At 44.1% G+C, this 72,089-nt stretch overlaps 1 protein-coding gene across 1 annotated transcript; it reads right to left on the bottom strand.

The window, feature by feature from the left end:
- Positions 1 to 10,849: 10,849 nt before the first annotated feature.
- Positions 10,850 to 48,482, bottom strand: LOC120062094 (ras-GEF domain-containing family member 1C-like). Its single transcript, XM_039011902.1, has 14 exons — positions 48,355 to 48,482; positions 26,090 to 26,322; positions 24,926 to 25,051; positions 24,620 to 24,757; positions 18,950 to 19,174; positions 17,467 to 17,541; positions 17,005 to 17,103; positions 16,395 to 16,497; positions 16,240 to 16,319; positions 13,817 to 13,912; positions 13,619 to 13,714; positions 13,323 to 13,446; positions 13,144 to 13,216; positions 10,850 to 12,660 (listed from the first exon to the last, which is right to left on the bottom strand). Exons 2-14 carry the CDS (start codon positions 26,309 to 26,311, stop codon positions 12,609 to 12,611), a joined length of 1,509 nt encoding a protein of 502 aa, XP_038867830.1. The 5' UTR covers positions 26,312 to 26,322; positions 48,355 to 48,482; the 3' UTR covers positions 10,850 to 12,608.
- Between the last annotated feature and the right edge of the window lie 23,607 nt (positions 48,483 to 72,089).

A 72,089-nucleotide genomic window follows, 5' to 3' on the forward strand; every position in this document is an offset into this window, starting at 1 on the left:
TAGGACAGGATAAAGTATGGGTCTTTGTTCTGTGTCATAGGACAGGATAAAGTGTGGGTCTTTGTTCTGTGTCATAGGACAGGATAAAGTGTGGGTCTTTGTTCTGTGTCATAGGACAGGATAAAGTGTGGGTCTTTATTCTGTGTCATAGGACAGGATAAAGTGTGGGTCTTTATTATGTTTCAAAGGACAGGATAAAGTGTGGGTCTTTGTTCTAATGTTTCATAGGACAGGATAAAGTGTGGGTCTTTATTATGTTTCAAAGGACAGGATAAAGTGTGGGTCTTTGTTCTGTTTCATAGGACAGGATAAAGTGTGGGTCTTTATTATGTTTCATAGGACAGGATAAAGTGTGGGTCTTTGTTCTGTGTCATAGGACAGGATAAAGTGTGGGTCTTTATTCTGTGTCATAGGACAGGATAAAGTGTGGGTCTTTGTTCTGTGTCATAGGACAGGATAAAGTATGGGTCTTTGTTCTGTTTCATAGGACAGGATAAAGTGTGGGTCTTTGTTCTAATGTTTCATAGGACAGGATAAAGTGTGGGTCTTTGTTCTGTGTCATAGGACAGGATAAAGTGTGGGTCTTTATTCTGTGTCATAGGACAGGATAAGGTGTGGGTCTTTATTACGTTTCATAGGACAGGATAAAGTGTGGGTCTTTATTCTGTGTCATAGGACAGGATAAAGTGTGGGTCTTTATTCTGTGTCATAGGACAGGATAAAGTGTGGGTCTTTATTATGTTTCAAAGGACAGGATAAAGTGTGGGTCTTTATTCTGTGTCATATGACAGGATAAAGTGTGGGTCTTTATTATGTTTCAAAGGACAGGATAAAGTGTGGGTCTTTATTATGTTTCAAAGGACAGGATAAAGTGTGGGTCTTTATTATGTTTCAAAGGACAGGATAAAGTGTGGGTCTTTGTTCTGTTTCATAGGACAGGATAAAGTGTGGGTCTTTATTATGTTTCATAGGACAGGATAAAGTGTGGGTCTTTATTCTGTTTCAAAGGACAGGATAAAGTGTGGGTCTTTATTCTGTGTCATAGGACAGGATAAAGTGTGGGTCTTTATTATGTTTCAAAGGACAGGATAAAGTGTGGGTCTTTGTTCTGTGTCATAGGACAGGATAAGGTGTGGGTCTTTATTATGTTTCAAAGGACAGGATAAAGTGTGGGTCTTTATTATGTTTCAAAGGACAGGATAAAGTGTGGGTCTTTATTATGTTTCAAAGGACAGGATAAAGTGTGGGTCTTTATTATGTTTCAAAGGACAGGATAAAGTGTGGGTCTTTATTATGTTTCATAGGACAGGATAAAGTGTGGGTCTTTATTATGTTTCATAGGACAGGATAAAGTGTGGGTCTTTATTATGTTTCAAAGGACAGGATAAAGTGTGGGTCTTTATTATGTGTCATAGGACAGGATAAAGTGTGGGTCTTTATTATGTTTCAAAGGACAGGATAAAGTGTGGGTCTTTATTCTGTGTCATAGGACAGGATAAAGTGTGGGTCTTTATTATGTTTCATAGGACAGGATAAAGTGTGGGTCTTTGTTCTGTTTCATAGGACAGGATAAAGTGTGGGTCTTTATTCTGTTTCAAAGGACAGGATAAAGTGTGGGTCTTTATTCTGTGTCATAGGACAGGATAAAGTGTGGGTCTTTATTATGTTTCATAGGACAGGATAAAGTGTGGGTCTTTGTTCTGTGTCATAGGACAGGATAAAGTGTGGGTCTTTATTATGTTTCAAAGGACAGGATAAAGTGTGGGTCTTTATTATGTTTCATAGGACAGGATAAAGTGTGGGTCTTTGTTCTGTGTCATAGGACAGGATAAGGTGTGGGTCTTTATTATGTTTCAAAGGACAGGATAAAGTGTGGGTCTTTGTTCTGTGTCATAGGACAGGATAAAGTGTGGGTCTTTATTATGTTTCAAAGGACAGGATAAAGTGTGGGTCTTTGTTCTGTGTCATAGGACAGGATAAAGTGTGGGTCTTTATTATGTTTCAAAGGACAGGATAAAGTGTGGGTCTTTATTATGTTTCATAGGACAGGATAAAGTGTGGGTCTTTATTCTGTGTCATAGGACAGGATAAGGTGTGGGTCTTTATTATGTTTCAAAGGACAGGATAAAGTGTGGGTCTTTGTTCTGTGTCATAGGACAGGATAAAGTGTGGGTCTTTGTTCTGTGTCATAGGACAGGATAAAGTGTGGGTCTTTGTTCTGTGTCATAGGACAGGATAAAGTGTGGGTCTTTATTATGTTTCATAGGACAGGATAAAGTGTGGGTCTTTGTTCTGTTTCATAGGACAGGATAAAGTGTGGGTCTTTGTTCTGTGTCATAGGACAGGATAAAGTGTGGGTCTTGATTATGTTTCAAAGGACAGGATAAAGTGTGGGTCTTTGTTCTGTGTCATAGGACAGGATAAAGTGTGGGTCTTTGTTCTGTGTCATAGGACAGGATAAAGTGTGGGTCTTTGTTCTGTGTCATAGGACAGGATAAAGTGTGGGTCTTTGTTCTGTTTCATAGGACAGGATAAAGTGTGGGTCTTTGTTCTGTTTCATAGGACAGGATAAAGTGTGGGTCTTTGTTCTGTGTCATAGGACAGGATAAAGTGTGGGTCTTTGTTCTGTTTCATAGGACAGGATAAAGTGTGGGTCTTTGTTCTAATGTGTCATAGGACAGGATAAAGTGTGGGTATTTGTTCTGTTTCATAGGACAGAATAAAGTGTGGGTCTTTGTTCTAATGTTTCATAGGACAGGATAAAGTGTGGGTATTTGTTCTGTTTCATAGGACAGGATAAAGTGTGGGTCTTTGTTCTGTGTCATAGGACAGGATAAAGTGTGGGTCTTTGTTCTAATGTTTCATAGGACAGGATAAAGTATGGGTCTTTGTTCTGTGTCATAGGACAGGATAAAGTGTGGGTCTTTGTTCTAATGTTTCATAGGACAGGATAAAGTGTGGGTCTTTATTCTGTGTCATAGGACAGGATAAAGTGTGGGTCTTTATTATGTGTCATAGGACAGGATAAAGCGTGGGTCTTTATTCTGTGTCATAGGACAGGATAAAGTGTGGGTCTTTATTCTGTGTCATAGGACAGGATAAAGTGTGGGTCTTTGTTCTGTGTCATAGGACAGGATAAAGTGTGGGTCTTTGTTCTGTTTCATAGGACAGGATAAAGTGTGGGTCTTTGTTCTGTGTCATAGGACAGGATAAAGTGTGGGTCTTTGTTCTAATGTTTCATAGGACAGGATAAAGTGTGGGTCTTTGTTCTGTGTCATAGGACAGGATAAAGTGTGGGTCTTTGTTCTGTGTCATAGGACAGGATAAAGTGTGGGTCTTTGTTCTAATGTTTCATAGGACAGGATAAAGTGTGGGTCTTTGTTCTGTGTCATAGGACAGGATAAAGTGTGGGTCTTTGTTCTGTTTCATAGGACAGGATAAAGTGTGGGTCTTTGTTCTGTGTCATAGGACAGGATAAAGTGTGGGTATTTGTTCTGTGTCATAGGACAGGATAAAGTGTGGGTCTTTGTTCTGTGTCATAGGACAGGATAAAGTGTGGGTATTTGTTCTGTGTCATAGGACAGGATAAAGTGTGGGTCTTTATTCTGTGTCATAGGACAGGATAAAGTGTGGGTCTTTGTTCTGTGTCATAGGACAGGATAAAGTGTGGGTCTTTGTTCTGTGTCATAGGACAGGATAAAGTGTGGGTCTTTGTTCTGTTTCATAGGACAGGATAAAGTGTGGGTCTTTGTTCTAATGTTTCATAGGACAGGATAAAGTGTGGGTCTTTGTTCTGTGTCATAGGACAGGATAAAGTGTGGGTCTTTGTTCTGTGTCATAGGACAGGATAAAGTGTGGGTCTTTATTCTATAATATGTTCTTCATATTGGGGGTGTTGATAATCAGGCAATTGTTGTTATGGAGGAATGAGTCCGTTTTGATTGAAGAGAAGGAGTGTGACGTAGACCCCAGAAGTCTACAGGGATGGAGTCCATATACACTACTAACTATAGCAGGACATGATCAGTAAGGTCCTCATTTTGGGTACTGGTCACAGGAGTAGCAAGAAATTCTGCCTTTCTGCTGACTTCTGGAGTTTACATCACAATCCTCTTACACATACAGAGAGAAAAACGACATGGCTGCTGTTTAAATGAACTGTATAGTACTATTAAAAACAATCAGGGTGAATAACATGGATAAAGGACATAACCATAAACTATTGTCTACAAACTACAATATACTACCACTACACTACTAAATTAACTATAAAACAGGAGACCTTAAGCATTGACAAACATCCAGCAGAAAGTAGAGTAGAGGTGAGAAAGATAACAGGAGTTAATGAGCATAGACCCAACTCCAGCAGAAAGTAGAGTAGAGGTGAGAAAGAGAACAGGAGTTAATGAGCATAGACCCAACTCCAGCAGAAAGTAGAGTAGAGGTGAGAAAGAGAACAGGAGTTAATGAGCATAGACCCAACTCCAGCAGATGATGCCAAATGTAGTTATGGTGGTCTGCAGGAGGTTCAGGTGACAGGAGGTGTCCTCAGACTCACAAGCATCTAAAGGACTATTTAAAACTTCAGTGTAGTGTGTAATTTATTACATATACATATTTAAATTGAACCTTTATTTAATTAGGCAAGCCAGTTAAGAACAAATTCTTATTTACAATGACGGCCTACACCAGCCAAACCCGGATGATGCTGGGCCAATTGTGCGCCACCCAATTGGACTCCCAATCACAGCCGGTTGTGATACAGCCTGGAATTTAACCAGGGTGTCTGTAGTGACGCCTCAAGCACTGAGATGCAGTGCCTTAGACCGCTGCACCACTCGGGAGTAGAGGTATAAGAGAACAAGAATTGAGGACACAACCATACACTTTAAACTAAACACTGCCCTATACACACACAATGGCTGGGAGTCCCAGAGAAAGAGGTTAAAAAACAACTGGTGTTGTAGATTCCTAGAAACTGCTGAGGTCTCTTCTGCAGCTGGAAAGGGTAGAAGCTGCTCTTGTAGGTTTCGAGAGTGACGAGAGTCAGTATTATTTCCATAAAATGGAAAACAAAGCCTGTGTACTTATATTTTTTGTTTTTAATTAAATCAAATGTGAGATTAAACCTTACACACTTCTGCAACTACTATGGAGGAAGATATGGCTGAGAAACATCAGGCGTAGGGACATTGCAGAAGTCCTTCGAGGACCTGAAGAAAGGGGGTAATGCTGTACGCGAGGAGCACTTTGAAGAGTGTTTTATTATGATTAAGGTACAGCTACTTTCTTTGTTAATAAAAATACATTTAAGTCATATAATACTTTTCTGGTAAAAATGTCTCTTTCAACAGGGTTCACGGATGACAATGTCCTCAGAGGCAGTACCAACCAGAATAAATTGCAAAAATTCACCCCCTCAATCTGCAACAGATGCACGGCGTAGTAAAAAAAGAAGTAAGCCAATTATAAAGTTCATAGCAATTAAAGAAGCACCGTTATTGTTTTTTTATCAATACAACAGGTTTAAATTCTTGAATTGTCTATTTTTGAAGGAGAGGACAGGGAACATTAAAACATCTTTGTTCTTATGTTCTTCTTCTTCGGTGGGGGTTATCGGTGGTTGGCATCCAACATTATGGTGCATTACCGCCACCTACTGTGGAAGTTCTTATTATACCCAGAGACACTTTTGCGGAGATGGGGAAACTCCATTGAAATCGTGTTAACGTCATTGTGTACGTTGCACATGTGTCGTCAATGGGCTGCGCGGTGCATTCTGGGCTATTTTGGGACGAGGAGAGCTCTCCTTCAAGGAGTGAATGGGAGGAAAGAAGAACATCAAGACGAAGCAGCTGCTTTACAAGTGGGATGCATTGTTGAGCACTGAATCCCGAGGGGTTTGGGTGGTGATTATACGGAGATTGTGACAGCCGGTTAAATGGCATCCCTTGAGAGGACAAGAACAAGATGTATGTCAGGAGAAGTGCAGTATTACCATAAGGAGACATATACTGGGGCCTCCCGAGTGGCGTAGTATTTACAATGGTGTTTGTTCTTCACTGGTTGCCATTTTCATGTGGCAACAGGTCACAAATCTTGCTGCTGTGATTGCACACTGTGGTATTTCCCAATAGGAGTTTATTAAAATTTGATTTGTTTTTCGAATTCTTTGTGTATCTGTGTAATCTGAGGGAAATATGTGTCTCTAATATGGTCATACATTTGGCAGGAGGTTAGAAAGTGCAGCTCAGTTTCCACTTCATTTTGTGGGCAGTGTGCACATAGCCTGTCTTCTCTTGAGAGCCAGGTCTGCCTATGGTGGCCTTTCTCAATAGCAAGGCTATGCTCACTGAGTCTGTACATAGTAAAAGATTTCCTTAATTTAGGGTCAGTCACAATGGTCAGGTATTCTGCCACTGTGTGCTCTCTGTTTAGGGCCAGATAGCTTTCCAATTTGCTCTGTTTTTTGGTTGATTCTTTCCAGTGTGTCAATTAGTTATTTTTTTGCTTTCTCATAATTTGGTTGGGTCTAAATGTGTTTCTGTCCTGAGACTCTGTGTAGCATTTTTTGTGTTTGTGAACAGAGCCCCAGAACCAGCTGGCTGAGGGGAGTCTTCTCTAGGTTCATCTCTCTGTAGGTGAGGGCTTTGTGGTGGAATGTGTGGCATTACTTTCTTTTAGATGGTTGTAGAATTTAATAACTATTTTCTGGATTTTGATAACTAGTGGGTATAGTCCTAATTTTGCTCTGCATGCATTGTTTTGGGTCTTGCATTGTACACTAAGTATATTTTTGCAGAATTCTGAACGCAGAGTCTCATTTGGGTGTTTGTCCCATTTTGTGAACTCTTGGTTGGTGAGTGGACCCCAGACCTCACAGCCATAGAGGGTATTTTTTGCCAGATCCTAATTGGGATGAGTTTTATGTTCCTTTTGATGGCAACCCCTTGTGGCCTTGTCTCTTAGATCGTTCACAGCCTTGTGGAAGTTATCTGTGGTGTTGATGTTTAGGCCGAGGTATGTGTAATTCTTTGTGTGCTCTAGAGCACCAGTGCCTAGATACAATTTGGCCTGGCTAACAGTCGGTGTTCCTAATCATCCCAAAGGTGTTTGATAGGGTTGGGGTCAGGGCTCTGTGCAGGCCAGTCAAGTTCTTCCACATTGATCTCGATCAAACCATTTCTGTATGGACCTCGCTGGACTCCAGCCGACGCTTGGCATTGCACATGGTGATCTTAGGCTTAGGCTTAGGCTGCTTAGCTATAGAAACCCATTTCATGAAGCTCCTGACGAACAGTTATTGTACTGACGTTGCTTCCAGGGGCAGTTTGGAACTCGGTAGTGAGTGTTGCAACCGAGGACAGACGATTGTTACGTGCTACATGCTTCAGAACTCGGCAGTCCCGTTCTGTGAGCTTGTGTGGTCTACCACTTAGCGGCAGAGTCGGTGTTGCTCCTAGACATTTCCACTTCACAATAACAGCACTTACAATTGACTGGGGCAGATCTAGCAGGGCAGAAATTTGACGAACTGACATGTTGGAAAGGTGGCATCCTATGATGGTGCCACATTGAAAGTCACTGAGCTCTTCAGTAAGGCCATCCTACTACCAGTGTTTTTCTATAGAGATTGCAAAGCTGTGTGCTCAATTTTATACACCTGTCAGCAACGAGTGTAGCTGAAGTAGCCAAAACCACTAATTTGAAGGCGTGTCCACATACTTTTGTATATATAGTGTATCTGTGGCTGTCCTCAGTGTCCTGTGGCTATTGGCTGCACTGTTAGACTGTATTCACACTTATTGTCTCTTGGTATGGTCAACGTCCTTATTCTGCAAATAGGAGGTGTGAAGAGCTGAAAACTACTTCCACTCCATAGCAACAGTGCAAACTACCAATGATGGAGAGGATGAGAGAAGAGCATAGATAAGCATTCGTGCCGACTCTTTTCTCTGTATATATCAACGATCTCGCTCTTGCTGCGGGTGATTCCCTGATCCACCTCTACGCAGACGACACCATTCTGTATACATCTGGCCATTCTTTGGACACTGTGTTAACTAACCTCCAAATGAGCTTCAATGCCATACAACACTTCTTCCGTGGCCTCCAACTGCTCTTAAACGCTAGTATAACCAAATGCATGCTTTTCAATCGTTCGCTGCCCGCACCCGCCCGTCCGACTAGCATCACTACTCTGGACGGTTCTGACCTAGAATATGTGAACAACTACAAATACCTAGGTGTCTGGCTAGACTGTAAACTCTCCTTCCAGACTCATATCAAACATCTCCAATCCAAAATCAAATCTAGAATCGGCTTTCTATTTCGCAACAAAGCCACCTTCACTCACGCCGCCAAACCTACCCTAGTAAAACTGACTATCCTACCGATCCCGATCCTTCTACAAAATAGCTTCCAATACTCTACTCAGCAAACTGGATGCAGTCTATCACAGTGCCATCCGTTTGTTACCAAAGCACCTTATACCACCCACCACTGCGACCTGTATGTTCTAGTTGGCTGGCCCTCGCTACATATTCATCGCCAGACCCACTGACTCCAGGTCATCTATAAGTCTATGCTAGGTAAAGCTCCACCTTATCTCAGCTCACTGGTCACGATAACAACACCCACCCGTAGCACGTGCTCCAGCAGGTATATCTCACTGGTCATCACTAAAGCCAACACCTGCTTTGGCCGCCTTTCCTTCCAGTTCTCTGCTGCCAGTGACTGGAACGAATTGCAAAAATTGCTGAAGCTGGAGACTTACATTTCCCTCTCTAACTTTAACATCAGCTATCTGAGCAGCTAACCGATCGCTGCAGCTGTACATAGTCCATCTGTAAATAGCCCACCCAATCTACCTACCTCATCCCCATATTGTTTTTATTTACTTTTCTGCTCTTTTGCACACCAGTATCACTACTTGCACATCATCATCTGCACATCTCTCACTCCAGTGTTAATTTGCTCAATTGTAATTACTTCATTACTATGGCCTATTTATTGACTTACCTCCTCACACCATTTGCACACACTGTACATAGACTTTCTTTTTTTCTATTGTGTTATTGACTGTACGCTTGTTTATTCCATGTGTAACTCTGTGTTGTTGTTTGTGTTGCACTGCTTTGCTTTATCTGGGCCAGGTTGCAGTTGTAAATGAGAACTTGTTCTCAACTGGCCTACCTGGTTAAATAAATGTGAAATGTGAAATAAAAGTAAAACTACTAGATGTTATGTTGTTTGTCATTTAGCCAAAAGATGATAATATACATTTATTTTTCACACATGGAAACAAAATGAACCCAAGACCTTTACCACTTCCCCCTGAGTAGAACATCTTTACTTTTGACTGGGTTCTTAATAACCTCGTTGCCTCTAGTTGGTATTGTCAACTTCCTTATTCTGCACATAGGAGGTATGAAGACATTAACACTATTTCCACTCCATGGGCTAAAATGTTTCCCATCTGAACATGCCTCCCCTAGATCTGGGTGCATAAAAAGTTTTTCATGAGACTACAATGCAGGCTACGGACCTATGGGCCTGCTACTATGAAATCAGCACACCGTGCAAGGATGCATTTTATTAAAAGCCATTTATTTAAGTCGGCCTCTTTTCAATTTGCTATCGATGGGGCCAGAATCCTGTAAACTGGCCAGTAAACAAAAAAGTATCAATGATCTGCCTGCTTCAGGGTGTCACACACGCAAACACTCTTCACTGAAAACACTGCACTGAAAACTGTTACCTTGGATGCCTCCTGATCCTACAAGACAGTGTGGCATGGCATGGGTGTAGGTAACTGGGCAGGGAAAGTGTTTAGGGGAATGTACCTGTCTTCTCTGTGTTACAGAGAAGAGAGAGAGAGAGAGAGAAAGAGAGAGAACCAGCCTGTTGTTAGAAGAAGGACAGGGCTACGAGTGCATCACTTGAACATCAATCATATAAAATTGAATCAAACTGTCTCTTAAAAACATGGAATAACACACATCCCTCCCCCACCATATTCCTCCTTTATGATCACCCCCAAGGGATCACAACATGTGACTATCCCACAGGACAACAAAGTCATAAACAACAGCAAGTTTCAAGTTAAAAGAACCTGGATAATCGTAACAACTAGTAGTGACAAACTGGCACAACGTTCCCTCTCCAACAGTAGAAAGACAATGGCAGATGTTATTGGTGAAAGTATCCATTTGTTCATTTAGCTCATATTCTAATGGCCTAAAACACCTCCAGTATTTCAGTGGTGGAACCCTACATATAATGCCCCTTTAAAACACTGTCTTTTGCATGACATTTAGAAGACTTCATTTTCAATAGAGGAATAAAATAAAAGCATAAGAAAACCATAAATATCAGACAACTGAACATCAGTCAGAGAGAGACTTCTTCCTGGAGAGCAGAAAGATGTCAGGGGGTACATGGGAAAAGTAGTCCTTTATACACAATCTATACACAGGCCTGGCTCTTGCCATGATTGATTGTTTTGCTGTCGTTTTCATGGCACAATCCATTTTCGCATAGGAGTAGACACCGCTGATATCTCCAGCCCTCCACACCTACAATGTACAGGTAGACTAGATTCAGACATGGAGATGAAAATACCCTGGTTTCATGGTTTCAACAACAGTCTCTCCACTGAGGATGAGAGATTTACATTTTAATACGAATAAGCCCCTCAACTGAGACCATGCACACACGCAAACGCACACACACACACACACACACACACACACACACACACACACACACACACACACACACACACACACACACACACACACACACACACACACACACACACACACACACACACACTACACAGTCCATGTATTTATGTATGTGGAATGATATAATGCAGGATGTCTCTCCAGTGGTTCCTGGTACTCAGTAGTAGTCAGTAGTAGTCATTAGTAGTAGTCGTCATCAATAGTAGTCTTTAGAAGTAGTCTTTAGTAGAAGTCATCAATAGTAGTCTTTAGTAGAAGTCATCAATAGTAGTCTTTAGAAGTAGTCTTTAGTGAAAGTCATCAATAGTAGTCTTTAGAAGTAGTCTTTAGTGAAAGTCATCAATAGTAGTCTTTAGAAGTAGTCTTTAGTAAAAGTCATCAATACTAGTCTTTAGAAGTAGTCTTTAGTAGAAGTCATCAATAGTAGTCTTTAGAAGTAGTCTTTAGTAAAAGTCATCAATACTAGTCTTTAGAAGTAGTCTTTAGTAAAAGTCATCAATACTAGTCTTTAGTAGAAGTCATCAATACTAGTCTTTAGAAGTAGTCTTTAGTAAAAGTCATCAATACTAGTCTTTAGAAGTAGTCTTTAGTAGAAGTCATCAATAGTAGTCTTTAGAAGTAGTCTTTAGTAGAAGTCATCAATAGTAGTCTTTAGAAGTAGTCTTTAGTAAAAGTCATCAATACTAGTCTTTAGTAGAAGTCATCAATACTAGTCTTTAGAAGTAGTCTTTAGTAGAAGTCATCAATACAGGTCTTTAGAAGTAGTCTTTAGTAGAAGTCATCAATAGTAGTCTTTAGAAGTAGTCTTTAGTGGAAGTCATCAATACTAGTCTTTAGAAGTAGTCTTTAGTAAAAGTCATCAATACTAGTCTTTAGAAGTAGTCTTTAGTAGAAGTCATCAATAGTAGTCTTTAGAAGTAGTCTTTAGTAAAAGTCATCAATACTAGTCTTTAGAAGTAGTCTTTAGTAGAAGTCATCAATACTAGTCTTTGGTAAAAGTCATCAATACTAGTCTTTAGTAAAAGTCATCAATACTAGTCTTTAGTAAAAGTCATCAATACTAGTCTTTAGAAGTAGTCTTTAGTAGAAGTCATCAATACTAGTCTTTAGTAGAAGTCATCAATACTAGTCTTTAGTAGAAGTCATCAATACTAGTCTTTAGTAGAAGTCATCAATACTAGTCTTTAGAAGTAGTCTTTAGTAGAAGTCATCGATAGTAGTCTTTAGAAGTAGTCTTTAGTAGTAGTCTTTAGTAGTAGTCTTTAGTAGTAGTCTTTAGTAGTAGTCTTCAGTAGTAGTCTTTAGTAGTAGTCTTCAGTAGTAGAGGACCAAACACAGTCCGGCAGCTAAGTGGGCAAGCCAGCGCCCTTCACATCATAGTTACTCTTACTTTTACAGGATTCTAACAGTACAATAGAAAACTTACACAAGGCTTTGGAGAGAAAGAAAGATGAGAGAGGGGAAGAGAAAGAAAGATGAGAAAGAAAGAAAGGAAGAGGGAGAGACAAAGAAAGAGAGAGGGAGAAAAAGAAAGATGATAAAGAGTAAATAAACACCAAGATTGCGGGATTGTTCTATCCCTTATGTACCCCATGTACAAAAGTCAAACCAAAGGTAATGACATTATACTCCCCCAGTTAGTGTCCATACAGTAGCTTCACTTTTCACTGCTTGTTGACCTTTGTTCTTCCATTGTGTTTTTACTGGTAATGATGTTGATGAATCCTGTTCATCATTATTGTTTCATCACTTCTATTCTTCATGTGTAGAAAAACACCTCGGTACCAGCTAGGCTCCTTCACAGTTTGTTCTAGTGCAATGAGTACACTCCCTCCCTCCCTCGCTGGGCTGGCCTGAGGGTTAGCTGCCATGGTGCTCTTTTAGCTCTTTTGTCTTCACCAGAATATTAGACCTGGAGAAAGATAGGAGGGAAAATACAGGTGGTTTTAACAAGCTAAGACTATGTCACTCATTGGGCTACATCACTGCCTCATTAGGTTACATCACTGACTCATTAGGTTACATCACTGACTCATTAGGTTACATCACTGACTCATTGGGCTACATCACTGACTCATTAGGTTACATCACTGACTCATTAGGTTACATCACTGACTCATTGGGCTACATCACTGACTCATTAGGTTACATCACTGACTCATTAGGTTACATCACTAACTCATTAGGTTACATCACTGACTCATTAGGTTACATCACAGACTCATTGGGCTACATCACCAACTCATTAGGCTACATCACCGACTCATTAGGCTACATCACCGACTCATTAGGCTACTGACTCATTAGATTACATCACTGACTCATTAGATTACATCACTGACTCATTAGGTTACATCACTGACTCATTATGTTACATCACTGATATCTGTCATACCTGAGTGCTTTCCATCTGTCCTTCTCCACCTGGTTCTCTGGGCTCTCACTCTCATAGGATGCCAGGTAGAGGCCTAGGGATGAAAGAAAGAAATATGATATGTGACTATAATGTTTAACTGTAATGTGTGATTAAATGTTTTTACTTCAAGACTCATGTTAGGTGAGACCGTGTCTTACCGTCCTCACTGAAGATGGGAGCAGTGTGGAGGTAGTGGAGGATGCTCCTGTCTGTCTCAAACGGACACTCTATCTGTTTCCACGTCATAAACTCTCCCACCTGGCGAGCCAATTCCACAAATTTCTGAAAACAAAATCAAAAAGCAGAGAGAGAGTAAGAGAGAGAGAGAGAGAGAGAGAGCAAGAGATTGATTTGGCAATGTAAAGACATTTACCATGCCAATAAAGCCATTTGAATTGAATTGAGAGAGTACAATCCACATTTGTATGTATCAGTATGAACTTTTCAGCCTTACCGCAAAATGCACATGGCCATTGGGCAGGCGGTTGGCACATCCCTCATTCAGGAAGTAGATGTCTTTGATCAGTAGGCTGAAGAAGGGAATCACAATCTAAGGAAAAGAGAGAGACAGAGTTAATGATGTGTGTCCTTGGTTTCAGTGCACGAGTAGGGGTCAGGTAAGGATAGTTACAAAGTGAATGATGGCCTGTACCTTCTCCCTGATGCTATTAGCAGTCTGGGACCTGTGGACGGCTCCCCTAAGTGCTGTTCTGTAGTTGTAGAAGTTTCCAGTAGGGTCCATCTGATGCTGTATGGTAAAATAAAATAGTATATTAGTCAATTGAAATAAAAATGTATTTGTCACATGCGCCGAATACAACAGGTGTAGTAGACCTTACCATGAAATGCTTACTTACAAGCCCTTAAAACTTCTTACGGCTGAGATCCCGTTAACGGGATCGATATGACAACAGCCAGTGAAAGTGCAGGGCGCCAAATTCAAAACAACAGAAATCTCATGATTTAAATTCCTCAGACATACAAGTATTTTACACCATTTTAAAGATACACTTCTTGTTAATCCCACCAGTGTCCGATTTGAAATAGGCTTTTCGGCGAAAGCACCACAAACAATTATGTTAGGTCAGCACCTATTCACAGAAAACACACAGCCATTATTCCAGCCAAAGAGAGGAGTCACAAACATCAGAAATAGAGATAAAATTAATCACTAACCTCTGATGATCTTCATCAGATGACACTCATAGGACTTCATGTTACACAATACATGTATGTTTTGTTCGATAAAGTTCATATTTATATCCAAAAGTCTCAGTTTACATTGGCGCATTATGTTCAGTAATGTTTTGCCTCCAAAACATCCGGTGATTTTGCAGAGAGCCACATCAATTTACAGAAATACTCATAATAAACATTGATAAAAGATACAAGTATTAAACATGGAACTTTAGATAAACTTCTCCTTAATGCAACCGCTGTGTCAGATTTAAAAAAAACTTTACGGAAAAAGCACACCATGCTATAATCTGAGTACAGCGCTCAGAGCCCAAATAAGCCATAAAGATATCTGCCATTTTTTGGAGTCAACAGAAGTCAGAAATAGCATTATAAATATTCACTTACCTTTGATGATCTTCATCAGAATGCACTCCCAGGAATCCCAGTTCGACAATAAATGTTTGTTTTGTTCGATATAGTCCATCATTTATGTCCAAATACCTTCATTTTGTTCGCGCGTTCAGTCCAGTAATCCACATTCATGACGCACAGGTCAGACGAAAAGTCAAACAATTCCATTACAGTTCGTAGAAACATGTCAAACGATGTATAGAATCAATCTTTAGGATGTTTTAAAAATAATTCTTCAATAATGTTTCAACTGGAGAATTCCTTTGTCTTCAGAAATGCGATGGAAAGCAGGTCACTCTCATGTGACCGCGCATGTTCAGCTCGTGCCAGACACCTGATTCAAAGAGCTCTCCTTCCCTCATTCTTCACAGTAGAAGCATCAAACAAGGTTTTAAAGACTGTTGGCATCTAGTGGAAGCCTTAGGAAGTGCAAAATGACCAATATCCCACTGTATATTGGATAGGCAAACCTACAAACCTCAGATTTCCCACTTCCTGGTTGGATTTTTTCTCAGGTTTTTGCCTGCCATATGAGTTCTGTTATACTCACAGACATCATTCAGACAGTTTTAGAAACTTCAGAGTGTTTTCTATCCAAATATATAATAATATGCATATCTTAGCCTCTGAGCCTGAGTAGCAGGCAGTTTACTCTGGGCACCTTTTCATCCAAGCTACTCAATACTGCCACCCAGCCATAAGAAGTTTTAATATTTACAAAAAAAATATTTACTAAATAAATTAAAGTAAAAAAAGACAATAAAATAACAATAATGAGGCTATATACAGGGGCTCTCATGAGGACCGCCACAGGAATGGAAGACCCAGAGTTACCTCTGCTGCAGAGGATACGTTCATTAGAGTTAACTGCACCTCAGAAGTTGCAGCCCAAATAAATGCTTCACAAAGTTCAAGTAACAGACACATCTCAACATCAACTGTTCAGAGGAGACTGCGTGAATCAGGCCTTCATGGTCGAATTGCTGCAAAGAAACCACTACTAAAGGACACCAATAATAAAATTAGACTTGCTTGGGCCAAGAAACATGAGCAACGGACCTTAGACCTGTGGAGTCCACATTTTTGATTTTTGGTTCCAACCGCTGTGTCTTTGTGAGATGCAGAGTAGGTGAACGGATGATCTCTGCATGTGTGGTTCCCACCGTGAAGTATGGATGAGGAGGTATGGTGTGGGGTTACTTTGCTGGTATTTAGAATTCAAGGCATACTTAACCAGCATGGCTACCACAGTATTCTGCAGCGATATGCCATCCCATCTGGTTTGCACTTAGTGGGACTATAATTTGTTTTTCAACAGGACAGTGCCCCAAAACACACCTTGAGATGGTTTGGGATGAGTTTAACAATTCATCCCAAACCAATGAAGAATGAACTTTAACAACTACTGTTTAATAATAATAACAACAATGAAATAATACAAATTCTAACAAGGTATCTAAGGCTGTGCTGGTTGGCTAGTCTTACCTCCAGGATGAAGAACTTGGCAGTCTTGGCTTTACCCCACGTCTTCTTCAACCGAGACACAGGACTCATATTCATACCAGCTAGAGGAGCAGACACAAGTCAAATATCGGTATTTTGCCAAATATCAGTATTTGGGTCATGTATGATGTACTCACAGATGATGGCCATGAGGGAGTTGAAATTGCCAATGTTGAAGCACTCTCTGGCCACGTCGATGAAGAACTCAATCACCTGGGCTCTCTGTTTCTTCTTAGCAGGCTGAGAGGAGATAGACACAGGATGCTAGTAGGATATAATGGATGTAAATGACATGCAAAATAATACAGTATTTTCCCAGGGCCCGTATCTAGGATCAGTTTTGCCTTTTAGATCATAATGAATAGGATTGTATGGAGAGGTTGGGATCTGATCCTAGATCATCACTCCTACTCTGAGACGCTGTGGATACAGGCCCTGGTCTGGGAAGAAAGTATCAATGCCTCACAATGGGTATAGGAGTGTAGTAATGTTACATGGCCAGCAGGTGACACTAAAGAACCATAAATGAATCATCAACCTCAGTGAGGGAAGACTGGCATAATATAATATATCATAATACATGCCATTTAGCAGACGTTTTTATCCAAAGGGACTTACAGTCATGCATGCATACATGCTTACGTATGGGTGGCCACGGGAATCAAACCCACAGTGCTTACATCACAAACACCATGCTCTACCAAATGAGCGGGACCAGAACGAAGAGAATAACGTGAAATAATTTACCATACAGATCTCAGTAGCTACCAGGTAGCACAGCCTGTTGAACCACCTGACGTAAGCCTCCAGGTTAGTGGTCTTCTTCTTCTGCTCACTGAAACACGGCTGCTGGGACACAAACACAGAATACTGCAAATCAGGACCAGAGAAGGCCTCTCTCTCTCTCTCTCTTTCTCTGTCTTGTCTCTCTGTCATTCTCTCTGTCTCCTCTTTGTATCTCTCTGTCTCTGTCTCTGTCTCTGTCTCTGTCTCTGTCTCTGTCTCTGTCTCTGTCTCTGTCTCTCTCTGTCTCTCTCTCTCTCTCTCTCTCTCTCTCTCTCTCTCTCTCTCTCTCTCTCTCTCTCTCTCTCTCTCTTTCTCACACTCTTACTTTCTCTTTTCAAAAAGTAAACACATGTTTTACAAAACGGTGTACTATAATGTTATTCCCACTGAACAAGTTTTGATATGCAGTATATTATACTATACCTGAGTGCTATCTAGTGGGTCTTTCTGAACAAAGGCTTGGACAAACTCCTCAGGACCGATATAACTGAGATGTTCCTGAAACAGAGAGAGCAGAGTAGAGCGACATGGCCGTGCATATTAACTAGATTAATCTCCGTAATAGAAGCCAAGCAATACAGGAAGTCATGAATCATTGAGAAATCTCACATTCCATTGAAGCAACAGCTGACCCCTGGTATGCACAGGCTAAGCAACGCATATCAAAAATACATAAACATAAGAAAACACACACACTATGTCACTGTTGTCATATCAACAAAGACAATGACCCACAGCTACAGTACATCTTCACCCACAGGTTGACCCAAACTCTGAAAGGAATGCAGCCAAGTGATGAGTGGTGTCTGTGTTTCACAAATCTGTCCCAACATTTAGCGGGAGCCCACAGTAAGCTGTGTGTGTGTGTGTGTGTGTGTGTGTGTGTGTGTGTGTGTGTGTGTGTGTGTGTGTGTGTGTGTGTGTGTGTGTGTGTGTGTGTGTGTGTGTGTGTGTGTGTGTGTGTGTGTGTGTGTGTGTGTGTGTGAAGCTGTCAGGTCACATATATCAACTGTGGATGTATTCCCTTAAAGGCACCAGGCAAACCACTGACTGAGAGGATGTCGCGCTTTTCAGACCAGAATACATGCTTACTCAGGCCTACGGAGGATGGCCCTTACACACACACACACACACACACACACACACACACACACACACACACACACACACACACACACACACACACACACACACACACACACACACACACACACACACACACACACACACACACACACACACACACACACACACACACACACACACACACACACACACAGCACTACCATCAGTAGAGTAGGAGCTCCTTTGTTACTCAGCCCTGTCTGTTTCTGTCTGTAGAGCACCTTTCAAAGTCTGTTACTCAGCTGCAGGCTAGAGCTAACAGAGGACCGTTCAAAGCCTGTTAATTAGCTGTAGGCTAGAGCTAACAGAGGACCATTTAAAGTCTATTACTCAGCTGTAGGCTAGAGCTAACATAGGACCATTCAAAGCCTGTTACTTAGCTGTAGGCTAGAGTTAACCTAGGACCATGCAAGGCTAATACAGCTGGTAATCAAGCAAATGTTAGAACTAAATATCCCCTGGGTTGTTTGGAAGATTTAGGTGCTCCATCTCTCTCTCTCTCTCTCTCTCTCTCTCTCTCTCTCTGTCTTGATTCTACATCTAGCTTAATCTCCACTTCATTTCTGTGTCTATTCCTTTCTTCCCTCTGCTTCCTCTCTCTCTTATTGTCATTTATCTCTCATCATCTTTCTCTGTCTTTGCCTGTTTGTCTTCCTCTTCCCTCCCCCTCTCTCCTCTTCTCATCATCTCTCCCTTCGATCACACCCTTATCTCATCCTCTTTCATCTCTCCTCTCTCTCCTTTAATTCCTTCCTCACATCCTTCCTACCACTCTTCTTACCAGTTCCACATGGGTGAGTTGCTGTGCCAGTGTGTATGGGTCGTTGCAGATAGACAGTATATCCTTCTGGATAGGTGGAGGCTTGGTCTTGAAGCCCACCAGCTTGTCTGAGATTGAGGAGACTGAGGAGGCATTCACTTTGACAATGCTCTCCTCTCCCTGGGCGATGGCTGCCAGCTTCTGGTTCAGCGTCTGCAAAACCTGGTTCAGTGTCTTCCAATACGCCTGGAAAGGACATATAGACTTTTGAATGATTAGACAACTAATAATAATCATGATCAACACCATCATCATCATTCTCACCCTCCCCATCATCATCAGCATCACCATCACAATCATCATAACGACCACTGTCAAACGCTCCCTAAAACACTTCAGCGAGTAGGCCTTTCTAATCGACCTGGCACGTGTATCCTGGAAGGATGTTGACCTCATCCCGTCAGTAGAGGATGCCTGGTTGCTCTTCAAAAGCACTATCCTCTCCATCTTATATAAGCATGCCCCATTCAAAAAATGTAGAACTAAGAACAGATATAGCCCTTGGTTCACCCCAGACTTGACTGCCCTTGACCAGCACAAAAACATCCTGCGGCGTTCTGCATTAGCATCGATATGCAACTTTTCAGGTAAGTCAGGAACCAATATACTCAGTCAGTTAGTCAGTTCAAACAGAAATTTGCTTCCTGTAGCACTAATTCCAAAAAGTTTTGGGACACTGTAAAGTCCATGGAGAATAAGAGCACTTCCTCCCAGCTGCCCACTGCACTGAGGATAGAAACAGAAACACCGATAAATCTACGATAATTTCAATAAGCATTTTTCCACGGCAACTTGCCCAAACCCCCCCCTGCTTCTCCTTCACCCAAATCCAGAAAGCTGATTTTCTGAAAGAACTGCAAAATCTGGATCCCTACAAATCAGCCGGGCTCGACAATCTGGACCCTCTCTAAAATTATCCGCAGAAATTGTTGCAACCCCTATTACTAGCCTATTCAACCTCTCTTTCGCATCGTCTGAGATCCCTAAAGATTGGAAAGTTGCCACGGTCATCCCCCTCTTCAAAGGGGGAGACACTCTAGACCCAAACTGTTATAGACCTATATCCATCCTGCCCTGCCTTTCTAAAATGTCCGAAAGCCACGTTAATAAACAGATCACCGACCATTTTGAATCCAACCGTACCTTCTCCACTATGCAATCTGGTTTCCGAGCTGGTCATGGGTGCACCTCAGCCACGCTCAAGGTCCTAAACGATATCATAAACGCCATCGATAAAAGACAGTGCTGTGCAGCAGTCTTCATCGACCTGGCCAAGGCTTTCGACTCTGTCAATCACCACATTCTTATCGGCAGACTCAATAGCCTTGGCTTCTGAAATGACTGCCTCGCCTGGTTCACCAACTACTTCTCAGATAGAGTTCAGTGTGTCAAATCGGAGGGCCTGTTGTCCGGACCTCTGGCAGTCTCTATGGGGGTGCCACAGGGTTCAATTCTCGGGCCGACTCTTTTCTCTGTATATATCAATGATGTCGCTCTTGCTGCTGGTGATTCTTTGATCCACCTCTACGCAGACGACACCATTCTGTATACATCTGGCCCTTCTTTGGACACTGTGCTAACAAACTCCCAAACAAGCTTCAACGCCATACAACACTCCTTCCGTGGCCTCCAACTGCTTTTAAATGCTAGTAAAACTAAGTGCATGCTCTTCAACCGATTGCTGCCCGCACCGTCCCGCCCGACTAGCATCACTACTCTGGACGGTTCTGACCTAGAATATGTAGACAAATACTACAAATACCTAGGGGTCTGGTTAAACTGTAAACTCTCCTTCCAGACTCATATTAAGCATCTCCAATCCAAAATGAAATATAGAATCGGCTTCCAATTTCGCAACAAAGCATCCTTCACTCATGCTGCCAATCATACCCTCGTAAAACTGACTATCCTACCGATCCTTGACTTCGGCGATGTCATTTACAAAATAGCCCCCAACACTCAATTCAGCAAACTGGATGTAGTCTATCACAGTGTCATCCGTTTTGTCACCAAAGCCCCATATACTACCCACCACTGCGACCTGTATCCTCTCGTTGGCTGGCCCTCACTACATATCCATCACCAAACCCACTGGCTCCAGGTCATCTATAAGTCTTTGCTAGGTAAAGCCCCTCCTTATCTCAGCTCACTGGTCACCATAGCAACACCCACCCGTAGCACGCGCTCCAGCAGGTATATTTCACTGGCCAGCCACAAAGCCAACACTTCCTTTGGCCGCCTTTCCTTCCAGTCCTCTGCTGCCAATGACTGGAACAAATTGCAAAAATCTCTGAAGCTGGAGTCTATATCTCCCTCACTAACTTTAAGCATCAGCTGTCAGAGCAGCTTACTGATCACTGCACCTGTACACAGTCAATCTGTAAACAGCACACCTGACTACCTCATCCCCATATTATTACTTACCCTCTTGCTCTTTTGCACCCCAGTATCTCTACTTGCCCATCCTTATCTGCACATATATATCACTCCAGTATTAATGCCAAATTGTAATTATTTTTGCCTCTAGTGCATAGTTATTGCCTACCTCTCTACTCTTCTACACTTGCACACACTGTACATAGATTTTTCTATTTTTCTTTTATTTTGTGTTATTGACTGTACGTTTGTTTATGTGTAACTCTGTGTTGTTGTTTTTGTTGCACTGCTTTGCTTTATCTTGGCCAGGTCACAGTTGTAAATGAGAACTTGTTCTCAACTGGCCTACCTGGTTAAATAAAGCTGAAATTAAATAAATAAAAAATCATCATTATCACCATCATCATCATCATCATCATCATCATCATCATCATCATCATCATCATCATCATCATCATCATCATCACAATCATCATCATCACCGCAATCATCATTATCATCACCATCACAATCATCACCCCCAAAATCATCACAATCAACATCATAATCATCACCCTCATCATCTCTCCAGACTACATCCCTCTCCTTCACAGTTTACATCCCTCTTTCACACCATCGTGCGCGTGCCAGCATGTGTCCCTTTTCATCTGTGTGTGTGAGTGTGTGTTGTGTTCCCCCCAGTGTGTGTGTGTGTGTGTGTCCCTCCCCCGCTGAGCTGTGTGGCTGTAAGGCTGGTGGTTGGGGCCGGCAGGTCGAGTCTCAGTAAATCACCCATAGTGTAAATGACCTGAAGCCAGAACACTGCCTGGGCCCTGCTCTGCAACCACAAATAGCTGCAAATTCATCACCATTACCCTCCTCTTGCTCTCTCTCCATCCCTCTTCTTCCTTCTTCGCATCCACCCCCTTTCATCCTACTCCACTTCCCCTCCCTGCTCTTCCTCCCCTCCCTGCTCTCCATCTTCCATCCCCATGCCACCCTCATCCTTCATCATCATCCATTTCTTTATCTCTCTGTCCTTGAGGCTGCAGAGCCAATGCAAGAACCCCTCCCCTCATCGCTTTTTCTATTCTCTCTCTCTCTCTCTCTCTCTCTCTCTCTCTCTCTCTCTCTCTCTCTCTCTCTCTCTCTCTCTCTCTCTCTCTCTCTCTCTCTCTCTCTCTCTCTCTCTCTCTCTCTCTCTCTCTCTCTCTCTCCAATTCAATTTCAGGGCTTTATTGGCATGGGAAACATATGTTAACATTGCAAGTGAAGTGAAGTAGATAATTCACAGTAAACATTACACTCACAGAAGTTCCAAAATAATAAAGACATTTCAAATGTCATATGTCTATATACTGTGTTGTAACGATGTGCACTCGCTCTCTGTCTGTCTCTCTCTCTCTCCCCCCCTCTCTCTCTGTCTCTCCCCCCTTCTCTCCTCCTCTCTCTCCCCTCCCCCTCTCTCTCTTTCTCTCTCTCTGTCTGTCTGTCTCTCCTCTCTCTGTCTGTCTCTCTCTCTCCCCCTCTCTCTCTGTCTGTCTCTCCCCCCTTCTCCCCCCTCTCTCTCTCTCTCTCTCTCTCTCTCTCTCTCTCTCTCTCTCTCTCTCTCTCTCTCTCTCTCTCTCTCTCTCTCTCTCTCTCAATTTCACTTTAAGGGCTTTATTGGAATGGGAAACAATTGTTAACATTCCCAAAGCAAGTGAAGAATCACTTTCTTTTAGGTGGTTGTAGAATTTAACGGCTCTTTTCTGGATTTTGATAATTTTGTGGGCAGTGTGCACATAGCTTGTCTTCTCTTGAGAGCCAGGTCTGCCTACGGCGACCTTTCTCAATAGCAAGACTATGCTCACCGAGTCTGTACATAGTCAAAGATTTCCTTAATTTTGGGTCAGGTATTCTATGACTGCGTACTCTCTGTTTAGAGCCAAATAGCATTCTAGTTTGCAATTTTTTTTTGTTAATTCTGTCAAGTAATTATCTTTATGTTTTCTCTTGATTTGGTTGGGTCTAATTGTGTTACTGTCGTGGGGCTCTGTGGGGTCTGTTTGTGAACAGAGCCCCAGGACCAGCTTTCTTAGGGGACTCTTCTCCAGGTTCATCTCTCTGTAGGTGATGGCTTGTTCATGGCTTGTTTGGGAATCACTTCCTTTTAGGTGGTTGTAGAATTTAACGGCTCTATTCTGGATTTGGTTAATTAGCGGGTATCGGCCTAATTCTGCTCTGCATGCATTATTTGGTGTTTTACGTTGTACACAGAGGATATTTTTGCAGAATTCTGCATGCAGAGTCTCAATTTGGTGTTTGTTCCATTTTGTGAATTTTGGGTTGGTGAGTAGACCCCAGACCTCACAATGGGTTCTATAACTGATTCAAGTATTTTTAGTGTATAGTGTTAGTGATTCGTCATAGTGAAGGCGTAGATCCAGGTTCTCTGGGTCTTTCTCTTTCTGGTTGGATTGGTTAATCATTTTATTTCTTAGGTTTTTGCATTCTTCATCAAACCAATTGTCATTGTTGTTTATTTTCTTATAGGGGTGTCAGTGGGCTGACTGTGAACGCTCTGAGAGACTCTGGGTTGAGGTCAGTGATAAAGTAATCTACAGTACTACTGACAAGGGATGAGCTGTAGGTGTACCTACCATAGGAGTCCCCTCGAAGCCTACCATTGACTATGTACAGACCCAGCGTGCGACAGAGCTGCAGGAGTTGGGACCCATCTCTCTCTCTCTCTCTCTCTCTTCTCTCTCCATCCTCTCGCTCGCTCTCTCTTTCCTCTCTCACTCTCTCTCTCCTTCCTCTTTCTCCCTCTCTCTCTTCTCTCTCTTTTTCTTTCCTTCTATCTTTCTCTTCTCTCGCCCTCCTCTCTCTCTCTCTCTCTCTCTCTCTCTCTCTCTCTCTTCTCTCTCCGTCCTCTCGCTCGCTCGCTCTCTCCCTCCTCTCTAGCTCTTTCGCCCTCTCTTCTCTCTCCCTCCTCTCTCTCTCTCTCTCTCTCTCTCTCTCTCTCTCTCTCTCTCTCATTCTTTCTCTACTCTTTTCTCTCTCCCTATCCCACTCTCTCCTGTAATGCAGTAGAACAGGAATGCATAACATTGCACTGTTTTGTACATTCAGAGTGCCACACCCCTTCACCCGACTGAGTCTCCTTTCTGAGAGTATGGAGGGTAGCCTCTCATACTTCCTCCCTCCCTCCCTCCCTCCCTCCCTCCCTCCCTCCCTCCCTCCCTCCCTCCCTCCCTCCCTCCCTCCCTCCCTCCCTCCCTCCCTCTCTCTCACCTCATCACAGGGTGCTATCCTGTGGATGATATCTTTGAAAAGGCCCACCATCTTCTCCTCTCTGAAGTCTGTGGGGAATGTCTCTGTCCACTCAGTCAGCAGCTGCAGGATCTTGGGACCAAACTTCCTCACTTTAGCCTGTGAGGAGACACAGTCAGAGTCACTGGGATGGAAAGTTTGGGTTTGTGTGTGTGTGTGTGTGTGTGTGTGTGTGTGTGTGTGTGTGTGTGTGTGTGTGTGTGTGTGTGTGTGTGTGTGTGTGTGTGTGTGTGTGTGTGTGTGTGTGTGTGTGTAAGCAGTGCTGACCGTGTCCAGTGGACTGCTGTTGTCCAACTGCTGTTGTTTGATGCAGGTGTCACAGAGTCTGGCCAGCAGCTCAGGGGGAGAGATGAACAGACGAGCACTCAGCAGGAACGTAAACACATAGGCTTTCTGTGGAGGGAAACAATGGGTTAAACACATAGGCTTTCTGTGGAGGGAAACAATGGGTTAAACACATAGGCTTTCTGTGGAGGGAAACAATGGGTTAAACACATAGGCTTTCTGTGGAGGGAAACAATGGGTTAAACACATAGGCTTTCTGAGGAGGGAAACAATGGGTTAAACACATAGGCTTTCTGTGGAGGGAAACAATGGGTTAAACACATAGGCTTTCTGTGGAGGGACACAATGGGTTAAACACATAGGCTTTCTGTGGAGGGACACAATGGGTTAAACACATAGGCTTTCTGTGGAGGGACACAATGGGTTAAACACATAGGCTTTCTGTGGAGGGACACAATGGGTTAAACACATAGGCTTTCTCTGGAGGGAAACAATGGGTTAAACACATAGGCTTTCTGTGGAGGGACACAATGGGTTAAACACAGGCTTTCTGAGGAGGGAAACAATGGGTTAAACACATAGGCTTTCTGTGGAGGGACACAATGGGTTAAACACATAGGCTTTCTGTGGAGGGACACAATGGGTTAAACACATAGGCTTTCTCTGGAGGGAAACAATGGGTTAAACACATAGGCTTTCTGTGGAGGGACACAATGGGTTAAACACATAGGCTTTCTGTGGAGGGACACAATGGGTTAAACACATAGGCTTTCTGTGGAGGGAAACAATGGGTTAAACACATAGGCTTTCTGTGGAGGGAAACAATGGGTTAAACACAGGCTTTCTGTGGAGGGACACAATGGGTTAAACACATAGGCTTTCTGTGGAGGGACACAATGGGTTAAACACATAGGCTTTCTGTGGAGGGACACAATGGGTTAAACACATAGGCTTTCTGTGGAGGGACACAATGGGTTAAACACATAGGCTTTCTGTGGAGGGAAACAATGGGTTAAACACATAGGCTTTCTCTGGAGGGAAACAATGGGTTAAACACATCCAGTATTTCCATTTTCATTAACATTATATTCCTACTACTATTTCTACTTCTGAGGCTGGGGCCACTACAACCAGGGTGGTGTTTACCTCTGGGTAGTAGTCTGCGGTGGGCACCAGGTGCTGGATGAGAGTGTCCAGAGAGGCGGAGGTAATGGGGGGTCCGTCGGCCACGCAAGCCCCAGGTCCTCTGGCCTCCTGGGGGCCTTCCTCCTCCTCAGGGTCAGCCTCAGAGCAGGTGGAGGCCAGGTGGGGGCTGAAGCCACTGGGGGTGAACATGGTGCCTGCTGCTGGGAACACAGTCTGGGGCATTCCTCTCCTGGCTGGGATGGACAGACAGAGAGATACATTCAGCAGGCTAGCTGTTTACCCTCTCAGAGCATTATCTCTAGTTCAGTCTCCACTACACACTCATTCCATCCCAGTGACTTTACAACCTGCCAGCCAAAGCCTCCGTTGTTGGGGGAAATGGAATATCCCCCCAACCCCCAGCAGGCCGTCTCCAAGGACGATGCAATACAAGAGGGGAAATGTGTGTCATACTGTCGCCGTCGAGACCTTTGCCGTAAGAAAGTGTTCCGTTTCCTCTCTCCCTAACCCTCATCTCTCTCTCCAACCCTCATCTCTCTCTCTACCCCTCATCTCTCTCTCTCTACCCCTCAACTTTCTCTCTCTGTACCCTCCTCCCCCTCTCTCTACCCCTCATCTCTCTCTCTCTGTACCCTCATCCCTCTCTCTACCCCTCATCCCTCTCTCTACCCCTCATCCCTCTCTCTACCCTCCTCCCTCTCTCTACCCCTCATCCCTCTCTCTACCCCTCATCACTCTCTCTACCCCTCATCACTCTCTCTACCCCTCATCCCTCTCTCTACCCCTCATCCCTCTCTCTACCCCTCCTCCCTCTCTCTACCCCTCATCCCTCTCTCTCTACCCTCATCCCTCTCTCTACCCCTCATCTCTCTCTCTACCCCCCATCCCTCTCTCTACCCCTCATCCCTCTCTCTACCCCTCATCTGGCTCTCAAGACATCACTCTCTATTTTTTTGTTTTTTGCCCAAAGTCGACCTTTAAAGTAACTGCTCAGTGTTTCCAGAGTTCTATGAAATATGACCTTAATTAATTCCATTATGATTGAAATTGTAATTAAGTATGTTAAAAGGCAATGTCTTTGTGTGGGTGTACCCCAACAACAGAATGTTGTGGGCGTATATCGGTCATTAAAAATATTAATGCTGATTGGCCAGCTCATCCTCCTCAGGAGGATGACATCATCCTGTATGAGGAAATAGCAAGCATTTTTTAAATGGTCTATTTGAGATACTAGTTTGAGGTGTTTTAGAAATAATAAAACATCTCCATGCTTTTAGAAATAATAAAACATCTCCATGCTTTTAGAAATAATAAAACATCTCCATGCTTTGGCCACAAATACGAGTATAGGATGAGTAAACTAAATTATTTGGGTGTGAGTCCACAGAATATAAACTTTATGAAGTGAGACTTTCAATGGACAGTTACTTTAAAACGGAAACATTTTCTCTCAGCCTCAGGGCAAAACGTGTAGAGTAGCAGGAATTTAGCTTTAAATCTGCAAAAAAAAATATAAGACTTATGACAAAATGACTTATGACAAAATAGCATTATAAAAGTGAAATTGTTTCTCTCTGCTCCATGGCAAAATGTGTTGAAATGCAGGAAGTTGCAAATCTGTTTTCCCTAAAAACTACATTTGTTATACTTTTTTAGGGGGTTGGGGATGGACCTTCCACTTAAACTGTGTTTTCAAAATACCCTTCCATATACAACTTAACATACCTCTTGAGAGGCATAATAGATGTCAAACTGTGTAGAATTGCAGGAAATTTGTTGTACCTCCGGACCCCGTCTACAACACCTAAGAGGTGAGATGTCAAGCCAACGTAGCAATGTGAGATTGTGACGCTTCTCAAGTTTCCTCTCCAAGACTTCCTCTTCCCTTTGTTTCTTTGCCCATATTACACACACACACACACACACACACACACACACACACACACACACACACACACACACACACACACACACACACACACACACACACACACACACACACACACACACACACACACACACACACACACACACACACACAGTGTGCGGGAAGGGGAAGCGGGAGAGGGTGGCTGTCACTCTACTCTGCCTGCATCATCTCTGATAAAAGGTTCTTTAAAGCAGCTGACATTTCCTTGTCTTTGTCTTTGGTTGAAAGGCAGAGGTCATGGTAATCAGCAGTTCAGTGTGTTCAGACTGTGACACAGTGACATAAATAACAGCATCCATTGAGGGGAGAAAGGAGGTATTTAGGCCAGCAGTCAACACCCTGCTCCTTTCATTAAGCTGTCACAGTCCACCTGTCTGGAACCTGACAACATTCTAGTCTTCTGACGTAACTCTCCTCCTCTGACAGGGTGCATCTATTTCACAGCATGTACATGTATAGGCACACACACACACACACACACACACACACACACACACACACACACACACACACACACACACACACACACACACACACACACACACACACATGCACACACGCACACACACACACACACACACACACGTGCACACCCACACAGGCAGGCTGGCACACACACCGTCACCGCTTTAGTCTCTGACCGTCTGTTTGACTGTTTGGAAAATGAAAATGAAAAAGCAACAGGACTTAGCAAAGTGAATTAAAACAATGGATTGTGAGGTCTGAGATATATTCTGACCCAATTAGAAGCCATTATCTGCATTGTGGTTGTACTGTGTTTTTAAATTGTCCAATAAAATCAATCAATCAATATCTCACTTTTCCTCAGTATTTTACATATATAATTGTCTAGATGTGATTATGCTGGGGAAAGCCCAGTGTCCTTGCAGTACCACTGCTGTGGTGTAGATTACCCTGGCACTGCCAGCTATATGCTGTCCTAGTGGGATCCCTACAGTAAGCATTTCCTATGTAAGGCAGGGCTGACTGTCTAGCTGAGTGACTGGCTGACTGTCTGACTGGCTGGCTGACTGGCTGACTAGCTGACTGCCTGGCTGACTGCCTGGATGACTGACTGGCTGAATGACTATGACTGGCTAACTGTCTGTCTGGCTTGCTGACTGGCTGACTGACTGGCTGGCTGGATGACTGGCTGAGTGGATGACTGGCTGACTGCCTGGCTGACTGGATAACTAACTGGTTGATTGACTTGCTGACTGGCTGACTGGCTGACTGTGTAGTTAGGCCTGTACAGCTCTGTGGCCATGATGGGTGTGGCAGGACATCTGTGAGTTCAGCCATGTGTCACCACTGTTTGTATAAACTAATCCCCTGTATTAGCCCAGAGACAGATGAGCGGATGAACATGAGTGTGCGTGTGAGTGTGTGGGTGCTCAGTTGGTACCTCTGTTACACACGGACACAGGCACACGCATGCACACACACGCACACACATGCACAAACACACAAACCAGCCCCATCATTTATTCATGACATGACGACATCGCCAGGTGATGCATCATGGTCTAGCAGTATAGGAAACAATAATACACACATCCTGTCCAATGTGTTTTACAGTAGTGCTGACTCACATCTACAGTATCAGACACATTTAGCTGCGCAAAAATAATTATGAATTATGCTGCAATGCTTTTTGCACGATTTCCAGCAAAATAGGTGAGATCCCCCTGCAGACACACCCATAACCTACTGTAGAACCAACCTGCTTTTAACACCTCTAAAAGTCAAAGGGGGTTCAGTATTTATGTATTTATATCGGTCCGCTAATACAGCACAATTAAAGGCCCAGTGCACTACTTTTGTCATAAAATATAAAAAATAAAACATTAAAAAAATATATATTATTATTTTTCAGCACGCCTACTTCCCACGGCTATACCTGTAGATATAACACTTTTGTATTTATTTTATAAAATATTGAAATTGGGCAATATTACTATAGCCCACACAAATGCATTGAATAACACATTCCTAAATGGAAAAACAGACTGTAAAAAATCTATCATGCAGAAGAAGGTTCTGAAGTGTCTGCCCTATGTCTAGGAGATATAAGAAAGCTCAGGAAACATTTTAGTTTTTTTTATACATATTTAACTCCTTTTTTTTGGCACAAAATTACCTCCATTGAATTGAATTGAATTTATTTTGGGCAACAGACATACCGTAATTTCCGGACTATAAGCCGCTACTTTTTCCCACGCTTTGAACCTTGCGGCTTATACAATGACGCGGCTAATTTATGGATTTTTCCCGCTTTCACAAGATTCATGCCGCCAAAAAACTGAGCACCGTCACATAATGTGACGTAAATCGAGCGCGCTCAAACTTCCCATCATTCTGATTACGGTAGTCATTTTGTCACCCTCATCATGGCAAAGACACGGAGAAATGCATATGATGCAGCTTTCAATTTGAAGGCGATCGATCTGGCTGTTGGAAAAGGAAATAGAGCTGCTGCACGGGAGCTTGGCCTTAATGAGTCGATGATAAGACGTTGGAAACAGCAGCGTGAGAAACTGACTCAGTGCAAAAAGACAACAAAAGCTTTCAGAGGAAAGAAAAGCAGATGGCCCGAACTAGAAAATGAGGCTTGGATGACAAGTGGGGAGAAATCCTTCACTAAAACGGGCCGCATGCGAAGAGCAACTTATGGTCAAGTCTGCCAGTGGGTCCTGACAGCGTGGAGCATTGTCAAAAAAAATAAAAAAATCCACTATCATCAACGGGTTTCGAAAGGCTGGACTGCTGCGTATTGAAGAGGGCAGCATGAGCTCAGCGGGAAATTTGCCTCCGGATGAAAGTGACGAGAGCGACAATGAAAACGATCCAACATCGGATGAAGCAGTTCTGAGGCTATTCAACTCCGACACCAAAGGAGATGACTTCAGTGGTTTCAGTGCACAGGAGGAAGATAGTGACCAATGACTTTCTTGGATGGCTACTGTTTACTACTATTTTTTAACATTTTTGTTACAAGCCGTGTTTCGTTAAAGCCTATTTATTTTTGTTACAAGCCGTGTTTCGTTTAAAGGCCTATTTATTTTTGTTACAAGCCGTGTTTCGTTTAAAAAGCCTATTTATTTTTGTTACAAGCCGTGTTTCCTTTAAAGGCTGTGTAAAGTTCATTTGTTTCAATGTACCGGTAGGCACCTGCGGCTTATAGACATGTGCGGCTTATTTATGTACAAAATACATATATTTTTTAAATTCAGTGGGTGCGGCTTATATTCAGGTGCGCTTAATAGTCCAGAAATTACGGTATACAACAAAATGTACAATGTGGACCCAGAGCATATCACCTGAAAGTATTAATTAAAATGCTTATTTCCAAAGTGGTCCTCGATGGTAAAAACAATAACACATAACGATTAAAAGACAAGACAAAATTACAAACAACCATAAATACATTCATTTATATTGACATCCTAAAAAGTGTCACTATTCACTGCACTTCTCCCTAACCTTAAAAATCAACCGTATTCATTTCACATTAAAACAATCTATTAATTACACATCATGCCGATCCTTCAAATCAATCCACCTGACCAGCAGTAGGGGCACAAGGGTCAGTGGAGTGGTTTCCCTTACTTAGACAACCTTGTCCAAAAGAAAACCTTTTACTCTTTATTTGCTTGTTCTCCAAGGGAAGGCTATTCCATTCTTCCATTCATTTTAATTGGTACTGCGATTACCTTCAGACAAGTCTTGTGACAGTTGGGGGGGGGGGGGGGGGGGGGTGGGTCATTGCAAACGGAGAACATGATTACATGATTGTGTTCGTTGAGAGTCTCCCCTTTTCATAGTGGGATCATATTAGTTAGTACGCCAAACCGTTCGGACCAGGATGAGGGAGTATGACTATTTTCTTTATGAGCATGGCCTTATTTCTATTACAGCATATTGGATGACTGTCATTCCTATTCCATTCACCCAGTTCAATGTTTAGGCTACTACATGATACTCACATTTTACCTAAACCCATCATAAGGTTGCTACAACCTAGCCTATGAATTAAAGTTTACAATGTAGGTGCGCAGGTTGAGAGAAAAATGTGTAATCAAGGTGACAGTTAGTGCGACATTCAAAACTGCCTTGCACAATCTTGCCTGCATCAAGCTGATCTAGGGTGTAATCAGCTATGTTTATCCTCGTTTCATTACGTTTGCATCCGATTAAGAAGCGTTTTTCAACAGACTCGGCAGAATGAATACACCCCTGATCACATGCGAACACAGTTCACTTTCATAGCAGCCACATACCGCATGATACCTGTGATTGTTGTATAATTCCTTCTTGCATCTACGTGCTCTCCTCCACTCACCTTTTACATTCGCTTGTGGACTTCAGTGCACAACACATCAGCTGTATGTGACCAGGTGAAAAAAAACTTTCCAAGCCAAACCTTCATATCATAACCGCAAACCGCTATACACAGCCTACATTGTTATTAGCTATTAGCTAATGTTAGACAACATAGCTAATAGACTATTAAGGATTAAGATTTTCTTCCGTCACATTCCCATAGGGCCTGGAACATCACATCAACTAAAACACAGCAGGTGTTTATCATACTACCTGGCCGAGACCAACAGCAGCAGCTGAAGCGTGTGTGTGTGTCTAGAATCTAGACAGATGTAAGTCTCATTGTGCAGTGGAGTAGATATACACCACCGACAGACAACCTTTTGTTCCAGTGGGGCTGCTATCCTCACCGTCATGGGGAGCCGCTTGCTTTGTTCTGTCAGGATTAACACAGGGTGCCACTGTCTGCAGAGATTTACCCACACACACACGCACACACACATACCGCCCGTGAGCACACACACACACCGCCCGTGAGCACACACACTCCGCCCTTGAAAGAAAGGCATTCGCTTGACTGAGGTGCTAAGGCTGTCAGACTCCTCCCTCCATATCTTTCTCTTTTTTCACCTGTTCCCTTTTTCTTTCTTTCTTTCTTTCTTTCTTTCTTTCTTTCTTTCTTTCTTTCTTTCTTTCTTTCTTTCTTTCTTTCTTTCTTTCTTTCTTTCTTTCTTTCTTTCTTTCTTCCTTTCTTTCTTCCTTTCTTTCTTCCTTTCTTCCATTGTCGCTCTCATACAGAGACACTCTTCTCTCTACAAAAGGGAAAATAAATAAACATAAATATAGGTTGTATTTACAATGGTGTTTGTTCTTCACTGGTTGCCCTTTTCTTGTGGCAACAGGTCACAAATCTTGCTGCTGTGATTGTACACTGTCGTATTTCACACAATAGATATGGGAGTTTATCAAAATTGGGTTTGTTTTTGAATTCTTTGTGTGTCTGTGTAATCTGAGGGAAATATGTGTCTCTAATATGGTCAAACATTTGGCAGGAGGTTAGAAAGTGCAGCTCAGTTTCACCTAATTTTGTGGGCAGTGTGCACATAGCCTGTCTTCTCTTGAGAGACAGGTCTGAGTCGGTACATAGTCAAAGCTTTCCTTATTTTTGGGTCAGTCACAGTGGTCAGGTATTCTGCCACTGTGTACTCTCTGTTTAGGGCCAGCATTTCAGTTTGCTCAGTTTTTTGGTTAATTCTTTCCAATGTGACAAGTAATTATCTTTTTGTTTTCTCATGATTTGGTTGGGTCTAATTGTGTTGCTGTCCTAGTGCTCTGTGGGGTCTGTTTGTGAACAGAGCCCCATGACCAGCTTGCTTAGGGGACTCTTCTCCAGGTTCATCTCTCTGCAGATGATGGTTTTGTTATGTAAGGTTTGGGAATCGCTTCCATTTAGGTGGTTGTAGAATTTATCTGCTCTTTTCTGGAATTTGATAATTAGTGGGTATCGGCCTAATTCTGCTCTGCATGCATTATTTGGTGTTTTATGTTGTACTCTTTCTCTCTCTCTCTCTCTCTCTCTCTCTCTCTCTCTCTCTCGCTCTCCACCTCTCTCTCTCACCTCATCTCTCTCTACCCCCCTCTCTCCCTCTCTCTCTACCCCCCCCTCTCTCTCTCTCTCCACATCTCTCTCTCATCTCATCTCTCTCTCTCTCTCTCTCTCTCTCTCTCTCTCTCTCTCTCTCTCTCTCTCTCTCTCTCTCTCTCTCTCTCTACCCCCTCTCTCCCTCTCGCTCTACCCCCCCTCTCTCTCCCCCTTCTCTCTCTACTCCCCCCTTTCTCTCAACCCCCCTCTTTCTCTCTAACCCCACTCTCTCCCTCTACCCCCCTCTTTCTCTCTAACCCCACTCGCTATCTCTCTCTCTACCCCCCTCTCTAACCCCCCTTTCGCTCTCTCTCCTCCTCTCTCTACCCCTCTCTCTCTATGTCTCTCTCCCCCTCTCTCGCTCCCCCCCCCCTCTCTCTCCCTCTCTCTCTGTGAAACCTGTTCCCCAACCTGAATGATTCACACACTTGTCTGTCAGTGAGGCAGAAAGGAGAGGAAGGAGAGAGAGGAGAGAAACAGCTACCAGCCTGCTCTCTCAGACACAGAGGTTAGAGGTCAGGGGAGTTGGGGAACTCTAAAATCAGACGGTAGTGTAGTGGAGAGAGGAGTGGGAGCGGCTGGCTGAATCAGTGAGGTAGCAAATCTCTGTCTGGATTCTTAGACATATAGGATTAAGGGGCCTGTTGGGGTTAAAGGGTTAATGAGTAGGGCCATTGAGGACAGATTCACAATAGGCCAGCTGATTCAGTCAGGCATTAAATCTCAGTCTGCACTCTCAGACACAGAGGTCAATGGTTAGAGGTCAGGGGGTAAGATCCATTGCTTCCTGAGTACACTCAGGGCTTTGTTTACACCAGGGTCAATCCAAGGTTGAGAGCCCCTCTTCCAACTTTTTTATTCAGCCTGGCCCAGGCTGTTTTAGTGTCTTATTCAGAGACCTTGGAAGCTGTATAAAAGCCTAGAGAGGCTGAGGCAGTATAGACAACCGGGCTGTTTTACAGTGATTCATGTCAATTTATCAGTCCCAAAGTCAGAGTGAAGCGAGGACAAGACCAGTTGTGTCTCTGTACAGCAGCAGGCAGAGATCCTAGCTGTTATCCTATGTCTGAGAGACAGTATCTAGCAGGGAGGAGACAGAGGATTTATTATTTAGTCTGTCATACAGTACATGACCAAAAGTATGTTGATACCTGCTCGTCGGACGTCTCATTCCAAAATCATGGGCATTACTATGGAGTTGGTCTCCGCTTTGCTGCTCTAATAAGGGGCTCCCGAGTGGTGCAGTGGTCTAAGACACTGCAGCTCAGTGTTAGAGGTGTCACCGCTGCATCACATCACATTGCACGGCACACAATTGGCCCAGCATCGTCCGGGTTTGGCTGGGGTAGGCCGTCATTGTAAAATAAGAATTTGTTCTTAACTGACTTGCCTAGTTAAATAAAGGTTACATATAAAAAAAGAATAACAGCCTCCACTCTTCTGGGAAGGCTTTCCACTAGATGTTGGAACATTGCTGCAGGGACTTGCTTCCGTTCAGCCACAACAGCATTAGTAAGGTGATGCACTGATGTTGGTCGATTAGGCCTGGCTCACAGTCGGTGTTCCAATTTATCCCAGGTGTTAGATGGGGTTGAGGTCAAGGCAGGCTGTGGAGGCCAGTCAAGTTCTTCCACACCGACCTCGACAAACCATTTCTGTATGAACCTGGCTTTGTGCACGGGGGCATTGTCATGCTGAAACAGGAAAGGGCCTTCCCCAAACTGTTGCCACAAAGTTGGAAGCATAGAATGTCATTGTATACTGTATTTTTAAGATTTCCCTTCACTGGAACTAAGTGGCCTAGCCCGAACCATGAAAAACAGCCCCAGACCATTATTCCTCCTCCACCAAACTTTACAGTTGGCACTATGCATTCAGACAGGTAGCGTTCTCCTGGCATCGCCAAACCCAGATTCGTCCGTCGGACTGCCAGATGGTGAAGAGTGATTCATCAATCCAGAGAATGCCTTTCCACTGCTCCACAGTCCAATGGCGGTGAGCTTTACACCACTCCAGCCGGCCCTTGGCATTGTGCAAGGTGATCTTAGGCTTGTGTGAGGCTACTCGGCCATGGAAACCGATTTCATGAAGCTCCCGGCGAACAGTTATTGTGCTGACATTGCTTCCAGAGGCAGTTTGGAACTTGGTAGTGAGTGTTGCAACAGAGGACAGACAATTGTTATGCGCCACGCGCTTCAGCACTCGGCAATCCTGTTCTCTGAGCTTGTGTGGCCTACCACTTCACAGCTGAGCCGTTGTTGCTCCTAGATGTTTCCACTTCACAATGACAGCAATAACTTACAGTTGAACGGGGCAGCTCTTGCAGGGCAGAGATTTGCTGACTTGTTGGAAAGGTGACATCCTAAGACGGTGCCACGTTGAAAGTCACTGAGCTCTTCAGTCAGGCCATCCTACTGCCAATCTTTGTCTATGGAGATCGCATGGCTGTGTGCTCAATTTTATACACCGGTCAGCAACACGTGTGGCTGAAATAGCCGAATGCACTACTTTGAAGGGGTCTCTACATACTGTTGTATATAAAGTGTATCAGCTCCCTCTGGACATCTATATAGTAAAAAATGTTATAACTGACAGCCAATTGGATCGACAAGATCCTTATATTCAAGTGGGTTATGAATGAGGAATATATTACAAAAACCTTTCAGAGTCACCTCTCAGATGCCAATGGTGACATGAAACATCCTCTATGGGTATGGCAGCACTCTTTGTTTTCTTGTTGTCATTTGCTGGTTCAAAGGTCATTCAGGATTGATCCCCCCGGACAAGGAGATGTCAAATGTTACCCTTACCCTCCCTTTGGTGGGTGAAGAGGTGGGGTGAGGAAGAGGTAAGAAGGGATGATTAGGGGTGAGAAGAAGAATGAGAATGGGTGAGAACCAGTGAGTAGGAGACATTCCACCCCAGGGCAGGAAGCCTGAGGCCACCTGACTCTCTCCTCTCCCCCACCCCCGACTCTCTCCTCTCCCCCTCCCCCCGACTCTCTACTCTCCCCCTCCCCCTAACTCTCTCTTCTCTCCTCTCCTCTCCCCTAACTCTCTATAACACTTGTCATCTAATTTCAGCTCTGCTTGTTAACTCTATTAGCAAGTTCATTATTTTAGCGCCTTTTCCATTTTTAGGAATTGCTCTAAAAAAACATTGGCATACTTGTAGTGCTGACACTGTTTTGGGGCGTAGTGAGAGTGCTTCAGAGCGTTGTTGCACTACTGGCCTATATCAGGGATGTTCTTTGAAAGTTGTTTGCTTTTAAGTGATTCTGTGGGCTTTATCTCAATTTGAGCCCAGATGTGTTTTTTAAATAGGATGTCATCTGAGCACAGTAGTTATTGATCATCACAATAATAAACCATTATGTTTTTCTCTCTCTCCACTATACCGCATCTTTCCCCTCCACTAGTCCATCCATTCCTTTCCCTGCCCTACTTCTCAACCCTCCATGTCAGGATGCCTGTACAGATGGCCCTTCAGCAGCCTGTCCTCCCATTGGGGACTGCTGGCATGGGAGCCATTTTGGCTCACCATTCTCCACAGTCACAACAGGACCCCAAAAGTCTATTGGCGTCCAGCACTATGCCTGAGGAGAATGAGTAAGGCCAGGCCACTCTTCTGCCAAGTTGAGTGGAGTTAACGCCAACATAGAGAGCGAAAAATTCCAAGCTTATGTCTCAGCGCGCTTTCTAACAAACCATAAACCGCCTTCCTTTGTTTGTGGTGTGGGGGATTCAGCTGCAGACAAATGAGTGTATTGTGTTACACACACACACACACACACACACACACACACACACACACACACACACACACACACACACACACACACACACACACACACACACACACACACACACACACACACACACACACACACACACACACACACACAAACTATCAAGTTACCATTGCAGTATTCCATTTCTCCACCCATACGCCACCCGCCTTCTTTCTGTGGTAAGGCATATCAGTGAGAGAGAGAGAGGCTGAACATAACATGAACACTTTCCCTAAATCCCTCTGTTGAACAGCCACCACCATCCTGGATCAGCTTCATCAATCCCCAGCGTAAACCTCTTTGGGAATATTCTTCCAAAATACACTACCTGGGAGTGTGTGTGTTAGAGGCACCAGCCGGGCCCACATCCCTGTCATTGAACATTTCTCCTTTGCCAAGATAATCCATCCTCCTAACAGGTGTGGCATATCAAGAAACTGATGAAATGGCATGATCAATACATAGGTGCACCTTGTGTTGAGGATCATATAAGGTCACTCTAAAACTTGCAGTTTTGTCACACAACACAATGCCACAGATGTCACAAGTTTTGAAGAAGTGTCCAATTGGCATGCTGACTGCAGAAATGTCCAACAGAGCTGTTGCCAGATAATTTTATGTTAATTTCTCTACCATACGCCGCCTACAACGTCGTTAAAGAATTTGGCAGGAAGGGTTCTAAGGAGTATTTCTGTCTGTAATAAAGCCCTTTTTTGTGGATAAACTGATTCTGATTGGATGGGCTAGGCTCCCCAGTAGGTGGGCCTGGCTCCCAAGTGGGTGGGCCTCTGCCCAGGCCCACTCATGGCTGCACCCCTGCCCAGTCATGTGAAACCCATAGATTAGGGACAAATTTATTTATTTCAATTGACTGATTTCCTTCTATGAACTGTAACTCAATAAAATTGTTGAAATTGTTACATGTTGTATTTCTATTTATGTTCAGTAGGGCTCTGTTGCTCAGTTGGTAGAGCATCAGTGCCTGGATAGAATAAATAACTTTCTAGTTACCATGAGATCTTTTGGTACGAATCAAAAAGGATTGTCAAATGTTCTTTACATTGATTTTGCACAACCATGCAAAAATAATTGCCGGATAATGCAATCAACTACAAGTAATTGGCAACCGATGCAAATCTAATACCGCTGCATTACTAATTTCATAATGTCTGTCAAGATTCTGATTTAATGTAACTGTATCCCTTATTACCCGACAGAGACATAATGTGACATGAGAGACAGAGACATGATGTGACATGAGAGACAGAGACATGATGAGACATGAGAGACAGAGACATGATGAGACATGAGAGACAGAGACATGATGTGACATGAGAGAGAGAGACATGAGGAGACATGAGAGACAGAGACATGATGTGACATGAGAGACAGAGACATGATGAGACATGAGAGACAGAGACATGATGAGACATGAGAGACAGAGACATGATGAGACATGAGAGACAGAGACATGATGAGACATGAGAGACAGAGACATGATGTGACATGAGAGACAGAGACATGAGAGACAGAGATATGAGAGACAGAGACATGATGAGACATGAGAGACAGAGACATAATGAGACATGAGAGACAGATACATGAGAGACAGAGACATGATGTGACATGAGAGGTCATGATGTGACATGAGAGACAGAGACATGATGTGACATGAGAGATAGAGACATGATGAGACATCAGAGACAGAGACATGATGAGACATGAGAGACGGATACATGAGAGACAGAGATATGAGAGACAGAGACATGATGAGACATGAGAGACAGAGACATGATGTGACATGAGAGAGAGAGACATGAGAGACAGAGATATGAGAGACAGAGACATGATGAGACATGAGAGACAGAGACATGATGAGACATGAGAGACAGAGACATGATGTGACATGAGAGACAGAGACATGAGAGACAGAGATATGAGAGACAGAGGCATGATGAGACATGAGAGACAGAGACATGATGAGACATGAGAGACGTATACATGAGCGACAGAGACATGAAGTGACATGAGAGGACATGATGTGACATGAGAGACAGAGACATGATGTGACATGAGAGATAGAGACATGATGAGACATGAGAGACAGAGACATGATGAGACATGAGAGACAGAGACATGATGTGACATGAGAGAGAGAGACATGATGAGACATGAGAGACAGAGACATGATGTGACATGAGAGGACATGATGTGACATGAGAGACAGAGACATGATGAGACATGAGAGACAGAGACATGATGAGACATGAGAGACAGAGACATGATGTGACATGAGAGAGAGAGACATGAGGAGACATGAGAGACAGAGACATGATGTGACATGAGAGACAGAGACATGATGAGACATGAGAGACAGAGACATGATGAGACATGAGAGACAGAGACATGATGAGACATGAGAGACAGAGACATGATGAGACATGAGAGACAGAGACATGATGTGACATGAGAGACAGAGACATGAGAGACAGAGATATGAGAGACAGAGACATGATGAGACATGAGAGACAGAGACATAATGAGACATGAGAGACGGATACATGAGAGACAGAGACATGATGTGACATGAGAGGTCATGATGTGACATGAGAGACAGAGACATGATGTGACATGAGAGATAGAGACATGATGAGACATCAGAGACAGAGACATGATGAGACATGAGAGACGGATACATGAGAGACAGAGATATGAGAGACAGAGACATGATGAGACATGAGAGACAGAGACATGATGTGACATGAGAGAGAGAGACATGAGAGACAGAGATATGAGAGACAGAGACATGATGAGACATGAGAGACAGAGACATGATGAGACATGAGAGACAGAGACATGATGTGACATGAGAGACAGAGACATGAGAGACAGAGATATGAGAGACAGAGACATGATGAGACATGAGAGACAGAGACATGATGAGACATGAGAGACGTATACATGAGCGACAGAGACATGAAGTGACATGAGAGGACATGATGTGACATGAGAGACAGAGACATGATGTGACATGAGAGATATGGACATGATGAGACATGAGAGACAGAGACATGATGAGACATGAGAGACAGAGACATGATGTGACATGAGAGAGAGAGACATGATGAGACATGAGAGACAGAGACATGATGTGACATGAGAGAGAGAGACATGAGGAGACATGAGAGACAGAGACATGATGTGACATGAGAGACAGAGACATGATGAGACATGAGAGACAGAGACATGATGAGACATGAGAGACAGAGACATGATTAGACATGAGAGACAGAGACATGATGTGACATGAGAGACAGAGACATGATGTGACATGAGCGACAGAGACATGATGTGACATGAGAGACATAGACATGATGAGACATGAGAGACAGAGACATGATGTGACATGAGAGAGAGAGACATGAGGAGACATGAGAGACAGAGACATGATGAGCCATGAGAGACAGAGACATGATTAGACATGAGAGACAGAGACATGATGTGACATGAGAGAGAGAGACATGAGGAGACATGAGAGACAGAGACATGATGAGACATGAGAGACAGAGACATGATTAGACATGAGAGACAGAGACATGATGTGACATGAGAGACAGAGACATAATGAGACATGAGAGAGAGACATGATGTGACATGAGAGAGAGAGACATGATGTGACATGAGAGAGAGAGATATGAGGAGACATGAGAGACAGAGACATGATGAGACATGAGAGACAGAGACGTGATGTGACATGAGAGAGAGAGACATGAGGGACATGAGAGACAGAGACATGATGAGACATGAGAGACAGAGACATGATGAGACATGAGAGACAGAGACATGATGAGACATGAGAGACAGAGACATGATTAGACATGAGAGACAGAGACATGATGAGACATGAGAGAGAGAGACATGATGAGACATGAGAGACAGAGACATGATTAGACATGAGAGACAGAGACATGATGTGACATGAGAGACAGTGACATGATGAAACATGAGAGACAGAGACATAAGAGACAGAGATATAATGAGACATGAGAGACAGGGACATGATGAGACATGAGAAACAGAGACCTGATGAGACATGAGAGACATAGACATGATGTGACATGAGAGACAGAGACATGATGAGACATGAGAGACAGAGACATGATGAGACATGAGAGACAGAGACATGATGAGACATGAGAGACAGAGACATGATGTGACATGAGAGACAGAGACATTGTGACTGAAGCATAACGAGTGTGTCTTTGGAATGTAGAATATGATGTCTTTTTTGGATTTGTCCAAGCCATGTATTTGGACTACCTTATAACAACAATCACCAGACAGACTAACAGCCCAGCCCCTCTCTGTGTTTACCACTCAGACACACTCAGACCCTGAGTACACACTACCCAACATGATCCTTTAGACACACTCAGACCCTGAGTACACACTACCCACCATGACCCTCAGACACACTCAGACCCTGAGTACACACTACCCACCATGACCCTCAGACACACTCAGACCCTGAGTACACACTACCCACCATGACCCTTTAGACACACTCAGACCCTGAGTACACACTACCCACCATGACCCTCAGACACACTCAGACCCTGAGTACACACTACCCACCATGACCCTTTAGACACACTCAGACCCTGAATATACACTACCCACCATGACCCTCAGACACACTCAGACCCTGAGTACACACTACCCACCATGACCCTCAGACACACTCAGACCCTGAGTACACACTACCCACCATGACCCTTTAGACACACTCAGACCCTGAGTACACACTACCCACCATGACCCTCAGACACACTCAGACCCTGAGTACACACTACCCACCATGACCCTCAGACACACTCAGACCCTGAGTACACACTACCCACCATGACCCTTTAGACACACTCAGACCCTGAGTACACACTACCCACCATGACCCTCAGACACACTCAGACCCTGAGTACACATTACCCACCATGACCCTTTAGACACACTCAGACCCTGAGTACACACTACCCACCATGACCCTCAGACACACTCAGATCCTGAGTACACACTACCCACCATGACCCTCAGACACACTCAGACCCTGAATATACACTACCCACCATGACCCTCAGACACACTCAGACCCTGAGTACACACTACCCACCATGACCCTTTAGACACACTCAACCCCTGAGTACACACTACCCACCATGACCCTTTAGACACACTCAGACCCTGAGTACACACTACCCACCATGACCCTCAGACACACTCAAACCCTGAATATACACTACCCAACATGACCTCACATTCTGGGCTGTGGCAAGCCCCTTTCCATTTCACGTTACGTCAAAGTAAATTATGCCCTCGTTAGGCGCACACCTGTTTCTCTCTCTATACCGGGCCTGGATTGGAGGATTGGGGCACATGTGGTGCAGGAGTCCACCTGGGAGAGGTTGAATGACTACCCTGGCCATGGTGACTCACAGGAACCCTTATCAAACAGGAACTTGAGCCCTCAGATCCTGTGTCCACAAAGCGTCTCAGAGTAGGACTGCTGATCTAGAATCTGTCCATATAATCTTATAATTATCTGAAAGGCAAAACTGATCCTAGAACAGCACTCTTACTCTGAGACACTTTGTGGATAAGGGCCCAGGTTTCACTTTAAAACTTTAAAGTGAAACTACATAAACTCAACAAAAAAAGAAACGTCCTTTCACTGTCAACTACATCATCATTTTCAGCAAACTTAACATGTGTAAATATTTGTATGAACATAACAAGATTCAACAACTGAGACATAAACTGAACAAGTTCCACAGACATGTGACTAACAGAAATGGAATAATGTGTCCCTGAACAAAGGGGGGGTCAAAATCAAAAGTAACCGTCAGTATCTGGTGTGGCCACCAGCTGCATTAAGTACTGCAGTGCATCTCCTCCTCATGGACTGCACCAGATGTGCCAGTTCTTGCTGTGAGATGTTACCCCACTCTTCGACCAAGGCACCTGCAAGTTCCCGGACATGTCTGGGGGGAATTGCCCTAGCCCTCACCCTCCGATCCAACAGGTCCAAGACGACCTCAATGGGATTGAGATCCGGGCTCTTCGCTGGCCATGGCAGAACATTGACATTCCTGTCTTGCAGGATATCATGCACAGAACGAGCAGTATGGCTGGTGGCATTGTCCTGCTGGAGGGTCATGTCAGGATGAGCCTGCAGGAAGGGTACCACATGAGGGAGGAGGATGTCTTCCCTGTAACGCACAGCTTTGAGATTGCCTGCAATGACAACAAGCTCAGTCCGATAATGCTGTGACACACCGCCCCAGACCATGACGGACCCTCCACCTGCAAATCAATCCCGCTCCAGAGTACAGGCCTCAGTGTAACGCTCATTCCTTCAACGATAAACGCGAATCCGACCATCACCCTTGGTGAGACAAAACCGCGACTCATCAGTGAAGAGCACTTTTTGCCAGTCCTGTCTGGTCCAGCGACGGTGGGTTTGTGCCCATAGGCAACGTTGTTGCCAGTAATGTCTGGTGAAGACCTGCCTTACAACAGGCCTACAAGCCCTCAGTCCAGCCTCTCTCAGCCTATTGCGGACAGTTTAAGCACTGATTGAGGGATTGTGCGTTCCTGGTGTAACTTGGGCAGTTGTTGTTGCCATCCTGTACCTGTCCGGCAGGTGTGATTTTCGGATGTACCAATCCTGTGCAGGTGTTGTTACACGTGGTCTGCCACTGTGAGGACAATCAGCTGTCCGTCTTGTCTCTTTGTAGCGCTGTCTTAGGCATCTCACAGTCTCACACACGGACATTGCAATTTATTGCCCTGGCCACATCTGCAGTCCTCATGCATCATTGCAGCATGCCTAAGGCACGTTCACGTAGATGAGCAGGGACCCTGGGCATCTTTTTTGTGTTTTTTAGAGTCAGTAGAAATGCCTCTTTAGTGTCCTAAGTTTTCATAACTGTGACCTTAATTGCCTACCATCTATAATCTGTTAGTGTCTTAAAGACATTCCACAAGGGGGATGTTCATTAATTGTTTATGGTTCATTGAACAAGCATTGGAAACTGTGTTTAAACCCTTTACAATGAAGATCTGTGAAGTTATTTGGATTTTTACAAATTATCTTTGAAAGACTGTAACGGCAGCCTTCCTTCTCTTCAAGAGAAGAGGAGGTGTAGCAGGGATCGGACCAACACGCAGCGTAGCCAGTGCTCAATATGTTTAATTATAAAAAAACAGTGAACACTTAACAAATACAAAATAACAAAAAGTGGCAAACCGATACAGTCCTAGCTGGTGCAGAGAAAACACAGAGACAGGAAACAACCACCCACAAAATCCTAACACAAAACAAGCCACCTATATATGATTCCCAATCAGAGACAACACAAAACATCTGCCTCTGATTGAGAACCATATTAGGCCAAACATAGAAACGGACAAACTAGACACACAACATAGAATGCCCACCCAGCTCACGTCCTGACCAACACTAAAACAAGCAAAACACACAAGAACTATGGTCAGAACGTGACAAAGACAGGGTCCTGAAAAAGGGATGTTTCTTTTTTTGCTGAGTTTAGTTTCAGAGAGTGCATAGAGTCGATTGTAGCGATATTGTGTTGGTAAATGGATGAATGTGTTAACAGTAAGAAGCTCAAGTTCTTGGCAGTAGAGGAGAGGAGCCTCAGAAGATGACTTTTACCTTTCCCTATGACGCACTTACTTCAATAAATGTGAGCCATTGTGAGAGAGGACACAGAGGTACGGGTTTCTGCCCTTTTCCCAATGTGTCATCAGAGAGATGGAGAGATTGAGAGAGAGACAGTTAAATAGAAAGAGTGACAGAGAACAGAAAAGGCCTAGGGCTGCATGCAGAGTTCTGGTGGTTAGAGAAGGCTACATGCAGGGGTCTGGTGGTTATAGAAGGCTGCATGCAGGGGTCTGGTGGTTATAGAAGGCTACATGCAGGGGTCTGGTGGTTATAGAAGGCTACATGCAGGGGTCTGGTGGTTATAGAAGGCTACATGCAGGGGTCTGGTGGTTATAGAAGGCTACATGCAGGGGTCTGGTGGTTATAGAAGGCTACATGCAGGGGTCTGGTGGTTAGAGAAGGCTGCATGCAGGGGTCTGGTGGTTATAGAAGGCTACATGCAGGGTTCTGGTGGTTAGAGAAGGCTACATGCAGGGGTCTGGTGGTTATAGAAGGCTACATGCAGGGGTCTGGTGGTTAGAGAAGGCTGCATGCAGGGGTCTGGTGGTTATAGAAGGCTACATGCAGGGGTCTGGTGGTTATAGAAGGCTACATGCAGGGGTCTGGTGGTTATAGAAGGCTACATGCAGGGGTCTGGTGGTTAGAGAAGGCTACATGCAGGGGTCTGGTGGTTATAGAAGGCTACATGCAGGGTTCTGGTGGTTATAGAAGGCTACATGCAGGGGTCTGGTGGTTATAGAAGGCTACATGCAGGGGTCTGGTGGTTATAGAAGGCTACATGCAGGGGTCTGGTGGTTATAGAAGGCTACATGCAGGGGTCTGGTGGTTATAGAAGGCTACATGCAGGGGTCTGGTGGTTAGAGAAGGCTGCATGCAGGGGTCTGGTGGTTATAGAAGGCTACATGCAGGGTTCTGGTGGTTAGAGAAGGCTACATGCAGGGGTCTGGTGGTTATAGAAGGCTACATGCAGGGGTCTGGTGGTTAGAGAAGGCTGCATGCAGGGGTCTGGTGGTTATAGAAGGCTACATGCAGGGGTCTGGTGGTTATAGAAGGCTACATGCAGGGGTCTGGTGGTTAGAGAAGGCTGCATGCAGGGGTCTGGTGGTTATAGAAGGCTACATGCAGGGGTCTGGTGGTTATAGAAGGCTACATGCAGGGGTCTGGTGGTTATAGAAGGCTACATGCAGGGGTCTGGTGGTTATAGAAGGCTACATGCAGAGTTCTGGTGGTTAGAGAAGGCTACATGCAGGGTTCTGGTGGTTAGAGAAGGCTACATGCAGGGTTCTGGTGGTTAGAGAAGGCTACATGCAGGGGTCTGGTGGTTAGAGAAGGCTACATGCAGGGTTCTGGTGGTTAGAGAAGGCTACATGCAGGGTTCTGGTGGTTAGAGAAGGCTACATGCAGGGGTCTGGTGGTTATAGAAGGCTACATGCAGGGGTCTGGTGGTTATAGAAGGCTACATGCAGGGGTCTGGTGGTTAGAGAAGGCTACATGCAGGGGTCTGGTGGTTATAGAAGGCTACATGCAGGGGTCTGGTGGTTATAGAAGGCTACATGCAGGGGTCTGGTGGTTATAGAAGGCTACATGCAGGGGTCTGGTGGTTATAGAAGGCTACATGCAGGGGTCTGGTGGTTATAGAAGGCTACATGCAGGGGTCTGGTGGTTATAGAAGGCTACATGCAGGGGTCTGGTGGTTATAGAAGGCTACATGCAGGGGTCTGGTGGTTATAGAAGGCTACATGCAGGGTTCTGGTGGTTATAGAAGGCTACATGCAGGGGTCTGGTGGTTAGAGAAGGCTACATGCAGGGGTCTGGTGGTTAGAGAAGGCTACATGCAGGGGTCTGGTGGTTAGAGAAGGCTACATGCAGGGGTCTGGTGGTTATAGAAGGCTACATGCAGGGGTCTGGTGGTTATAGAAGGCTACATGCAGGGGTCTGGTGGTTATAGAAGGCTACATGCAGGGGTCTGGTGGTTACAGAAGGCTACATGCAGGGGTCTGGTGGTTATAGAAGGCTACATGCAGGGGTATGGTGGTTAGAGAAGGCTACATGCAGGGGTCTGGTGGTTATAGAAGGCTACATGCAGGGGTCTGGTGGTTATAGAAGGCTACATGCAGGGGTCTGGTGGTTAGAGAAGGCTACATGCAGGGGTCTGGTGGTTATAGAAGGCTACATGCAGGGGTCTGGTGGTTATAGAAGGCTACATGCAGGGGTCTGGTGGTTAGAGAAGGCTACATGCAGGGTTCTGGTGGTTAGAGCATCTCTGTGTGAAAAGATCAGCTACAGTAGCATTAGGTCTACTGGGGAGGATCTCAGGCTGGAGCTCCATGCTGCCTGAGTGTGTAGGGGAGGGTGGTAAACCTGAACCCCCTCACTCCCCCTCAGACCCTGGGGTCCTGGGAGGAGCAGGGTGGAGAAGAGGGGTGGAGGGGACCGGAGATGAGGGTGTGGGAAAGTTGTAGCAGGGCTAATGCCTTTGGTGTGGATGTCAGCCAGAAGGTCTTGAGTGTCTCTGCCCACCTAACAGGTTTTCTAAGCCTAGTATAATCATAATACCTCATAGGGGACCCATCCATGCACTACAAACTCAAATACATCCTGTATCAAGGAATCCATCATTTATAGATTGTGACAGAGTGAATGTGTGTTCAGTGAGAGGTGGCTGAGAATCTGTAAAAAAGTTGGGATACTGTTCGCATTCACAATGAAATGAAAATGATAGGTAACATGCCACTGGGGCCACATCTCCAACATGTTTCCTGCTCTAGTACCTCTGTATGGTTTGAATATTCAATAACTGTTGATTTATGACTATTACGATATAGAGAATACATTTGCCTACCTGGGATACACACGTCCCTCAGAAGCTCTCTACGAAATCATCCTACACACGTGGGAAGTTTACGCAGGGCCTATGATGATCCTCAGACCTCAAAACCATAAGCTGTACACTAGGCTACACTGTACGAATATAATTCTAACAAAATAATGGTGTAAGTCCAGGAACTGCTAAATAGCATTTAGCCTACTATGCTACTAGTGCTGTGAAGAGCAGAATAGCAACACCCTGTTTGAGGAAGTAGTCGCGTTTACAATGTATCCCCGCACGGTTAATGATTACACAGAGGCAAGATAAGAAAGGTACGTTTAGCATACAAGCCATGTAGTTTAAATGGAATGAATGTACATTATTTAAGAATTTACATTTTTGAAGTATTAACTGCATAGTGACTAGAAGGAGCCAGGAGGTTCATTTAAACAACTCTAGTCTGCGCTCACCTCTGTGGATGATATCATCCTGGAGTTGAGGTAGTCAGGGGGTTTCTGATTCAAACATGGTAGTAGAGGCAACGTGACCAGTGTAGTAGATCCAATGAGATGCTGCTCGGGAATTATTATATATAGGTAAACTTTTGACCAGCACTCTGCAGAACACTCTGCACAACAATAGCTGTGTAATCTATTGAACTAATTTGCATAATACTACAAAGTTAAATTGTATTAGAGATTGAGAATGTACACTCTCCTACTTATTTTATTTGGATGGTGAAGCTAAAACGTTTAATTTGGCTCTATACTCCAATATTTTGGATTTGAGATAAAATGTTGTGCTATTTATGCCTCTAAAAACGTATCACTTATCATTATTCACTTCTCATTCATGATTATCCATAATCATGGTAGCATCCACATTAATGTCGAAGTGTTCAGAAACAGTTACCAGTGACTCCAAAATGTGACTAGATACATATAGTGCTTTCATTTCTAAGCGATAAAACATATTTATGAAAATACCCTCAAATAAAAGGTGACATTCTGTACCGTCACCTCGTATAAATCATTTGATCTCAAATCCAAAATGCTGGAACATAGAGCCAAATCAAACGTTTTAGTTTCATTGAACAAATAAATATGTATGCTATAGTGGAGTGTAGTTACAGCCAACAATGACAAGTGAATTTAAGCTTCAGTCATGCACAATTTTTTCCTGACAGCATGTTGACGTTTTAATGCTCTGTCGTTGATTGGATAGACAAAGATTGACATATGCCACAAGCATATTTTAATGCAGATAAAGTAATTCCTAAACACTCTCACGCACACACGCGCACACACACACACACACACATACGCATGTGTGCGTGAATGAAATTTAAATCGATTATTCTGCTTATCATATAGTAACCTCGCTTCACTTACCAGTTCTAGACACTGTTCCCCATCTTTCCTCTTGGTGAGTATTCCCTGTATTATATTAATTCTACAGTTCTGCTAATCCACAGATCCGAGGGGGAAAAATATATTATGCAAAAGTAAGATCCAAGGCACCTGATTTGTGTTAAGCCACAATGGAATGACGTTAGGGTCTACTCAGGGCAATGTCTTGGTTTACAGTAGCACATATATTCGTGTGATCATTCACTTGTCTTGATCTTCTAAAACGCCCTTATTCTTGAGCAAAATCCGTAACCTTCACAGAACAATACGCGTAAAATAAAACCCAACTGAAAACCATTCAGGAGTCTCTTCGTTCGCGGAAAGTCCCTTCACTGTTCATATAGTGTCTTCAACGCGCAACAAAGGTGTGGTAATGTACTAGCTCCTTTTTAAACATACAATCACGGCTGTCCAGTCCAGTCTGTGTCCACCGCCAGACAACCCCGAGAGTGATAGGCTACAGCAGGGCTGGTCAGCGCATCAGACGTCCTCAGAGAGCTGGCAGAGAGGAGAGCGAACTAACGACGATGAATAGAGAAATCCAATATCCTCAGCAAACAAGTCACCCGCGAGTCTCTCTCTCTCTCTCAATACACACACCTACCTGCACGAGTCCTAATCTCCGCCTCTCTCAACATTAGCCTACTCGGCCTTCAGCAAGCAATTCCATCCTATATATTTATTGATAGTGTGAATTAAGCGTTTGATTCACTGCATGAATAGGTCATAGCACATGTATAGAACATCAAAGCACATGTATAGAATTTCATTGTTTGCCTTTGTATTTACACACACTCTTTAATAAAATAATGACACAATTAATATTAATATTATTTGTTAATTATTTACTGATTTGACAATTAGTCCCTGTTGTCAAGTTGAGTTTATGAGTGTGTTGATACACTACATGGCCAAAAGTATGTGGACACCTGCTCGTTGAACATCTCATTCCAAAATCATGGGCATTAATATGGAGTTGGTCCCCCCTTTGCTGCTATAACAGCCTCCACTCTTCTGTGAATGCTTTACACTAGAAGGTGGAACATTGCTGCGGGGACTTGCTTCCATTCAGCCATAAATGCATTAGTGAGGTCTGGCTCGCAGTCGGCATTCCAATTCATTCCAAAGGTGTTTGATGGGGTTGAGGTCAGGGCTCTGTGCAGGTCAGTGAAGTTCTTCCACACCGATCTCGATAAACCATTTTTGTATGGACCTCGCTTTGTGCATAGGGTCACTGTCATACTGCAACAGGAAAGGGCCTTCCCCAAACTTTTGCCACAAAGTTGGAAGCACAGAATTGTCTAGAATGTTGTCGTGAGTTGACCTTAACAATCATCTGAAGACTGTTATTTATCGAATCAACTAACTATGTTTCGTTGTTGCCCGATTAAATGAATCATGTAACGATTAACTCATTATGATCTTATGACCACGAGAGCGACTTGTCGTGTAATCCTGAATAGAACTACAGAGTTGATTGTTCCTTCCATTCGCTCTTGAAGATGCTTTTTTGAAGATAGGCTAGCCAGCCGTATCGATGGTTCCCAAATGGGGTGATGATGGAAGCGTAATAAGATGGTTTGAGCACAGTAACAGGATGGTCCTACTTAAATTTGCTTTCTAAGATACTTTACTTAGGACAGCTAATCAGCCATACCAGCGATTGTTTGGGAGATGAGTTTATCGTCTCCACCTCGCGTTGGTTCACTGTGTTAAATTCTTAATCCATCATTTTGCGCGAAAGGGGCGGTTCTGGCGGGCTGACACGCTCTCTGACCTCATATTGGGGCGGTGACTACTCACTGTGCAAAGTTATGGATAACAATGATCTCTTATAATTTATCAAATCATATCCCTTTCTTAACAAAACACTTTCATAATTTTTCATATTACATGCACAACCCATGGTATGGAAAATTCAGCTATGTAATATGTGTATTTCCTTTATAACATTTCTAATGACATCACAAAATAACAAACAAAATTATATTAGTGTTCTATAGATCGCCTTGGACCGTTCCCCACGTTCTACGTTAGAAATATTGTTCCAGTATTCACTTTGGAACGTGTTAAAGTTTCAACGGGAAAAGGTCTGTTGAGACAAAGCACATTCCTTTGGTGAATTTGGAGAGTACAGGCCTGGAACTTCTCCCTTGATTTACAACAGGATGTTAGTGTCAATCCCCACTAGTTCTATCCTCCCCCTCTACGGGTGAAAGGGGGTCTGATTGAAGTTAGTCATTGCAAACCTGATCTGACCTATTTGGATTCTCGTGGTCAGTCATGACAATGTCATTGTATGCTGTATCGTTAAGGTTTTCCTTCACTGGAACTAAGGGGGCCTAGCCCGAACCATGAAAAACAGCCACAGACCATTATTCCTCCTCCACCAAACTTTAGAGTTGGCACTATGCATTGGGGCAGGTAGCGTTCTCCTGGAATCCGCAAAACACAGATTTTGTCCGTCGGACTGCCAGATGGTGAAGCTTGATTCTTCACTCCAGAAAACGCATTTCCTCTGCTCCAGAGTCCAATGCTTTACACCACTCCAGCTGACACTTAGCATTGTGAGTGTTGCAACAAGGACTGACATTTTTTACGCGCTACATGCTTCAGCACTCGGCGGTCCCGTTCTGTGAGCTTGTGTGGCCTACCACTTAGCAGCTCAGATGTTGTTGCTCCTAGACATTTCCACTTCATAATAACAGCACTTACAGTTGACCGGGACAGCTCTAGCAGGGCAGAGATTTGACAAACTGACTTGTTGGAAAGGTGACATCCTAAGACGGTGCCACGTTGGATGTCACTGAGCTCTTCAGTCAGGCCATTCTACTGCTAATGTTTGTCTATGGAGATTGCATGGCTGTGTGTTCTATATTATACACCTGTCAGCAACGGGTGTGGCTGAAATATCCAAATCCACTAATTTGTCCACATACTTTTGTATATATAGTGTATGTGTATACTGAGTCAGTAGACAACACCACCCCGTGGTAAAGAGGGTTCAATAGGGGACATTGTTACTCTCCAGTAAGTCACATAGCGTCCACATCTCACCAATGTAGCCTTCTGAATTGATAAAAAAGGCCTGATATAGAGAGAAAGAAAGAAATACTACTATTTTAACATCTGCTGTCTCAGGTTAATCTTTGAGTTCAACAAGGTTACCCCAATAGCTCTCTCCAGACTCATTATGTCAGACTATAAGATGTTCTCTCCTAATCCTCATCAAAGCCCTGTAAAAGACAGAGCAGAGCAGGGCTCAGCGCAATTAATCCGTTGCTATAGGAGTGGCATGCTAGCTCTCTCTAGCCATGACCCTCAGAGGCCCACTATGCTAGCTCCCCAATATAATATTTGACATTTAAAGTCACTTCCGATTTAAAAAAAAGAAGTTAATTAATAGCATTAAACCACTTAAGGATGACAATGGTGAAATGGTTACAACCACTCTCTTGTGCCAGGGCCAGGGGTTGGTTGTAATGATATACTTGGATGTTGTCATTGACACCATTGGAACAGATTTCAGCATGGTTGAGACACACACATTGGGGCATGTTTCCAGAAGATTAAGGGATGTACTTTTACTTCTGATGGTTTTTATTGACCCACACAGAGACCTAGAGAGAGAGAGGGGGGGAGGCAGAGAGAAATAGAGAAAGGGAGAGAAGGGGAGAGACTGCAATTAAAAGGATTGATATCCATGAAAAGGTCCTTGCTGAGTTGTAAAGGCAGGGGGGGAGAATTTTAAAGCTCTGGGCTTCTGGGGCTGTTTTTGGGCAAGAGGGGTGTGTGTCTGACATTGGAGCATTGGAGGACAAACACAGAGCCACACTCCTTCGGTTGCTTGTGCATAATCTGTCTGTCTGTCTGTCTGTCTGTCTGTCTGTCTGTCTGTCTGTCTGTCTGTCTGTCTGTCTGTCTGTCTGTCTGTCTGTCTGTCTGTCTGTCTGTCTGTCTGTCTGTCTGTCTGTCTGTCTGTCTGTCTGTCTGTCTGTCTGTCTGTCTGTCTGTCTGTCTGTCTCTCTGTCTACTGTATCTCTCTGTCAGCATTTTGGTGTGGTTGATCTGTGTCTCCCTGTACAAAAGAGTGCCACAAATACTGATTACACAACAGGACTGTGGCTGCCTCTCTCTCTCTCTCTCTCTCTCTCTCTCTCTCTCTCTCTCTCTCTCTCTCTCTCTCTCTCTCTCTCTCTCTCTCTCTCTCTCTCTCTCTCTCTCTCTCTGTCTCTCTCTCTCTCTCTCTCTCTCTCTCTCTCTCTCTCTCTCTCTCTCTCTCTCTCTCTCTCTCTCTCTCTCTCTCTCTCTCTCCAATTCAATTTCAGGGCTTTATTGGCATGGGAAACATATGTTAACATTGCAAGTGAAGTGAAGTAGATAATTCACAGTAAACATTACACTCACAGAAGTTCCAAAATAATAAAGACATTTCAAATGTCATATGTCTATATACTGTGCTGTAACGATGTGCACTCGCTCTCTGTCTGTCTCTCTCTCCCCCCCCCCCCCCCTCTCTGTCTCTCCCCCCTTCTCTCCTCCTCTCTCTCCCCTCCCCCTCTCTCTCTTTCTGTCTGTCTGTCTGTCTGTCTGTCTGTCTGTCTGTCTGTCTGTCTGTCTGTCTGTCTGTCTGTCTGTCTGTCTGTCTGTCTGTCTGTCTGTCTGTCTGTCTGTCCTCTCTCTGTCTGTCTCTCTCTCTCCCCTATTTTTCTCTCTCCCCCTCTCTCTCTGTCTGTCTCTCCCCCCTTCTCCCCCCCCTCTCTCTTTCTCTCTCTCTGTCTGTCTGTCTGTCTCTCTCTCTCTCTCTCTCTCTCCCCTCTCTCTCTGTCTGTCTCTCCCCCTTCAACCCCCCCTCTCTCTCACCCTCTCTCTCTGTCTGTCTCTACCCCCTTCTCTCTCCCCCCTCTCTCTCTATCTCTCTCTCTCTCTCTCTCTCTCATCACTATTTCCAAACAGCGTGTTGAAAATAGCAGAAGAAGGCAGATTCACAGTTATTGCTGCCGACCACATTATCACGCGACAGTGTCACTAGGTTTTTTCTAACAATGTTAATATGAGTGTCAGTAAAAATGTAATCGAACTGTATTTTAAGCTATAATTCTTAATTCCCTGTGGGGCTTGGTCAAAAGTAGTGCACTATGTAGGGAATAGGATGCCGATTCGGACACATTCCTAGAGGTGAGCCCTCAGCGGTAGATTTCCACGTCACTAAGACTTCTCCTGGCAGCACAATAATGGCCTAGTGCTTTCTTAATCGAACCTGACCCTGTCCCTAGAAACTCCCTCTTCCAAGAGCAGCTATTTTCTCCCCCCTATTGATGCCCTTGGACTTGACTGTTTTAGACTCACTCCTTCCTGCTGTGTATCCGACTGTGTTCCTATGAAATCCTTTTAAGCATCCTGATAATGAGTCTCACAGCACTTTATATTGTGTATTTCCCTCCATCCTTTACTAACCCAGGAGATGCACAGCAACTACTAAAGAAAGCTACAAGCCCCCACACAATGCCTAGTAGTGATGGGGGAAAAATCTATACAGTTACGTATTTGGATATTATTTTGACGATATATCGTATCTGTCACGCCTGCTCCCGCTTCCCATCTCTGGTGCTTGAGGGCGCCAGGCTGCCCATCATTACGCACACCTGTCACCATCATTACGCGCATCAGCACTCATTGGACTCAACTGGACTCCTTCACTTTGTTGATTGCCCTCCTATATCTGTCTGTTCCCCAGTTTGTTCCCCGTGTCAGCATTGTTGTCGTTATGTGTCCCCTGTCCAGACACTGTCCTTATTAGTTTTATGTTGGTTATTTATTAAATGTTCACTCCCTGTACTTGCTTCTCGTCTCCCAGCGTCTGTCCTCACAGTATCGTACCATTTGGACGATATCGCAATATTATTTTTTGCATTAGTTGGCTGTACCTGCACAAAAACTCCAGTATTTTTCCTTCTTAGCTTGTTCTCCATCTTATTTTTAAATAGGGAGCCAATTTGTTTTCAGCACTTTTATATCACTTTTATTTCTCTCTCGTGTCTCTCTGCAGCAGACATATGGTGGGAAATATCTTTTTAACATCGAATCGCAATAAAATCACAGTACCGAATCGCAATACATTTACAATCGTGAGAATTGTGAGAATCGCAATACATATTGTATCGGCACATAAGTATTGTGATAATATCGAATTGTGTGGTCCCTGCCAATTCCCAGCCTTAATGCCTATCCTGTCAGACAACAGGGCTAGCAGCGAGACCATTGTTCAGTCATGTCCAGATCTATATACACTGAGTAATACCAGATATTATGTAATAGACTGACCAGAGAAATCCAGGTGATGATCCCATATTGATGAAGAGGAGGAGACAGCTTAATGCAATCCCGGTAACGGGATGATATGACAACAGCCAGTGAAAGTGCAGGGCGCCAAATTCAAACAACAGAAATCTCATAATTAAAATTCCTCAAACATACATGTGTCTTATACCATTTTAAAGGTAATCTTGTTGTTAATCCCACGAAAGTGTCCGATTTCAAATAGGCTTTTCAGCAAAAGCACCACAAACAATTATGTTAGGTCACCACCAACACAAAGAAAAATTCAGCCATTTTTCCAGTCAAAGAGAGGAGTCACAAAAAGCACAAATAGAGATAAAATGAATCACTAACCTTTGATGATCTTCATCAGATGACACTCATAGGACTTCATATTACACAATACATATATGTCTTGTTCGATTAAGTTCATATTTATATCCAAAAACCTCCGTTTACATTGGCGCCATGTTCAGAAATGCCTCCAAAATATCTGGAGAAATTGCAGAGAGCCACGTCAAATAACAGAAATACTCATCATAAACTTTGATGAAAGATACATGTTTTACATAGAATTAAAGATACACTTGCTCTTAATGCAACCGCTGTGTCAGATTTCAAAAAGCTTTACGGCAAAACACAATATTCAATAATCCGAAAACTGCCATACAGTTACCCGCCCAAATTGTGCAGTCAACAAACCTCATAAAAAGCATTATAAATCTTCACTTACCTTTGCTGATCTTCGTCGGAATATACTCCCAGGACTCCCACTTCCACAAGAAATGTTCGGTTTTTCAGGAATGTCCATCATCTATGTCCATAATAGCTATTTTTGTCGCGTGTTTGGTATACAAATCCAACGTCAGGAAAGCGCGTTCACTATAACCTGACGAAATGTCCAAAAGTTCTGTAACAGTCCGTAGAAACATGTCAAACGATGTATTGAATCAATCTTCAGAATGTCTCGCTGTAAATCTCGCTGTAAATTCAATGGGAGCTTGGTTGAAAATCTACCAGCCTCAGAAAAAATCCAAACAGGAAGTGGAACTTCTCAGGTTTTTGCCTGCCATATGAGTTCCGTTATACTCACAGACATAATTCAAACAGTTTTAGAAACTTCAGAGTGTTTTCTATCCAATACTCATAATAATATGCATATATTAGCAACTATGACTGAGGAGGAGGCCGTTTACTTTGGGCACCTCTGTGCACCTTTCATCCAAGCTACTCAATACTGCCCCTGCAGCCATAAGAAGTTAAAGAAGGATTTTTAAACCTTGAGACAGATGAGACATGGATTGTGTATGTGTGCCATTCAGAGGGTGAATGGGCAAGACAAAATATTTAAGTGCCTTTGAATGGCGTATGGTAGTAGGTGCCAGGTGCACCGGTTGGAGTGTGTCAAGAACTGCAACGCTGCTGGGTTTTTCACGCTCAACAGTTCCCTGTGTATATCCACCACCCAAGGACATCCATCCAACTTGACACAACTGTGGGAGGCATTGGAGTCAACATGGGCCAGCATCCCCATGGAACTCTTTTGACACTTTGTAGAGTCCATGCCCAACAGATTGAGGCTGTTCTGAGGGCAAAATGGGGTGGAACTCAATTTTAGGAAGGTTCCTAATGTTTTGTCCACTCAGTGTACATACAGAGAGTGCGGCCAGGTTTTAGAATGGCTGCCATGTTGGCGCCTGTATTCTCGAAATGTTGGTGACGTAACAATACTAAAGCGCCTACGATAGTTCCCCGTGAAATGAGCCGCCGTAAACAAGCAAAACAGAGCGACGAATTTAACAGAGGATTTTATTGATTAGCATTGGGGATAATGTGTATCCATGTCTGTACTGTGTTGGGGTGTCAACAATTTGCATATCTGCTTTCACTGGCTATGGAGTAGAAAGTGATTCTCTCAGAACATTCAGGCAGAAACCGCATTGGCTCAACTCTCTATATAGATGGCTCTGGTCATGTCTATTGGCTCCATAGAATTAGAAATTGTATAGGATCTCTATGATTGGCTCATTGGATGATACTGGGTGACTTAGTGCAGTAACACTGGAGGAATGGAACCCTCGACCTCTTATGTTACCAGGGTCACCCAGAGGGTTGCTGGCCAGACAACAACAACAGGATGGCAGCAGATGAGAGGGAAACAGGATGCTTGTCTCGCCAGTCGTTGGCTGATTTGCTTCTGTCTGACATAATGCAGTCAAATCCTCATTAAGTTGTTCTTTAGCACTCTCATTGAGACAGGGATGGTAACATCATGTCTACATGCAACAACGGGATCATTCTGATACAAAGAACAAATAAGTCAAACACACTGTCCCCTGAAAATAAATAGACTGAACAATGTATAGGCCTTGAAGAGGTACTCTTGTATGAGAGTAGTCTACTAGGAGAGAGAAAGAGTGAGTGAGAAAGAGAGTGTGTGTGTGTGTGAGAGAGAGAGAGATAGTAAGAGAGTGCAGGATCCAAGACTTAAGACAATAGATTCTGGGGGTCTGGTTCATGAGGACTAGCTGTCACACATCATTGGCCAACATAATGGCTGTGTGGCAGTGATGGCAGCGGTACAGGGGTATAGGCATGGGGCTCAGCTAAGAGGTGTTTGTACCCCTGCCAGCCTCTCGTCACCCTCCTGACCTGACCGGCGTTGCAATGTTCCCCCCAGGCACCTCTCTGTTGCTTCCCCTCCCTGGATTGCTGAGTCTGCACCAATCAGCCCTCAAAGAGAAGAGGGGGAACAAACAGAGAGAGGAGAGGAAAACAAGAGTTCTCTTTGTGGAGGAGGAGAGGGTCTGAGGAGTACAGGCATTACAGAGCTCCCTCTGCCAGACAGCTGTGAACTGTAGGCCTTGACCAATGCTCTATTCACTGGACTGAGAGTAAAAAGTATTGGCTGATCAGAGAAGTCATGATTGATTTTAAGATTGTCAGAGTAGTGTTTTCAGCACTGGGATTTAGGTGGGATGGGGGAGAGAGAGCAACCTGTTTTATGAACTGTTTGGAACTGATTTTTGCCTGCTTTCAGCTTCGTTTTAAAACCCAAAGAGTATGTCTGAATGAAGTATTTTTTGTCTGCTTATGTTTTCCATAGTTGAGTGTCTATACTGAAGATGGTCAAAAGTAACTCAAAACACCCATTGAGTGATAACTTCTAAACCTAAGCTATTTTGGGTTTCTGGGGCATCGCATTTTCAACTTTTCAGTCTTTTAGAAACCCTTCCAAGTTGATTTTCTGGCAGAAAACAGTAGCTACCCGATCTCTGTGACAGCTCAAATAGATCCCTTCAGTGTTCTTTGCGTTGTTGGAGAAAAATAAATTCAGCAAAGTAGTCAAAGGTTTCTTTTGTCCTGGGCTTGGTGGTATTTCAGCCGTTATACTCTCTCCTTTCTTCATCCTCAATCCAATCTCTTCTCCCTCTATCAAGTCTCCTCTCCTCTCCTCTCCTCTCCTCTCCTCTCCTCTCCTCTCCTCTCCTCTCCTCTCCTCTCCTCTCCTCTCCTCTCCTCTCCTCTCCTCTCCTCTCCTCTCCTCTCCTCTCCTCTCCTCTCCTCTCCTCTCCTCTCCTCTCCTCTCCTCTCCTCTCATTTTCCCTCTCCTCCCTTCTCCTCTCCTCATTCCCGTGCAACAGGGTGATAGATTGATTACAGGATAGGTGTAGAACATGTGGTATTGACTGAGCTGTAATTGCGTTGCAGTAAAAGTGACTGAAGTGCCCACTGATTATATAGTTCTTATTGAGAAATGCATAGCTGACTGATATTGGCGGAGCTTAATCGCACCTGCAGGCATGAAGAGAGGGGGAGAGAGATGAAGAGAGTGAGAAAAGGAGGGAGATATGTAGTGTCAATGGATTTTCAAAGCGAGTGTCAGTGCTTGCCTTGAAATAGCCAGGGTGATTGAGCGTGACATATAACATTTAACTCCTCAGGCGATGATGGTGGCTGTCTACGGCACAACTCTACAAGCCATGTGGAGCCATCCCACTGGGCACAGATGTCAGTTTCAATGTGAGATCAACAAAACATTCACCATGTCATTGGATATAGGTTCAAAGTTGGGTAAAAAAAAGAAATGCCCTTATGTTGATGACTTTTTACAATTCCAATCAGTTTTCCACGTTGATTCAATGTCATCACATATATTTTTTTAGCTGTTGAAATGACATGGAAACAACGTTGATTCAACCAGTTTGTGCCCAGTGGGGTAGTTCTCACCTGGACCTGATGACATCACCCATAACCTATCCGCAGGTACCATGATGTCTAGCTTCCTGTTTTACATTCAACCTCCTCCTCATTATTTTTGCTAACAAAGTGGAGGTAAGTATCTTGTCATTTGGATGTCATGCCCACTCGAGTCAATCTGGTCACACATTATAATTAGCCTACTCTTCCTACAGTTAGAATCTTCTCTCCTCTTTAAATCAGTTTGGATTTAACACCAAGATCAGACACCTGATAGGATCCTCACTCTTCCCGCTAGCTCCCACTGTCTTGTTGTCTGCCATGGGACACCAAGGGAGGTGGGGTCTGTCTGTGATTAGTCTGCCCAGGATTGGGCTCCTCTGCTGGGCTACAGGCCTCCGCTGCTACCCCCGTGGAGCTCCACACAGCAGGATAGGGGATTATACAGGCAGACAGACTGTTGCTGTAATTCCCACTCAAGGATGCGGCTCCAAAGAGGCTTGGAGAGGGCTGGAATTATGGAATTATTGAATGAGGAAATGAAATGGCAATTAGATTAGAAGGCAGATTACATCAGTGTAGTGACTGACTTGTAGAGATGGGTCTGCAGACAGTATCCCTGTCCCATAAGATATGTCCTCAATTGATGCCAACATGCGCTTTCTCTCTCAAACACACACACACACACACACATTGGTGTCAACTGAAATATTAATGAATATTTATCATGTCTGAGGGATGAGCATCTGTCATCTGATTTGTAAACCAACAACATATATGTATTACATTAGACAGAGATGGAAACAATGAGAGAATGACAAACAGAGAGATAGAAAGAGTGGGATAGAGAGAGTGAGAGAGAGAGGAGAGAGAGAGGGGAGTGAGAGAAAGAGTTAGAGAGAGAGAGGTGGCGGGAGAGAGAGAGAGGGAGGACTGAGAGAGAGAGAGAGAGAGAGAAAGAGAGAGAGCGAGCGAGAGAGCGAGAGAGGTAGAGAGGAGTGAGAGAGAGAGAGAGAGAGAGAGCGAGCGAGAGAGCGAGAGAGGTAGAGAGGAGTGAGAGAGAGCAGAATTCCATGATCGTCAGATTACATTATTGTGTTTGACATCCCACTGGGCACACACTGGTGGAGTCAATGTTGTTTGAACATTTCAATGAAATGACGTTGAACCAACGTGGAATAGACATTGAATTAATGTGAGGTGCCCAGTGGGATCTTATGACATATGTCATGTTTTCCATCTTACACACGACTACAGGTTCATGCGTGGTTTCTGTGAACTAGCAATGAGCGTTGACAGTTTTGTTTTTCAATGTCTCCCCTGCCATCCGAATATGTAGTAGGACATATCTCAATCCACATCTGGCTCTGATCAAAAGTAATGCACTATGGGGAATATGCTAGAGCCCTGTTCAAAAGTCACTCTATAGGGAATAGGGTATCATTTGAGACAGAGCCGTAGTTTTCTTGCCTGAAACATGGCACCGTACATCTTTATGATTCACTGAGATCTTATCATGCTATGTGCTGCTGTCTCTGTATGCGGTGTCATATGAAGGAGTCTTCAGGAGTCCATCCGTACTGTATCTCTCCTCTATGATCTTGTCCATCCGTACTGTATCTCTCCTCTATGCTCTTGTCCATCCGCACTGTATCTCTCCTCTCTGTCCTCTTCCTCTCTTTACCTCTCCTCTCCGTCCTCTGCCTCTCTCATTTCCATAACTCTCTTCCGTAGTGATCTCTAATATCTCCATCCTTTTCCTCTCTCCTCTCTCTCTGTCCCCTCTGCCTCTCTCATTTCCATAACTCTCTTCCGTAGTGATCTCTAATATCTCCATCCTTTTCCTCTCTCCTCTCCTCTCCGTCCTCTGCCTCTCTCATTTCCATAACTCTCTTCCGTAGTGATCTCTAATATCTCCATCCTTTTCCTCTCTCCTCTCTCTCTGTCCCCTCTGCCTCTCTCATTTCCATAACTCTCTTCCGTAGTGATCTCTAATATCGCCATCCTTTTCCTCTCTCCTCTCTCTCTGTCCCCTCTGCCTCTCTCATTTCCATAACTCTCTTCCGTAGTGATCTCTAATATCTCCATCCTTTTCCTCTCTCCTCTCTCTCTGTCCCCTCTGCCTCTCTCATTTCCATAACTCTCTTCCGTAGTGATCTCTAATATCTCCATCCTTTTCCTCTCTCCTCTCTCTCTGTCCCCTCTGCCTCTCCTCTATTGATTCTTATCACCTCAATCTCTCTACTTTCCATCATTCCAAGTTACCTCCTCTCTTCCTCTTTTCTTTATGTCCTCCTTCCGTCTCCCTCTCTGACATTGATCCTCTCACCTCATTCTCTCACCTCTCCATTGGAGACTCGGGGAGAGAGAGTTTGACTGACAGGCCTGTTCTCTGTCACCACTGGATACGGTCCCTCCCACCTCCCAGTTGCCAGGGTGATGGATGGGTTCTCCCTGCTGAAACGTTCTGTCTCCATCTCCATCACCTCTCAGTGGAAGAGAGAGTTTAGTTTAGTTTATTAGGATCCTCATTAGCTACTGCACGTGCAGCAGCTACTCTTCCTGGCTGACTACCTGACCACTATGCCTGACACAAAATTGGGAGCCTGTAGGCAGACCTGTCTCACAAGAGAAGGCAGGTTATGTGCACACTGCCCACAAAATGAGGTGGAAACTGAGCTGCACTTTCTAACCTCGTGCCAAATGTACGACCATATTAGAGACACATATTTCCCTCAGATTACACAGACCCACAAATAATTCAAAAACATATCCAAGTTTGATAAACTCCCATATCTATTGGGTGAAATATCACAATGTGCCATCACAGCAGCAAGATTTGTGACCCGTTGCCAGAAGAGAAGGGCAACCAGTGAAGAACAAACACCATTATAAATACAACCCATATTTATGTTTATTTCTTTTCCCTTTTGTACTTTAACTATTTGCACGTCATTACAACACTGTATATAGACATAATATGACATTTGAAATGTCTCTATTCTTTTGGAACTTTTGTGAGTGTAATGTTTACTGTTAATTTATTATTGTTTATTTATCTTTTGTTTATCTATTTCACTTGCTTTGGCAATGTAAACATATGTTTCCCATACTAATGAAGCCCTTTGAATTGAATTGAGAGAGCGAGAGGGGGGCAGGGAGAGAGACTGAATATCTCTCAGACACCACACAATGTGTTCTTCAATTCATGCACCTTAGGCTCTATATTCTCTGTGAGCCTTTGCAGTGAATGTAATGCAGACCAGGGTCTGTTAGGGTCTGTAAGGGCTCGTCACTGACACACAAACATGCAACACCATCACCTCCCTCTGACTCTGAGGATGTTTAGACAGGAGACTGGAGACGCCTGCATCTAGTAAACATCCAGGACGCTTTCATGGACTTATTTCACAACTGTAGAAACTGTACCAAAACAGAACCATGTCTTTCTTCTCATAGGTAACAGAGATGTAGAGAAGTGGTGAGGTGCACAATAATTAGGCTGATGAGTTTCAAGGGCCAGGAGATTGTTCTGAAAATGACCTCGTAAAAAAACACAATTGTCAGTCTCTCCTTTCTGTCTGTTTCTCTGTCATTTTCTCCTTGTCTCTCTCTACTCCCCATCTCCTCTTTCTCCCACTCATCACATTTAGTGTGATGCTATTAGCAAACCTCATCACTCAAACATGCAAGACTCATGATGACACATTAGGCTCATTAGCTCCCAACCAGACGACATCACATGAGATGAAATCATACATGGTTGATGGCCCTTCAATTATGATAATAACCATGGAAACAAACGTTGATATTCTTAGCATCGCCGTAGCTACATAAGAGGACACAGAGGGATCTGTTAGCAGAAAAAGTATTTTATAAACAAAAGTTAAACAAATAAGTTTGCTTTACATAACTTTTTTTGTGTGCACTTTAAAACTAATTTATTTATTTTTTAGGAACTCAGTCGGGGTCTCAATTTACTGATCAGAGGTAGAATAGTCGAATACACAAGATGCAATTTCGATACTTGGTTGTGCATCAGCAATTTTCCTGTTTTTACATGTCACTCACTGACAGTCACTCAATTAGTCCACATTAATATTATAATTTTTTTGATTGGTTAATTTTTATTTGTTTTATTTCACCTTTATTTAACTAGGTAGGCAAGTTGAGAACAAGTTTTCATTTACATTTGCGACCTGGCAAAGATAAAGCAAAGCAGTTCGACACATACAACAACACAGAGTTACACATGGAGTAAAACAAACATACAGTCAATAATACAGTAGAAAAATACATCTATATACAATGTGAGCAAATGAGGTGAGATAAGGGAGGTAAAGGCAAAAAAAGGCCATGGTGGCGAAGTAAATACAATATAGCAAGTAAAACACAGGAATGGTAGATTTGCAGTGGAAGAATGTGCAAAGTAGAGATAGAAATAATGGGATGCAAAGGAGCAAAATAAATAAATAAATAAATAAATACAGTAGGGGGAAGAGGTAGTTGTTTGGGCTAAATTATAGATGGGCTATGTACAGGTGCAGTAATCTGTGAACTGCTCTGACAGCTGGTGCTTAAAGCTAGTGAGGGAGATAAGTGTTTCCAGTTTCAGAGATTTTTGTAGTTCGTTCCAGTCATTGGCAGCAGAGAACTGGAAGGAGAGGCGGCCAAAGGAAGAATTGGTTTTGTGGGTGACTAGAGAGATATACCTGCTGGAGCTAGTGCTACAGGTGGGTGCTGCTATGGTGACCAGCGAGCTGAGATAAGGGGGGACTTTACCTAGCAGGGTTTTGGAGCCAGTGGGTTTGGCGACGAGTATGAAGCAAGGGCCAGCCAACGAAAGCGTACAGGTCGCAGTGGTGGGTAGTATATGGGGCTTTGGTGACAAAACGGATGGCACTGTGATAGACTGCATCCAATTTATTGAGTAGGGTATTGGAGGATATTTTGTAAATGGCATCGCCGTTGTCGAGGATCGGTAGGATGGTCAGTTTTACAAGGGTATGCTTGGCAGCATGAGTGAAGGATGCTTTGTTGCGAAATAGGAAGCCAATTCTAGATTTAACTTTGGATTGGAGATGTTTGATGTGAGTCTGGAAGGAGAGTTTACAGTCTAACCAGACACCTAGGTATTTGTAGTTGTCCACATATTCTAAGTCAGAACCGTCCAGAGTAGTGATGTTGGACGGGCGGGCAGGTGCGGGCAGCGATCGGTTGAAGAGCATGCATTTAGTTTTACTTGTATTTAAGAGCAATTGGAGGCCACGGAAGGAAAGTTGTATGGCATTGAAGCTCGTCTGGAGGGTTGTTAACACAGTGTCCAAAGAAGGGCCAGAAGTATACAGAATGGTGTCGTCTGCGTAGAGGTGGATCAGAGACTCACCAGCAGCAAGAGCGACATCATTGATGTATACAGAGAAAAGAGTCGGTCCAAGAATTGAATCCTGTGGCACCCCGGACAACAGGCCCTCTGATTTGACACACTGAACTCTATCAGAGAAGTAGTTGGTGAACCAGGTGAGGCAATCATTTGAGAAACCAAGGCTATTGAGTCTGCCGATGAGGATGTGGTGATTGACAGAGTCGAAAGCCTTGGCCAGGTCAATGAATATGGCTGCACAGTATTGTTTCTTATCGATGGCGGTTAAGATATCGTTTAGGACCTTGAGCGTGGCTGAGATGCACCCATGACCAGCTCTGAAACCAGATTGCATAGCGGAGAAGGTATGGTGGGATTCAAAATGGTCGGTAATCTGTTTGTTGACTTGGCTTTCGAAGACCTTAGAAAGGCAGGGTAGGATAGATATAGGTCTGTAGCAGTTTGGGTCAAGAGTGTTCCCCCTTTTGAAGAGCGGGATGACCACAGCTGCTTTCCAATCTTTGGGAATCTCAGACGACACGAAGGAGAGGTTGAACAGGCTAGTAATAGGGGTTGCAACAATTTCGGCAGATCATTTTAGAAAGAAAGGGTCCAGATTGTCTAGCCCGGCTGATTTGTAGGGGTCCAGATTTTGCCGCTCTTTCAGAACATCAGCTGACTGGATTTGGGAGAAGGCGAAATGGGGAAGGCTTGGGCAAGTTGCTGTGGGGGGTGCAGTGCTGTTGACCGGGGTAGGGGTAACCAGGTGGAAAGCATGGCCAGCCGTGGAAAAATGCTTTTTGAAATTCTCAATTATAGTGGATTTATCTGTGGTGACAGTGTTTTCTATCCTCAGTGCAGTGGGCAGCTGGGAGGAGGTGTTCTTATTCTCCATGGACTTTACAGTGTCCCTGAACTTTTTGAGTTTGTGTTGCAGGAAGCAAATTTCTGCTTGAAAAAGCCTTGTCTTTTCTAACTGCCAGTGTATATTGGTTTCTAGCTTCCCTGAAAAGTTGCATATCACGGGGGCTGTTCGATGCTAATGCAGAATGCCATAGGATGTTTTTGTGTTGGTTAAGGGCAGTCAGGTCTGGAGAGAACCAAGGGCTATATCTGTTCCTGGTTCTAAATTTCTTTAAGGGGGCATGCTTATTTAAGATGGTGAGGAAGGCATTTAAAAAAAAAAACAGGCATCCTCTACTGATGGGATGAGATCAATATCCTTCCAGGATACCCCGGCCAGGTCGATTAGAAAGGCCTGCTCGCTGAAGTGTTTCAGGGAGCGTTTGACAGTGATGAGTGGAGGTCGTTTGACCGCTGACCCATTACGGATGCAGGCAATGAGGCAGTGATTGCTGAGATCTTGGTTGAAAACAGCAGAGGTGTATTTAGAGGGCAAGTTGGTTAGGATGATATCTATGAGGGTGCCCGTGTTTACGGCTTTGGGGTGGTACCTGGTAGGTTCATTGATAATTTGTGTGAGATTGAGGGCATCAAGCTTAGATTGTAGGATGGCTGGGGTGTTAAGCATGTTCCAGTTTAGATCGCCTAGCAGCACGAGCTCTGAAGATAAATGGGGGGCAATCAGTTCACATATGGTGTCCAGAGCACAGCTGGGGGCAGAGGGTGGTCTATAGCAGGCAGCAACGGTGATAGACTTGTTTTTAGAGAGGTGGATTATTAAAAGTACAATTCAAATTGTTTGGGTACAGACCTGGATAGTAGGACAGCACTCTGCAGGCTATCTTTGCAGTAGATTGCAACACCGCCCCCTTTGCCCGTTCTATCTTGTCTGAAAATGTTGTAGTTAGGGATGGAGATTTCAGAATTTTTGGTGGTCTTCCTAAGCCAGGATTCAGACACGGCTAGAACATCCGGGTTGGCAGAGTGTGCTAAAGCAGTGAATAAAACAAACTTAGGGAGGAGGCTTCTAATGTTAACATGCATGAAACCAAGGCTATTACGGTTACAGAAGTCATCAAAAGAGAGCGCATGGGGAATAGGAGTGGAGCTTAGGCACTGCAGGGCCTGGATTAACCTCTACATCACCAGAGGAAAAGAGGAGGAGTAGGATAAAGGTACGGCTAAAAGCTATGAGAATTGGTCATCTAGAACGTCCGGAACAGAGAGTAAAAGGAGGTTTCTGGGGGTGATAAAATAGCTTCAAGGTATAATGTACAGACAAAGGTATGGTAGGATGTGAATACAGTGGAGGTAAACCTAGGTATTGAGTGATGATGAGAGAGATATTGTCTCTAGAAACATCATTGAAACCAGGTGATGTCATCGCATGTGTGGGTGGTAGAACTGAAAGGTTGGATAAGGTATAATGAGCAGGGCTAGAGGCTTTACAGTGAAATAAGCCAATAAACACTAACCAGAACAGCAATGGACAAGGCATTAAGGAGAGGCATGCTTAGTCGAGTGATCATAAGGGTCCAGTGAGTAGTGAGGTTGGTTGGGGTAACGGCGATTCAGACAGCTAGCCGGGCCATCGGTAGCAAGCTGGCATAGGATCGAGGTCTGTTTTTAGCCACCTCGTACGTTTCCGTCGGTAGATTAGTGGGGTTCCGTGTGGTAGAGGGGATCAATCCAATTGGCAAAATAGATTTAGTTATAGTGACCCAAGAACAATTGTCCGATAGACCTATTCAGATAGCAGCCGATAAGACAGCTAACGATTAGTGGGCCGCAGATGGGTGTTCAGGTAACGTCGCGACGGAGAGGCCAGTTGGATAACTCCCTTGGACAGATAACGTCGGTAGTCCAGTTGTGAAGGCCCGGTGGGGCTCCGCATCGGCAGTAAAACGGGTCCGGATAGGTGATTGTAGCCCAGGAGTGGCTGATGGAACTCTTCAGCTGGCAAGCTCTGGAATAATTGATGTTTGCTCCGGGACCGACGTAAGACAATAGTCACTCGGATAGCAGCTAGCCAGCTGCGAGATCCAGGTGTAAATGTCAAGAGCTTGCGGTTGAAATCCGGAGATATGGAGAGAAAATAGGTCCTGTATGCTCTGGTCTGAGTCGCGTTGTACAAAACTGGAGATAGCTTTTCGAGCTAAAGGATAGCTGATGACCATCAACCGTGGTTAGCTGAATACTAGCATTCGCGTGAAACTGAAAGCGCGAACCACTGCTTTTAATCAGGGCAAGGTGACCGGAAACATGACCGAATACAAACAGTGTAGCTATTCCCTCCGCAAGGCAATCAAACAGGCTAAGTGCCAGTATAGAGACAAAGTAGAGTCGCAATTCAACAGCTCAGACACAAGAGGTATGTGGCAGGGTCTACAGTCAATCACGGATTACAAAAAGAAAACCAGCCCCGTCGCGGACCAGGATGTCTTGCTCCCAGACAGACTAAATAACTTTTTTGCTCGCTTTGAGGACAATACAGTGCCACTGACACGGCCCGCTACCAAAACCTGCGGGCTCTCCTTCACTGCAGCCGAGGTAGGTAAAACATTTAAACGTGTTAAACCTCGCAAGGCTGCAGGCCCAGACGGCATTCCCAGCCGCGTCCTCAGAGCATGCGCAGACCAGCTGGCTGGTGTGTTTAAGGACATATTCAATCAATCCTTATCCCAGTCTGCTGTTCCCACATGCTTCAAGAGGGCCACCATTGTTCCTGTTCCCAAGAAAGCTAAGGTAACTGAGCTAAACGACTACCGCCCCGTAGCACTCACTTCCGTCATCATGAAGTGCGTTGAGAGACTAGTCAAGGACCAATTCACCTCCACCCTACCTGACACCCTAGACCCACTCCGATTTGCTTACCGACCCAATAGGTCCACAGACGACGCAATCGCAACCACACTGCACACTGCACTAACCCATCTGGACAAGAGGAATACCTATGTGAGAATGCTGTTCATCGACTACAGCTCAGCATTTAACACCATAGTACCCTCCAAACTCGTCATCAAGCTCGAGACCCTGGGTCTCGACTCCGCCCTGCGCAACTGGGTCCTGGACTTCCTGACGGGCAGCCCCCAGGTGGTGAGGGTAGGTAACAACATCTCCACCCCGCTGATCCTAAACACTGGGGCCCCACAAGGGTGCGTTCTGAGCCCTCTCCTGTACTCCCTGTTCACCCACGACTGCGTGGCCATGCACGCCTCCAACTCAATCATCAAGTTTGCGGACGACACTACAGTGGTAAGCTTGAATACCAACAACGACGAGACGGCCTTCAGGGAGGAGGTGAGGGCCCTCGGAGTGTGGTGTCAGGAAAATAACCTCACACTCAACGTCAACAAAACAAAGGAGATGATTGTGGACTTCATGAAACAGCAGAGGGAGCACCCCCCTATCCACATCGCTGGGACAGTAGTGGAGAAGGTGGAAAGTTTTAAGTTCCTCGGTGTACACATCACGGACAAACTGAATTGGTCCACCCACACAGACAGTGTTGTGAAGAAGGCGCAGCAGCGCCTCTTCAACCTCAGGAGGCTGAAGAAATTCGGCTTGTCACCAAAAGCACTGACAAACTTCTACAGATGCACAATCGAGAGCATCCTGTCGGGCTGTATCACCGCCTGGTACGGGAACTGCTCCGCCCACAACCGTAAGGCTCTCCAGAGGGTAGTGAGGTCTGCACAACGCATCACCGGGGGCAAACTACCTGCCCTCCAGGACACCTACACCACCCGATGTCACAGGAAGGCCATAAAGATCATCAAGGACAACAACCACCCGAGCCACTGCCTGTTCACCCCGCTATCATCCAGAAGGCGAGGTCAGTACAGGTGCATCAAAGCAGGGACCGAGAGACTGAAAAACAGCTTCTATCTCAAGGCCATTAGACTGTTAAAGAGCCACCACTAACATTTAGTGGCCGCTGCCAACATACTGACTCAACTCCAGCCACTTTAATAATGGGAATTGATGGAAATGATGTAAAAATGTATCACTAGCCACTTTAAACAATGCCACTTAATATAATGTTTACACACCCTACATTACTCATCTCATATGTATATGTATATACTGTACTCTATATCATCTACTGCATCTTGCCATCTTTATGTAATACATGTATCACTAGCCACTTTAAACTATGCCACTTTATGTTTATATACCTTACATTACTCATCTCATATGTATATACTGTACTCTATACCATTTACTGCATCTTGCCTATGCCGTTCTGTACCATCACTCATTCATATATCTTTATGTACATATTCTTTATCCCTTTACACTTGTGTGTATAAGGTAGTAGTTGTGGAATTGTTAGGTTAGATTACTTGTTGGTTATTACTGCATTGTCGGAACTAGAAGCACAAGCATTTCGCTACACTCGCATTAACATCTGCTAACCATGTGTATGTGACAAATAAAATTTGATTTGATTTGATAATAACGTTAGCCAGTAAACTGGCTAGCTTCTTCCTAGCTTCTGGTTAGCTTCTGGCTAGCTTCTGGTTAGCTTCTGGCTAGCTTCTGGTTAGCTTCTGGCTAGCTTTTGGTTAGCTTCTGGCTAGCTTCTGGTTAGCTTCTGGCTAGCTTCTGGCTAGCTACTATTGTGGATTTCAGATTTGATGTAAATAATACTTTCTTTTTTTTAAATTGGTGAGGCGGGTTGCAGGAGAGTGTTTTGAAGTTGAGTTTTTGGAAAAGAAAATATTAAAAAGATATGCGAAGAAAGATGTAAATATATATACACTGCTCAAAAAAATAAAGGGAACACTTAAACAACACAATGTAACTCCAAGTCAATCACACTTCTGTGAAATCAAACTGTCCACTTAGGAAGCAACACTGATTGACAATGAATTTCACATGCTGTTGTGCAAATGGAATAGACAAAAGGTGGAAATTATAGGCAATTAGCAAGACACCCCCAATAAAGGAGTGGTTCTGCAGGTGGTGACCACAGACCACTTCTCAGTTCCTATGCTTCCTGGCTGATGTTTTGGTCACTTTTGAATGCTGGCGGTGCTTTCACTCTAGTGGTAGCATGAGACGGAGTCTACAACCCACACAAGTGGCTCAGGTAGTGCAGCTCATCCAGGATGGCACATCAATGCGAGCTGTGGCAAGAAGGTTTGCTGTGTCTGTCAGCGTAGTGTCCAGAGCATGGAGGCGCTACCAGGAGACAGGCCAGTACATCAGGAGACGTGGAGGAGGCCGTAGGAGGGCAACAACCCAGCAGCAGGACCGCTACCTCCGCCTTTGTGCAAGGAGGATTAGGAGGAGCACTGCCAGAGCCCTGCAAAATGACCTCCAGCAGGCCACAAATGTGCATGTGTCTGCTCAAACGGTCAGAAACAGACTCCATGAGGGTGGTATGAGGGCCCGACGTCCACAGGTGGGGGTTGTGCTTACAGCCCAACACCGTGCTGGACGTTTGGCATTTGCCAGAGAACACCAAGATTGGCAAATCCGCCACTGGCGCCCTGTGCTCTTCACAGATGAAAGCAGGTTCACACGCACATGTGATAGACGTGACAGAGTCTGGAGACGCCGTGGAGAAC

This window comes from Salvelinus namaycush, chromosome 17 (assembly GCF_016432855.1).
Source record: "Salvelinus namaycush isolate Seneca chromosome 17, SaNama_1.0, whole genome shotgun sequence".
In the NCBI taxonomy this organism is placed as follows: Eukaryota; Metazoa; Chordata; class Actinopteri; order Salmoniformes; family Salmonidae; genus Salvelinus; species Salvelinus namaycush.

Bases quoted from the DNA above. Each gene is read 5' to 3' on its own strand.
- LOC120062094 (XM_039011902.1), bottom strand. From the start codon at position 26,311: ATGCCCCAGACTGTGTTCCCAGCAGCAGGCACCATGTTCACCCCCAGT. The intron at 17,104-17,466 runs GTATAGTATAAT...GTGTCCCAGCAG, and splicing joins ACCCACTAGATAGCACTCAG to CCGTGTTTCAGTGAGCAGAA. The intron at 13,913-16,239 runs GTAAGACTAGCC...TTTACCATACAG, and splicing joins CCAAGTTCTTCATCCTGGAG to CATCAGATGGACCCTACTGG.